At 33.7% G+C, this 72089-nt stretch overlaps 1 protein-coding gene across 3 annotated transcripts; it reads left to right on the top strand.

Moving 5' to 3' along the window:
• The first annotated feature begins 38199 nt into the window (after positions 1-38199).
• Positions 38200-50622, top strand: LOC112772978 (amine oxidase [copper-containing] gamma 2). 3 transcript variants are annotated; one of them, XM_072223925.1, is made up of 7 exons: positions 38321-38557; positions 40928-41087; positions 42091-43176; positions 44001-44318; positions 44567-44680; positions 46468-47015; positions 50238-50622. In XM_072223925.1, exons 3-7 carry the CDS (start codon positions 42154-42156, stop codon positions 50446-50448), a joined length of 2214 nt encoding a protein of 737 aa, XP_072080026.1. In that variant the 5' UTR covers positions 38321-38557; positions 40928-41087; positions 42091-42153; the 3' UTR covers positions 50449-50622. The 3 variants fall into 3 exon arrangements, with proteins under 3 accessions (XP_025673797.1, XP_072080026.1, XP_072080025.1); XM_072223924.1 differs by having other exon boundaries at positions 38361-38557; positions 40296-41087; XM_025818012.2 differs by lacking the exon at positions 40928-41087 and having other exon boundaries at positions 38200-38557.
• Positions 50623-72089: the final 21467 nt, after the last annotated feature.

Consider the following 72089-nt stretch of genomic DNA (forward strand, 5'->3'; position numbering starts at 1 on the left):
TTTTTTTTTGAAAACATTTTTATTTTTTTTCGAAAACAGATGAGAAAATTTTAGAAATATTTTTGAAAATAAAACAAAAAGAAAATTACCTAATCTGAGCAACAAGATGAACCGTCGGTTGTCCAAACTCGAACAATCCCCGGCAACGGCGCCAAAAACTTGGTGCACGAAATTGTGATGTCCAGGCTCAAACTATTTCTGGCACGTGAGCAACTTGGTATGCGTAATCGTGATTACACATTCATAATTTGTCACAACTTCGATACAACTGACCAGCAAGTGCACTGGGTCGTCCAAGTAATACCTTACGTGAGTAAGGGTCGAATCCCATAGAGATTGTTGGTATGAAGCAAGCTATGGTCACCTTGTAAATCTCAGTCAGGCAGATATAAAATAATCATGGAGTTTTCGAATAATAAATAATAGAATAGGGATAGAGATACTTATGTAAATCATTGGTAGGAATTTCAGATAAGCGAATGGAGATGCTTTTCGTTCCTCTGAACCTCTGCTTTCCTGCTATCTTCATCCAATCAGTCTCACTCCTTTCCATGGCTGGCTTTATGTGATACATCACCACTGTCAATGGCTACTTTCGGTCATCTCTCGGGAAAATGATCCAATGCCCTGTCACAGCACGGCTATTCATCTGTCGGTTCTCGATCATGCTGGAATAGGATTTACTATCCTTTTGCGTCTGTCACTAACGCCCTGCAATCGCGAGTTAGGAGCTCGTCACAGTCATTCAATCATTGAATCCTACTCGGAATACCACAGACAAGGTTTAGACCTTCCGGATTCTCTTGAATGCCGCCATCATTCTAGCTTACGCCACGAAGATTCTGGTTAGGAGATCTAAGAGATATTCATTCTAGCTTAATTCATGTAGAACAGAAGTGTTTGTCAGGCACGCGTTCATAGGGGGAGAAGGATGATGAGCGTCACACATAATCATCACCTTCATCACGTTCTTGGGTGCAAATGGATATCTTAGAAGCGAAATAAGATGAGTTGAATAGAAAACAGAAGTACTTTGCATTAATCTTTGAGGAACAGCAGAGCTCCACACCTTAATCTATGGAGTGTAGAAACTCTACCGTTGAAAATACATAAGTGAAGGTCCAGGCATGGCCGAGATGGCCAGCCCCATTAAGCGTGATCAATAGTCTTCTAAGATATACAATGGATTAAAACTGAGACCAAAGATGTCTAATACAATAGTAAGAGGTCCTATTTATAATAAACTAGTCACTAGGGTTTACATGAGTAGGTAGTTGATGCATAAATCCACTTCCTGGGCCTACTTGGTGTGTGTTTGGGCTGAGCCTGAGTGTTGCACGTGTAGAGGTCCTTCTTGGAGTTGAACGCCAGTTTTTGTGCCAGTTTGGGCGTTCAACTCTGGTTTTGGCTCCTTTTCTGGCGCTGGATGCCAGATTTGGGTAGAAAGCTGGCGTTGAACGCCAGTTTACGTCGTCTATTCTTGGCCAAAGTATGGACTATTATATATTTCTGGAAAGCCCTGGATGTCTACTTTCCAACGCAATTGAAAGCGCGCCATTTCAAATTCTGTAGCTCCAGAAAATCTACTTTGAGTGCAGGGAGGTCAGAATCCAACAGCATCAGCAGTCCTTCTTCAACCTCTGAATCTGATTTCTGCTCAAGTCCCTCAATTTCAGCCAGAAAATACCTGAAATCACAAAAAAATACACAAACTCATAGTAAAGTCCAGAAATGTGAATTTAACATAAAATCTATTAAAAACATCCCTAAAAGTAACTAGATTCTACTAAAAATATACTAAAAACAATGCCAAAAAGCGTATAAATTATCCGCTCATCAGTTACCTTCTATGAGAGAAAATCAAATAAGACTAGTTAATCTCAATCCAAAAATCCTAATCAACTCACTAATCGAATTAGCAAGAGATTAGAGTCAATGGAAGTAATATTACTAACAACTCTAGATCACCAATCTAAATTGGGTATTAATGACTCAAGATTGACCAATTTCTCTTTCCAAGCCAAGAATGCTCAAAAAGATACTCTAACATCCAACCAAGCATTTTGTCAAACACTTGGAAGGCATAAAAGGAAAGCATCATAAATTGCAAGAAAATAGTAAGATCTACTACTACCCAATTGCAAGGAAACAATAACAACAACTCAATTAAACAATATTGAACATGAAATACCTCAAATTGTATTAAAAGAAATTTAAATTTACAAGAGTTCAACAACATAAAAGTAACCAAAATGAGAGACTAACAAGGGGAAATAGAGAAATCAAGACAATAGAATAAGAAATTGTAGAGAAGACAAGATGAAAACAAGGAATTGAAACTAAATCTAAGAGAATTTAACCTAAACCTAACCTAATTCTAGAGAGAAGAGGGAGCTTCTCTCTCTAGAAAACTAACTAAAGGTTCCTCATAACTAATCTAAGTGCTCCCCCTTGTCCAATCTTCAATTCTGCATGAAATAGTCCTTGGAATCAGTTGGATTTGGGCCTGGGAAGCTCAGAAATTGCCCCCAGCGTTTTCACTTTAATGAGGTCACGTGCAAGCTACGACGCGTACGCATGGGTCACGCGTACGCGTCACTTGGCATTTTACTTTCCACGCGTACGCCTCATGCCACGCGTACGCGTCGCCATGCGACTTCATATCCACGCGTGCGCGTCGATGAATGCACTCCAAATCCTTGATTTTCCATGAATTCTTCACTTTACATGATTTTCTCTTCACTCCTTTGATCCATTCCTAGCCTTTTCAACCTGAATTTACTAACAAACACATCAAGGCATCTAGTGGAATCAAAGGTGAATTAAAAATAGCAAATTAAAGGCCTAAAAAACATTTTTTTACATTTAAGCACAAATTAAGGGAGAATTACAAAACCATGCTAATTCATTGAATAAATGTGAGAAAAGATGATAAAATTCCCTAAAATAATCACAAGATAAACCACAAAATTGGGGTTTATCAGATCTCCATTTTTCACTTCTTTTACCTTTCCTCCAGGTTGGGGGCGCAGTTCTTCTCGGGCTCGAACACCTCCAAGCTCGATAGTGTTGACTTCCTTTCCCCCCGGACCGCCTTTTAAATTAAGGCTTTCATTGTAACACTTGCGTGCTAATTTCTGATCTCCCTTTCTGGTAGCAATTCCTTCTGCAGTGGGGAACTTCATGCAAAAATGAGGGGTAGAGACAACTACTTCAAGTCAGTTCAAGACCTATTAGGGCATTATATGCTGAAGTGACATCGATGATGATGCAGTCGATGCTTAATGTTTTTTGCTTGGGCCTCTTTCGAAAGTAGTGTATAGAGAGATGTACCCAAGAGGTTGGATCAGCATATCCCCTCAGTCCAAAGAGGTTATCTGGGTACGCTTTTAGATCTTTTTCTTCCAACCTGAGCATATCAAAAGTGGGTTTAAACAATATATCTGCCGAGTTGCCTTGATCTACTAGTATTTTATAGAGGTTTGTATTGGCGATGATCATTGTTATCACCACTAGGTCATCATGGCCAGGCGTTATGCCTTGAGCATCCTCTTTAGTAAACAAGATGGTTGGCAGGTTGGGAATGTTGTTTACTTCCCCGACTTGGTATACCTCTTTGAGATGCATTTTCCATGATGATTTTGAAGTTCCTCCTCCCACAAATCCCCTGTTAATCATGTGTATGTGTCATTCTGGAGTTTGAGGTGGAAGTTCCTATCGTCCTCCTTCCTCATCTCTTTTTCTTTTCCTTTCACCATCCAACATTTCTGCCAAGTACCTATCTAGTCGACCTTCTCTGGCCAACTTTTCAACGACATTCTTTAGGTCATAACAGTCATTGGTAGAATGCTCGTAAAGCTTATGGTACTCACAATATTCCGTCCGACATCCAGCCTTTTGTGTTTAATTGGTAGGGAAAGTGGAAGTTTCTCGTTTCTTGATGTAACATATCTCTCAGTAACCGTCTACGAGAGAGACTCAAAGTGGAGTATAATTGGGATACCTTCGTGGTTTTTTCGCGTTGTACTCCTCTTTTTTCTTAACTTTTTTCTCCTTTTCCTGAGGTTGGTAAGGCAGGCTGGGTCTCGGGAGAGGCTCTCTAAGTCAGAAATTCTCCTCCATGTTGATGTATTTTTCTGCCCATTCTTGTACTTCGTACAAGGAAGTTGGGTGTCACTTGGATATGGACTGAGAGAACGACCCTTCTTTAAGGCTATTGACTAATCCCATCATCACAACTTCAGTAGGTATATTCTGTATTTCGAAGCATGCTTTGTTGAATCTTTCCATGTAATCTCAAAGTGACTTCCCGATTTCTTGTTTAACTCCTAGCAAGCTCGGGGCATGTTTTACCTTATCCTTCTAAATTGAAAATCTAGTAAGAAACTTCCTTTCTAGGTCATGAAAACTGGTTACCAACCTGGGGGTAAGTTGTCAAACCACTTTATAGCAGCTTTGCTCAGAGTCGTCGGGAAGGCTTTGCAACGAGTGGCGTCTGAGGCATCAGCCAAGTACATCTGGCTCTTGAAATTGCTAAGATGGTGCCTCAGGTCAGTCGTCCCGTTGTAGAGATCCATGTCGGGCATTTTAAAATTTCTCGGAATCCTAACCCGCATGATCTCTTTAACGAACGGGTCTTTACTTCTCAAACAGCTTTTTTCCTGATCTGCTGGATTGCTCTGTTTCCTGAGGTCGGCCTCCAATTATAAGAGCTTTTCCTCCATCTCTTTTCATCGCTGTACTTCCCTTCATAGTTTCCATTCGGCTTTTCATTGTCATTTAGCTTCCATCTCGAGTTGCTCTAGTCGCCCACGATGCCCGTGGACTAGACCGAGAATCTTCGTTGGATGGGGAGACTTTTCATCTTTAGGTGGATAGATTTCTGACTGGCTCTGCCTCGGTTGGGGGTTTTCCGATGTTCCTTCTCCGTGGGAAACGTGGGTTTTCTCCCGAGGTGGGGGTATTACAAGTACAAGGTCATCACGGTGGGGCTCTGATTCTAACTCTGACTGTCTTCGTATTGGTCGTCTACCATTAACAGGGGGTTGAATTCCAGGTCCCTGACAACGGCGCCAATATTCTGAGGATTACCTTAAACATTGATTTGGGCTTGGAAGTGAGGTCCAAACTCCTTCTGAGACACCGTCTAACTTGTTCGAGTGCCGAAGTGCCATTGTCCGAGTTCCTTGTGAGGAGGTGGGGGGGTAGTACCTGCAAGAGACTCCGATGCTTAAGTCAGCAAGGGTTTTAGGCAGGTTTTTAGTAGATTAGAACGTGAATATACTTGAGGGGTATCAGTATATTTATAGTAAAGTCGTCGATCACCTTTTTGGGCAGTTCCACCTTTATTAATGGATAATCGTTCCCTTATCTTGAGAGTTTGTTAGGATCTATCTTTTAGTGAAAATAGAGATAGTAAGAGAAATTCGAGGAGGCAATTACTTGTTTGATCAAGTAGGACTGGACTCCTTTTGTCGTGTCCGACTGATAAACCCCAATTTTGTAGTTTATCTTGCGTTGAATTTAGGAGATTTTATCAACTTATCTCACATTTATTCAAATATAATAGCATGGTTTTGTGAATTTCTCCTAATTTGTGCTTAAAAGTGAAAGCATACTTTTTAGGCCCTAAAATTGCTAAATTTAATTTACTTTAATTCCATTCGATGCCTTGATATGTTTGTTAAGTGATTGCAGGTTTAGAAGGCAAAGATTGGGTTGAAGAAATAAAGAAAAAGCATGCAAAAATGGAGAATTCATGAAGAAATGGGATTTTGGTAATCTGCCAGCAACGCGTGTACGTGGCCCACGTGTACGCATGGGAAGGATTCGTCAAGGCGACGCGTACACATGACCAACGCGTACGCGTGATAAGTAAAGTTGCCAGTGATGCATACGCATGACCCATGCGTACGCGTGACAAGCGGCACGTGACTTCATTAAAGGCAATACGCTGGGGGCGATTTCTGAGCTGAAGGAGGCTCAAATCCAACTCATTTCTGATGCATTTGAATCCAAGAATTGTAAGGGAATGGGGGGGAGCAGTCATAGTATAGTTTTCATCATGTTTTAGGTTAGAATTCTAGAGAGAGAAGCTCTCCCTTCTCTCTAGAATTTAGGGTAGCTTAGGTCAAATTTTCTTAGATCCAACTTTTAATTCTTGTTTTTAGTTTGATTCCCTTTATATTTTATTGCTCTATTGTCTCAATCTTCTTAGTTTTCCTTGTTAATTTCCTTATTTTGTCATTTTTACTTTCATGAACCCTTGTTGGATTTTTATTTTCTTTTAATGCAACTTTATGTTTCTATGTCTTTTTATGTTTATCTTAGTTGCTATTGTTAATTTCTTGCTTATGTTAGTTATAGTTTTCATTAATCCTTGCAATTTATGATGTTTACTTTTATTGCACTCTAGGTGTTTGTTAAAATATTTTTACTAGTTATAGAGTAGTTTTATACACTCTTGGCCTAGGCTAAGGGAATTGAGTGACCTTGAGTTATTGGATCTCATTGAATTGGTTATTTGAGAACCCTTAGTGGTCACTTTGATACCCATTAACACTAACCTACTACTAAGTCAATTAGTAGCTAGGTTGGGACTTATGGGTTGATGTTGATCAAGCCTATTTGACTTACTTCAAGCATAGAAGTAGACTTAATGGGTTGGTCCCTGATAATTGTCAATATATGGTTTGTAGACAAGGATGGTGATCTCAATTTCCATGCCTTAGCCAAGAGTTCTTTTTGCCATTTAATTTCCATTTTTGTTACTTTAATTGCCTTTCATTTAATTTCTTGCATTGTCATTTACTTTCTTGTTATTTACTTTTGTTGCCAATTACTAAATCAAACCCCCTTGTTCCTTCATAGCCAATAATTGAGCACTTCATTACAATTCCTTGTGAGACAACCCGAGGTTTAAATACTTCGGTTTATTGGGGTTTGTATTGGTGACAAATAAAAATAAAACTTTGATTGAGAGTTATTAGTTGGGTTGGAACTATACTTGCAACGAAGTTCTTTTCTTGAGAAATTCTAGACCAACGATAATTCTCACATCAAATTTTGGCGCCGTTGCTGAGGAATTGCGATAGTGTTATATTATTGGCTATTGTAAATATGTGAATATTGTGAATATGTTTGTCTTTTGCTTGTTTGTTAGTTTTTGTTAGGTTTAGGACTTTGTTGCTTATTTTCGTTAGCTTTTGTTTTTAGTTGCTACTATGAATTCTCACCCATTTGGCTATGAGTGTAGTTACAACTATGTTGTAGGATATGGAAACTACAATGAGAATATGCATCAAGGATGGAACAATCAAAGGTGGGAGGAGTCTCAAGGATTTGATCAACTTTCTTGGCAACAACCTCCCCAAATGTATTATGAGCAAGAACCATACCATGATGCATACCAATCCAATAGCTATGGTGGACCTCCTTGTGGTTATCAACTACAATCACCATGTGCCTATGAGCCCACTCCTTAATATAGCCCTCAACTACCATACTCACAAGCATCATACCACTAAACACCTCCATATGAGCCATACACACCACACATAGAACCACAATAATTCCAACCTCAATACCTCAAAGAACCACCTCCAATGTATGAGAACTTTCAACCACAAGATGAATTTCCTTTTCCACCACCACCCTCCAGGGAAGAACACCCATATCCATCCATCCAAGAGCAATATGATCCTACTTATGTTAGTCAAGTGGAACAAGAGCCAATGGATCGTCTCAAGGAAGCAATAGATCGGCTTCAAGTAATCATCCGTCCAAAGGAGCAAGAAGAAGCCCAAAAGAGACACGAAAATATCATGGCTAACCTTGCCAAAATTAAAGCCACCTTGGACTCATGGGACTCATGCAACAAGCAAAGCATTTCCACGGATGAATGTAAAAAATCAACCGAAGAGGGGAGGATGAAGGAGATTTTAGAATCTCAACATGAGAACAAGAAAGTGGAGTGTGTTGTGCAACAAGTGGAGGAGGAAGAGATTGTTGAAGAAGAAGAAGTGGTTGAAGACCTAGGCAAAGTTGAACAAGAGGTGGACTTCAAGCTTGAGAACACTTCCACACCAAGTGATGTTATTGATGATTTTGTGGAAGTTGTTGAACCTTCTTCCATTGAACTTAAAGATGATGTTGAGGAGGATAATGTCCAATCTCCTAGGCATATTGTGGATGATGAAAGATTGGAAGAAGTTGAACAAGCAAGCTCCACCATTGAAGATGATTTCACACCAACCAATGTGTCTTTTGAAATTGTTGAACCTTCCTCATTGTGTTATGAAATTGATGTTGAGGAGGCTAGAGCACAACTTCTGACACATGTCTTGAGTAATGAGGGATGTATAGAAGGAGTTGGTGAACAAGGAATTGAAATTGAAGAAGCTTTCCAAGAGGTGGAGGTAGTCAAAGAAGAGCACAAGGGAGTGGCACTTGCAAGATTATTGGGACCACCCCTTCCTAAGTCACCATCATCCATTACATCATTCAAGTGAGTAAACCTCTTATCCCTAAGCTTCATTGTCCCATTTGAATATGGTTTTCTTGAAACGGATGGGCAACTTAGAGTTCTTTATGGATTGAAGAGTAAGGGAGAATTGTGTAGTGGTTGGTAAAATGATGTTAGGCTCAATAAGGTTGAACCCTCAAGGCATAGGTCCCATGGTTAGAGGAATGCTAAATTGTATGGATCTAGGAGGAGAATTTGGTGCTCAAATGAGAATTCAGCTTGCTTACCACCCAAATGGAATCATGATGATCAATTAGAAGATGGGTGTGAAAACAAAGTGTGGGATCCCAGATAACAAAAAGAAGATCAATTTTGGGAGCTCATGGTTTGTGAAGAACTCCATCAAAGCTTGATACAAATGACTTGGAATAATAGAGCTTATTGGAGATTCAAGCATTGATGGAAGTTCAAAGATGAATTCAAGCACAAGCCTCCTTGATTAGAGCTCTCCATAAGTCCAACTTGAGGACAATAAATAAAAGTGCTAGGTGGGAGACACCCCACCATGGTAAACTCTTTCCATTCTCTTGTAGATATAATCAATGGATGAATTGAGTTGCCATTGTAGGTAGTTTTTCTTATTTTCTATACTCTTGTATATCTTGCTTTGATTGCTAAGTTGCTTACTAGATTCATGTTTTGAGTAGAATAGTTGTTTTTTAATTGCATTTTGCTTGAAGTGCAAGTTTTGTTTGCATTGTCTTTGAAAAAAAATTTCAAAAACTAAAAGATTTTTAGTTAAATTTAAATTTTGGTTAGTTTAGAGTGTTTATAGGTTAGGAGAATATTTAATTATGTTTTTAGACTTCTTTAAAAAAAAAAAAGGGATGTTCCACGCGTAAGCATGGACGACGCGCACGTGTCATATGCTGAAGTTGGAACTCTGATAAACCCCAATTTTGTAGTTTATCTTATGCTTAATTTAGGGGATTTTATCAACTTTTCTCACATTTATTCAATAAAATAGCATGGTTTTGTAATTCTCCCTAAATTTGTGCTTAAGTGTGAAAACATGCTTTTTAGGCCTTAAATTTGCCAATTTTAATTCACTTTAATTCCATTCGATGCCTTGATATATTTGTTAAGTGATTTCAGGTTTAGAAGGCAAAGATTAGATTGAAGGAATGAAGAAAAAGCATGCAAAGTGGGAGAACTCATGAAGAAATGAAGGAATCGCTAAGCTGTCAATCCTGACCTCTTCGTACTAAAATGATCATAACTTGAGCTACAGAGGTCCAAGTGAGGCGGTTCCAGTTGTGTTGGAAAGCTAACATCCGGGGCTTCAAAATCATATAAAATTTGCTATAATTTCCTGGCATTTAGGGACGTGTATGCGTGCAGCACGTGACTCACTAAAGGCAACTCGTGGCCAGCGATTTCTGAAGCATTTTAGGCCCAATCCAACTCATTTCTGATGCTATTTCATGCAAAATTCAAGCTTGGGCAAGGGGGGAGCACTTAGTTAGTCATGATGAGCCTTTAGTTAGTTTTATAGAGAGAGAAGCTCCCTCTTCTCTCTAGAATTAGGTTAGGATTAGGTTAATTTCTCTTAGATCTAGATTTGATTACTTGATTTCATATTGTTTCCTCTATAATTTCTTGTTTCTACACTCTAATTCTCCTAGTTTTCTTGTTAATTTTACTTTTATGTCTCTTTTATGTTCATGAATGCTCATGTTGGATTTGGATCTCTTTAATGCAATTTATGTTTGAGGTTCTTTTATTGTTGATCTTGATTGTTATTATTGATTCTTGCTTATGTTAGTTGTGGGTTTCATTAATTCTTGCATATCGTGATGTTTACTTTTAGTGCATTCTAGGTGTTTGATAAAATTTTTCCTCTAATTTTTGAGTAGTTTTCTTGACTCTTGGCCTAGGCTAAGGGAATTGAGTGACCTTGAGTCATTGGGTCTCATTGAATTGGTAATTTGAGAACCCTATGTGGTCAATTTGATGTCCATTGACACTAACCTACTATTAAGTTAATTAATAGCTAGGTTGGGACTTATGGTTGATGTTGATCAAGCCTATTTGACGTACTTCAAGCTTAGGAGTAGACATTAAACGTACTTAAAGCTTTAGAAGTAGACTTAATGGGTTGGTCCCTCATAATTGTCAATATTTGGTTTGTAGACAAGGATGGTGATCTCAATTACCTATGTCTAGCCAAGAGTTCTTTCCTTTATTTTATTAGTTCTTGTTGTTTGCTTTCTTGCTTTTATATTTTCTTGCCCATTTATTTTCTTGTCCCAATTACAAATCAAACCCCCTTGCATCTTCATAGCCAATAATTGATCACTTCATTGCAATTCCTTGTGGGACGACCCGGGGTTTAAATACTTCGGTTAATTTTTATTGGGGTTTGTACTTGTGACAAAACCAAATTAAATTTGATGTGAGAATTGTTTGTTGGTTTGGAACTATGCTTACAACGAAGTTCTCATTTCTATAAGAGAAATTCTAGACCGACAATAATTTTTGCTATCAAACTCCTGGTACAAAAACCAGAGAGTTGCGCCGGTACTGTGCGAAATTTCATGCGCGGAGCACAATTGCTCTCCACGCGTGTGCATCGCTGAGGTGTACGCGTCACTGGTCCTTCCTGCTTTTCGCGCGTACGCATCCCCATGCGCGCGCGTCACCTTCGCGCCCTGTTTCTCCCCTGTTTCTTCTCCTTTCTTCTTCTTTCTTCTTCTTCTTTCTTCTCTCCTTCTTCTTTCTTTCTACCTTTCTTCTTCCCTCTTCTTCCTTTCTTACTTTCTTCTTCTCCCTCTCTTCAAAATTCCACTTCTCATTTTTCTTATTTTTCATTTCCTTTTGTATGTTGCATTTGCTTTTTTTCATTCATTGCATTTTAATTTTGTTTTTATAGCTTGTTCTTATTTTCTTTTCTAAGTTTCTTATTTTAATATTGGTGTTGAATTTTTCTACTCAACTATTGAAAATTTCTTAAATTATTTTGGTGCCTCTTGACTTGTTTGATATTGTTGGGTGATAAAACTTTTAAATCAATGCTTAATCTTTTATGACTCTTGTGTTCTTTGTGCATTGATATGAACTCATATTGTCTTTTATGACCCACGCTTTCCTAGTTGAACTTGATGCTTCTGAGTGTTCTCTTCATAGCATTTACTTATGCTTTGACTTTACTCTTGAATCAAGTGATAGTTGATATGCCTTTTACTTATATTGCTCTCTCACTTACATGTTGTAGCTACCATGTAGCTGAGAACCTTACTCTTATTTGGCATTAGCCCCTGCCTATGTTCTATTTGCTTTGATATCTTTGTTGTGGGCTTAATTTTCTTTCTCTTTCTCTCCTTTTAGGCTGGACACCAAGAAGGAAAAAAAACTTCTAAATGGGGCAACAAGTAAGTCCCTCCGCACAACCTTTTGAAGGAGCTCATCAGTTGTAGCAACCCATCCGCCTTGCTCTTCTTTGCATGCACCGAGGACGGTGCAATCTTTAAGTGTGGGGAGGTCGAGGACCGACCTCCATGGGTAACAATTTCTTTTTCCAACACCAATTCTTAATCTTCTTTGTTAGTTAGTTGTTGCATTGCATGCTAGGTTGCATGATAGTTAGAGTTTGTATATATTCTACCCATTTTTAGGTTAGGACTACTTGGTTAGAGTGATGATTTCTTTTCCAAGAAAACTGTTTTAGGGCACCCCTACCAATTTGAAAAAAAACTTTTGTGTTGAACTTGCTTGAAGGAATTAATTTTGGAACATGATTTGTGGGCCAAGAACATACAACCATGTGAGTTTTGAGCCTAATTGTGTGGTTACATCATATAACCACTATTTTCCTTCTTGTGTGCATTATTCTCTTTCTATGATTGCAATCTTTGATTTGTTTGATTCTTTATGTCCATTATTACGTGTATGAATGCATTTATATGATTGAGGCTCTAATTTCAAATAGCTCACTTACCAAAATAGCCTTACCCATTTTATCTACCATTGTCAACCAACTTTGAGCTTATGCTAAACCCTTTTGTTCTTTAATGTAGCACATCACTACCCCTAAGTGAAAAAACAATAAATGTCCTTAATTTGGATCTTTGATTAGTTTAGGATAGTGAGTATGTATATCATTTAAGTGTGAGAAATTTGGAAACATTGGTTGGGATAAAAGTGTGTTTTTGTATTTTTATTGAAGATCTTAGGAATTGGACACATACTCATGCATTAAATATCTAAAACCATATGCATTGATACGTTTGTATATATTTTAGTGAAACAAAATGATAAAGAAAAAAAGAAAAATAAAAAGAAAAAATATATAAAAGAAAAAGAAAAAGAGAAAAAGAAAGCAACAAAAAGGGGACAAAAATGCCCCAAGGTGAAGCCAATAATAACCAATGCATATGGGTTGTGATAAAAAAAAAAAAGAGAATGCATGAGTGTGTGAAAAAGTGAAGAATGGGTAGTTAGATTTGTATTTGAATTGTATAGGTTGTAGGTTAGGTGAGAGCTTAAGTTAATCAAAGATTTAAATTTCAAAGCTCACTTGACCAAATACAATCCTACCTTGACCCTGGCCCCATTACAACCTTATGAAAAGTCCTCATGATAAATGTATGAATGCATTGAATAATTGTTGATTATTAGATGAAAAACAAATCTTAGAAATCATGATTAGAAGAGAATTGAGTGAATCAACCCTATACACTTGAGCGACTAAAGCGGATACACTTCCGGTGAGGGTTCGATGCTCAATTCCTTGTTCCCGGCTTTCATGAGCTTTCTTCTTGCAAGTCTATTTGAACTTCATTTTTATATTTGAATTGGTGGGATTCATGAATCATCATATTAACTTAGCCCTACTTGTTCATATAAGTTCTTGGAGATTGATTTACTTTTAACCAAGTAGGTAGAATCATTTTGAATTTAGTTGCATATATATAGATAGGTGCATATAGTTTATCTGCATTGAATAAATGTTCAAACCCCATTTCTTGCCTTTCTTGGTTTAGCATGAGGATATGCTTATTTTAAGTGTGGAGAAGTTTGATAAACCCCAATTTTGTGGTTTATCTTGTATTGAATTTAGGGGATTTTATCAACTTATCTCACATTTATTCAATGAAATAGCATGGTTTTGTGAATTTCTCCTAATTTGTGCTTAAAAGTGAAAACATGCTTTTTAGGCCCTAAAATTGCTAAATTTAATTTACTTTAATTCCATTCGATGCCTTGATATGTTTGTTAAGTGATTGCAGGTTTAGAAGGCAAAGATTGGGTTAAAGAAATGAAGAAAAAGCATGTAAAAATGGGGAATTCATGAAGAAATGGGATTTTGGTAATCTTCCAGCGACGCGTGTACGTGGCCCACGTGTACGCGTGATAAGTAAAATTGCCAGTGACGCGTACGCGTGACCCATGCACGCGTGACAATCGGCACGTGACTTCATTAAAGGCAATACGCTGGGGGCGATTTCTGAGCTGAAGGAGGCCCAAATCCAACTCATTTCTGATGCTTTTGAACCCAAGAATTGTAAGGGAATGAGGGGGGAATAGTCATAGTATAGTTCTCATCATGTTTTAGGTTAGAATTCTAGAGAGAGAAGCTCTCCCTTCTCTCTAGAATTTAGGGTAGTTTAGGTCAAATTTTCTTAGATCCAACTTTTAATTCTTGTTTTTAGTTTAATTCTCTTTATATTTTATTACTCTATTGTCTCAATCTTCTTAGCTTTCCTTGTTAATTTCCTTATTTTGTCATTTTTACTTTCATGAACCCTTGTTGGATTTTTATTTTCTTTTAATACAATTTTTTGTTTCCATGTCTTTTTGTGTTTATCTTAGTTGCTATTGTTAATTTCTTGCTTATGTTAGTTATAGTTTTCATTAATCCTTGCAATTCATGATGTTTACTTTTATTGCACTGTAGGTGTTTGTTAAAATATTTTCACTAGTTGTAGACTAGTTTTATACACTTTTGTCCTAGGCTAAGGGAATTGAGTGACCTTGAGTCATTGGGTCTCATTGAATTGGTGATTTGAGAACCCTTAGTGGTCAATTTGATACTCATTAACACTAACCTACTACTAAGTCCATTAGTAGCTAGGTTAGGACTTATGGGTTGGTGTTGATCAAGCCTATTTGACTTACTTCAAGCATAGAAGTAGACTTGATGGGTTGGTCCCTCATAATTGTCAAAGGAAAATACTATTTGTACACTAAAATCAGCCACTAAAATCAGCCACCAATGTATTTATATATAAATACATGTGTGGTTTAATTTATTTTCAATGTGTATTTGTATGTCAACATGTATTTTATACTGGTGGCTGACTTTGATGGCTGATTTTGGTGTACACGTAGCATAACCCATTGTCAATATATGGTTTGTAGACAAGGATGGTGATCTCAATTTCCATGCCTTAGCCAAGAGGTTTTTTTTGCCATTTAATTTCCATTTTTGTTACTTTAATTGCCTTTCATTTAATTCCTTGCATTGTCATTTACTTTCTTGTTATTTAATTTTCTTGCCAATTACCAAATTAAACCTCCTTGTTCCTTCATAGCTAATAATTGAGCACTTCATTGCAATTTCTTGTGAGATGACCCGAAGTGCTCAATTATTGGCTATGAAGAAATAAGGGGGTTGGATTTGGTAATTGGCAAGAAAAGTAAATAACAAGAAAGTAAATAACAATGCAAGAACATGAATCAAGGATGGAACAATCAAAGGTGGGAGGAGCCTCAAGCTTATGGACAACCTTCATGGCAACAACCCTCGCCAATGCACTATGAGCAAGAGCCATTCCAAGATGCATACCAATCCGACGGCTATGGTGGACCTCCTTGTGACTACCAACAACCACCACCATATGCCTATGAACCTCCTCCTCAACATAGTTTTGAACCACCATACTCACAAGCCCCACACCACCAAACATTTTTATATGACCCTAATCCATATCCACCTTTCTAACCACCATATGAACCATACATAGAACCACAACAATTCCAACCTAATTACTTCCAAGAACTACCACCTCAATATACACCATCTCCATATTCTTATCAAGATGAACCACCTTCCTATTATGAGCCCTTTCTCCCAACCAATGAACCCTCCTATCCACCCCAAGCTCCATTAGATGATTCTCTCACTTTATTACTTCAAGGGCAAGGAGAGATGCAAAGGACGACACTGGAACTCATGGCTACCTTGACCGAGGTAGTAAATAATTTAGTAACCCTATGCTTCGACACTCAAAGTACTCCCATGGCCGCATGTGGAGAATCTAATGAGGAGCGTAGCATAAAGGAGAGATTATAAGCTCCGGTGGAAAATGAGGAATGTGATTTTGTACTAGAACAATTGGAGGAAGCCGTAATTGTCGAAGAGAAAGAAGTGGTTGAATACTTAGGAGATGTTGAGAGTCCATGGGAACCTCAAGTCATAGAGCCTCCTTCCAAGAAGTTTGAATTTGATGTTGAGCAGGGTGTACAACCTCCAAGGCATATCACGGTTGAAGACTTTGAGGAGGTTGATCAAGAAATGGGTTCAATAATTGATGAATTTCTTTCTATAATTGAATCCTCCCCCATTGGACTTGAAAAAGAGGTTAAGGAATAAGGTGCACAACTTCCAAGGCATGTTCCCTATGAAGAATTGAACGGAATAGATCAAGAGGCAAGTTCCCTTGGTGATGATGATCATAAATCAAGTCCTCCTAGTAATGAATCTGCATCCACAAATGAACTCCTTGAGTATCAAGAATCTTTTCTGATTGAGTTTGAGAATGATGTGGAGGTAGAAGTCCTTCAAAAAGGATGGACGAGAGTTGGATATGCTTTGTCAAGATCGTTGGAGACTTCTCTACCTAGGTTGCCATCTACTCCTTCATTTGAGTGGATAAAACTTATCTCTCTTAGCTTTATTGTCCCACTTGAGTATGATATGATTGAAATGGATGGCAAACGTAGGAGGCTTTGTGGAATTAAGTGTAAGAGAAGGATATTTAGTGGTTGGAGTTGCAAATCAAGACTCATCAAGGTTGAGATTTCAAGAGCTAGATGCAAGGGTTGGACTGGTGACCAATTGGTTAGATCAAAGAGAAGAATTTAGTACTTCATTGAGAATTCAGATTGATTGCCACCCGGTTGGAACAATGATGATCAACTTGAAGACGGATGTAGAAACAAGATTTAGGATCCCGGCATATAAGAGAATCAACTTTGGGAGCTCAAAGCTTGTGAAGAACTTCATCAAGGCTTGGTAAATTTATTTGGAAATGTTGGAGCTTATTGGAAGTCCAAGCATTGGTGAAAATTTCAAGATGAGTTCATGTACAAGCCACCATGACAAGGAGCTCACCAAATGTCAATTTTAAGGACTTTAACTAAAAGTGCTAGGTGGGAGTCACCCCATCATGGTAAATTCTTTGTAATTTCCCTTTTATTTATATTGGTAATAGGTTGAATTTTCAATTTTAGTTAGGTTTATTTAGTTTAAGTTGTGTTTAAACTTGTTAATTTATTATATAAAATAAAAAAAAAGCAACCCGCGCGTGTGCGTGGGCGACGCGTACGCGTCGTATGCTAATGCTACAATTCCTGGTACAAAAACTAGAGAGTTGTGCTGGAACCATGCGGGTGGGGTGCTAGGCGCACAACCTAACCCACGCGTGCGCCTCGCTGACGCGTACGCGTCATTTGCATTTGTGACGCGCACGCGTCGTATGATAATGCTGCCATCCCTGGTACATAAACCAGAGAGTTGTGATGGAATGCTGCCAGCTTCGTGCGTCTAGCACGAACACTTATCACGCGTACGCGTGACCGAGGCTTACACATCATCTCCTCTTTTCTACTTCCCACCACCTTCTTCTTTTGCATTCCATGCGTACGCGTGAGCGACGCGTCCATGTCGCATCCCCGCGCTGTTCCACTCCCCATTTCTCTCTTCTCTCTTCTTTCTTCACTTCTTTCCTACTTCTTTTTCTTCTTCATCTTTCTTCCTTTCTTCTTCCCTCCTCCCATTTCTTTTCTCCCTTTCTTACTTTTTTATTCTCCCTCTCTTCAACATTCCACTGCTCATTTTTATCCTCTTTCTTTTCTTTTGCTTATTAATTCGCATATTTTTATTCATTGCATTTTAAGTTTGCTAATTTTTTTCATTGGTGTTGAATTTTCTTATTCAACTGTTGAATACTACATGCATTGTTTTGGTGCCTTGTGACTTGTTTCATATTGATTGGGTAATAAAATTTTTAGATCAATGCTTAATCTCTATTACTACTTGCGTTCTTTGTGCATTGATATGAACTCACATTGTCTTTCATGACCCTCTTTTTTCCTACACATTGCTGAAATTCTTGCACCGTTGATATGCCCTTTGCTTACATTGTTTTCTCACTGACATGTTGTAGCTACCATGTAGTTGAGAACCCATTCTTATTTGGCATTAGCCCCACCTATATTCTATTTGCTTTATTTTTGGGCTTAATCTTCCGTCTTTTTCTCCCCTTTTAAGATGGCCACAAAGAAGGGAAATAGAACACTTCTAAATAAGGCGACAAACAAGTTTCTCTGCACAATCCTTTGCAGGAGCTCATCAGTTGTAGCAGCCTTATTCCACTTAGCTCGTATTTGCATGCACCGAGGATGGTGCAATCTTTAAGCGTGGGGAGGTCAAGACCGACTTCCGTGGGTAACTAACTACTTCCTTTTTTAACACCAATCCTTAATTTTCTTTGTTAGTTAGTTCTTGTATTGCATGATAGATTGCATGTGTAGTTAGTTTCTTGCATTTATGTACTACTTGGTTGAAGTGATGAATTCTTTTCGAAGAAACTGTTTTAGGATATTTCACTAATTTGAATTAAAATTTTTTGAACTTGTTTGAAGAAATTTATTTTGGAACATGGTTTTAGAGCTCGAACACACAAGCCTAGTGAGATTTTTGAACCTATTTGATTAGTTGCATCTTATCAACCAATATTTTGATTCGGTGTGTGTTGTTCTTTCTAAAATTGTTATCTTTGTCTTGCTTGATTCTATATTTCCATTGTTTGATGTATGCATGCACTTATGTGATTGAGGCCTTTGTTTCACTATAGCTCACATACCCATATGGCCTTAACCTTTCTTCATTATCCTTTGCAAACCAATGTTGAGCCTATTTTACCCCATTTGTTCTTTATTTTAGCACATCATTAACTCTAAGCGAAAAACAATGAATGTCCTTAATTTGAATCCTTGGTTAGCTTAGACTAGTGAGAGTATGCACAATTTAAGTGTGGAAAAATTGGGTTGGGAACATCTGGTTTAGGAATTAGATATTGTATATTTTTGTGAAAATGTGAAAAAGATAGTTGAGCACATATTCTTACATTCAATACCTTAATCATATGCATTGAGAAAAATAAGAAAAAAAAGACAATAATAAAAAGGAGACAAAATGCCCCAAAATAAATGGTGGTAGGAATGCATATGTATTGTACTCAAATCTGGGATGCATGAATATGTAGAAAACATAGTTAATGGGTAGTTAGGTTTTGCATTGTAATTACATAGAGTGTCTTAGGTTAGGTGGGGAGTTTAGGTTAATCAAGGATTCATATTTCAGTTCACTTAACCAAATACATTTCTACCTTGACCCTAACCTCATTACAACCCTTAAAAAGACCTCTTGATATGTGTATTCGTGCATTAAATTTTTGTTGATTGGTAGAAGAAGAGCAAGCCTTAGAAAGCAGGATTAGTAGAGAACCGAGAGAATCGAACCTTAAACACTTGAGCGACTAGAGAGCAAACACTTTCGGTGAGGGTTCGATGCTCAATTCTTTGTTCCCGGCTTTCACGAGCTTTCTTCTTGCAAGTCTACTTGTACTTCATTTTGAGATTTGAATTAGTGGAATCCAGTTTATGTTTGTTCTTGGAGAATTTGTTTACTTTTAACCAAGTAGTTGCATTCATATAGATAAGTTGCATTGCATAAGTCTTATCATCCTCCCTTCACTCTTTTGGTTCCCTTGAGCTTAGCATGAGGACATGCTAATGTTTAAGTGTGGGGAGATTGATAAACCACTATTTTATGATTTATTTTATACTGAATTGAGTGGATTTTATCAACTTTACTCATACTTATCCATATAATTTGCATGTTTTTAAGTTTCCTTCCGAATTTTATGATATGATTGAAAACATGCTTCTTTGGCCTTAAAATTGCAAATTTGTAATCTTCCCTTATTACCATTCTATGCCGTGATATGTGTGTTAAGTATTTTCAGGTTTTATAAGGCAGGAATGGCTTAGAGGATGGAAAGAAAGCATGCCAAAGTGGAAGGAACACAAGAATTTGAAGATTTGAAAAGGTGGCCTCGATGCGCACGCATGGATGACGCGTATGCGTGACCGGTGCAGCAGACAAATGACGCATACCCGTGGATGACGCGTACGCATGGCAAGTTCAATATCCAGCGACGCGTACGCGTGACGAACGTCACGTGCCTCGGTTACGAGAAAACGCTGGGGGCGATTTCTAAGCTGCTTTTGATCCATTTTCAGGCCCAAAAATACATATTAAAGGCTGGGGAGTGAAGCAGAATCATGGATTCATCATTCATTCATTCAAACACTTTAGGTTTTATATGTAGAATTCTAGAGAAATAGTCTCTCTCCTCTCTCTAGGTTTAGGGTCTCTTCAATTTCTCCTTAGGTTTAGGTTTCAGTCTTATTTTAATTTACTTTTCTCTTACTTTTATTTGTTCTAGCACTTTAGTTATCTACTTATCTTATTGATTCCTTTATTTTGCTAATTTATTTTATGAGTTCATTTGTTACTCTCAATTTTCATTAATGAAATTTATGTTTCATGTTTCTTATTGTTCAATTGCTTTGTTATTGTTATTTCTTTGCTTTGGTTAGTCTTAGAATTTCCTATGTCTTGTCAATTTTCTATGTTTTTATTTTATGCCTTCCAAGTGTTTGATAAAATGCTTAGCTGGATTTTAATTTAGAGTTTTATGTTCTTGACTTGGATTGATTAATTAGAGACTCTTGAGTTATCAAAATTCTTTTGTTGATTGGTGATTGAAAGTTGCTAGTTGGCTTGAGCCTCACTAAATCTAGTCTTTGATTAGGACTTGTGAACTTAAGTCGATTTTGCTCGCTTGACTTTCCTTCATTTGTTAGAGGATAACTAAGTGAAAGCAATTTATATTTACCATCACAATTGACGATGATAATGAGGATAGGACTTCTAATTCTCTTTCCTTGCTAAGAGCTTTCTTAGTTATTAGTTTATTTTCTTGCTATTTTACTTTCTTGTTTCTTATTACAAAATTCAAAAATATACTTTTCCATAGCCAATAATAAACTACACTTCCCTGCAATTCTTTTGAGAGACGACCCGAAGTTTAAATACTTTGGTTAATTTTATTGGGTTTGTTTAAGTGACAAACAAATTAAATGTTGACCGAGGATAATTTGTTGGTTTAGAACTATACTTGCAACACAATATTTTTGAGAAAATCTTTACCGACAATTTTTTCTCCATCAACGAGCAACACAAGATAAGGTTTTGTAAGGATTTAAAGAGTTTGGTTCAAAACATACTTTCGGGAGATAAGATTTTCTTAGGAGGAGATTTAAATGGCCATGTTGAAAGATAAGTGACTATGTATGGAAGTATTCACGGAGGCCATGATTTTAGGTTGGTCAATACCGAGAGTAAAACTATTTTAGAGTTTTTTTCAACCTTTGACCTTCTCATCACAAATACATGTTTTAAAAAGAGTGACAAAACATCTTATAACCTATAGGAGTGGCATGACAAACTCTCAAATTGACTTCATCTTGTTGAGGAGAGTCGACTGAAAATTTTGCATTAATTGTAAAATTATTACGGGAGAGAGTTTAACAACACAACATATGATACTCGTTATGGATTTTCGCGTTGAGCAAAACTTAAGAAAAAGATATCATACAAAGAATCCAAGGACGAGGTGGTGGCGGATGAAAGGTGAGGAACAAAGAAGCTTCCTAAGACGAATAAAAAAAGAGGCAAAGTAGGAAGGGGATGAAAGCGCAAAGGAGATGTGGAGGGAGATGGCAGCAGTTATTAGAAGAACAGCAAAAATGGCGGAGTGCTTTGGTTTTATATGTGACAAAAAAGTGTCTTTAAAACTTAAAGGTAAATTCTATTGCACTACTATCAGACCAGCTATGCTTTATGGTACAGAGTGTTGGGCAGCCAAAGGAGAGCACGAACATAAGTAGTTAAGTGTGGTAGAGATGAAGATGTTGAAATGGATGAGTGATTATACGTTATTGGATAAAATCAGGAACGAAGATATAAGAAAAAGTTAGAGTAGCACCTATTATGGAAAAGATGGTAGAATCGCGTCTCAGGTAGTTTGGACATGTGAGAAGAAGACTGACAGAGCACTCAGTCAAGAGGATGGATGAGATGGAAGATGGATAAGAGGTGAAAGATAGAGGAAGACCTAGGAAGACCATTTATGAGATAATCAAACGAGATCTATATGTAAACAGTTTTTCTGTAGATATGATACACAATAGATCTCAATAGCATTGTTTGATCTATATAGCCAATCCCACCTAGTGAGACAAAGATTTGTTGTTATTGTTATTGTATGATAATTTATTGATATTAATTATATAATTAAATAATTATAGAATTAAATGGAGATAAAGATCGATGTTAAATTATGATTTTTTTTTGTACATGGTAGGCCATTAGACTTGTATTAATCAATTATACAGTCCAATTATATCTTACATACATTAAATAATATAAAATCAATAATAATGGTAATTTCAATGTCTGGTAATTTTAGACAATTAAATTCTCTTACATTTTTTTTTTGTCATTTTTTCTCTCTTTTGTTTTTTTTTTTTCTTTTCTTCTTCATTTTTTTATTTAATTTTTTCTTATTTCATATTGTCATCATTATTATCGTTATTTTCTTTTTGTTCTTATAATAAATTTATTTTTATTTTTTATTTGTTTATTTATTTTTATATTTTTAAAAATTTTATAAAAAATAAAGAAAAACATACACAAAAAATGAAAAAGAAAAAAAGATTGACACCGAAATTTTTTATATAAAACACAAAAATAAAATAAAAATAACATTAAAATTTATTATATAAAACACATAAATTTTACCAGGACAAATATAAAATTTGAAGTGATTTATATGCCACATTACAAAATAGTTTGTTATTTAAAACTTAGAAGAATATAATTCAACTTTAAAATAAATTTGTTTTAGATAAAATTCTTCATTTTTGAAGTAAAATATAAAAAAATACAAAAAAAATTCGTATCAATAACAAAACATAAAAAAAATGAACATGTTATGGGAGAAAAAAAATATAAAATATGAAAACAAAATAGAGGAAGAAAATATATTAAAAGAAATTTCGGTGTTATAATTAAAAAATTTTGATGATATTTTTGTTTTTGATAGCTTTTTATTTAGTTAAAAAAAATTTTGTGCTACTATTAAAAAATTTCGTGTTAAATTTAAAAAATTTTAATATTTTTTTTTGATAAATTCTACACAATTAAATTTTTTTTCTTCTTTATATATCATTGTCATAATCTTTTTTTGCTTTTTTTTCAATCTTTTCTTTTCTGTTTCACATTCTCATAATTTTTCGTTTCATCATATTAAAAAAATAAAAACAAAAAAAATAAAAAAAATATTGTAAAAAATCAGCAACAACAAAAATAATAAAAAAATAAAAAAACCAAAAAAAAAAAAGAAAATACGAAAAAAAAAATACGTGATAAATTCTATACAATTTAATTTTTTTCTTCTTTATATATCATTCTCATAATCTTTGTTTTCTTTTTTTTATTTTTTTAACATTATCATAATTTTTTTCATCGTATTAAAAAGAATAAAAACAAAAAATAAATAAATAAACAAAGAAAACAAAAAAAAATATTGCAATAAAAAATATCATAAAAAATTAACAATAACAAAAACAATAAAAAAAAAAAGAAAAATACGTGATTTAGATGCACTTTATTTGAGTAAATTTTATTAGATTAGATTTGAGTTAACTTAATTAACTTTAATTTAATTGATAAAAATATTTAGATGCGTACCAAAACTCATAAGGAAACTAACGTTTTCATTTAATTTAATTTGTCTATTAACTATCGGAAATAAAATTCATATATAGAACATAATCTCCACCATTCATTAAATTGCATTTTATATATAAAAGAAAATCAGATTAGATTTCTAATAATAAATTTTAAAATTTAATTAAAAGAAAACAATTAAGGGATGGATATTACTTATTATAAATGCCAAATATCCATCCACTTAATTATTACTTTATTAGTAGATATCCCCAACACATAAAATCGTCTTTTACCCACATTCTCTATCACACAGAAAAAATTGAAGATGTGGAGCGGTGGTTCATAAATCATAAGTGATGGGCGTGTAGAAATTGGGTAAGGACACGTAAAATTGACACTGAAAGGTGATAACGGCGATGTGGTATTGTATGCGTATTTTAATTTTATTTATGGATGCCTCATGCATATAACATACATTCATACAAGCTCAATGTTCAACCATTTGTTAAAAATTCCTTTATTCTAAATTCAACCATTTGCTTTGTTAACATCTTTGTTGGTTTGACATGCTAGCTATATTGTGCTGTTTTAGAAAATATATACTTTTTGGCTATTGGTGACGATACAGTAGTAGTGACATACTGACATCAGGATTCGGAGATCTACTCCGATTAGATACTGTGATATTTTATATTTGGCTCGTTTGCTTAAACTAATTTACTTTATTTTTCCAAATTTATTCTTATAATTTTTTAAAAATTAAAGACAAATCTAAACTTCTAAATAAATTAAGCTAGTCTCCATATATACTCATAAGTCATAACATAAAAAAAACACACACACTCACACAATGAAAGAGTATCTTAACTTAAAACGCACGGTAATAATATTATTTTAGTCTTTAATATTAGTTAAATTTTAATCTTGTATCTAATGTTTAAAACGTCTCATTTTTATCTTAAATATTTTATATAATTTTTTTTATTAATTCTTTAGTCAAAATTAATTTTTTTTCTTTTTATTTTAACTCTCAAATTATTAAAATTACTATTATGATGACCACTATACAATATAACTTTTACTGTTACGAGGAAAAAAAATCATAATTCAGGAAGGGAATAGATTTTTGAAAAAAAAAATAATTTTGATAAAAAAAAGTTGAGATAAGACAAAATAAAATACTTAAAAAAATAAAATATTTTAAACATTATAGACAAAACTAAGACTTAGCTAAAATATTATAAACTAAACTAATACTTTACCCTAACTTAAATTAATAAATATTTGTAGTATCTTATACAAATAAATAATATATAAAATATAATTTTAAACTATTAACCTTTTAAAATTTTTAAATAAAATATTTAAAATATAAAGTTGTTATATTTTTTAATATTAGTTATTTAAATGGTTCAAATATTTATCATATATTAATATTAACATGTAAAATCATTAAATAATTAGTCATTTAAAAATAATTATGACACACTTGGACTAGTCACTAGTCAATGTATTCATAGTTTCATACTCTTGGCGAGATGACCTGCATGTTGGATGTGCAGATTTTTTTAATGAACGGTTGTGATTAGCTACTTGGAACGGGTAAAGGTCGTTGTGCACAATAGTAGGTGCCACAATAATGGGCTTGAAAAGTTGATTGGGCTAGAGTCTAGACTGTAAGTTCATTTTATTATTATATTTTGTTTTTTAAATTCTGTGAAATTCTTGAAATAGATGGAATAAAATAAATTCAGTGTTCATTATAAAAAAAATTATAATTTATGAGAGCTGGAATTGGAGATCCTTTTGTTTTTTTTTTTCACGATATTTTCTAACTCGACAAACTAATAATTAATTTGTGTGGATCGGAGTTCGATTTAAGAATTTATTGCTGATTAATAGATTGCTACAAGCACAAAATATAATTTAAATCTTAACACTTGTGTAAACAAATGAATGAATTAACCACTAAACTAACCTAACTTGATTATTATGCTCTTTCATAGCACACTACACCCAAATAGTATCATGATGGAAAACATATTGGGTATTATCATGTTAGTTAATTTGCGAATTTAACTAAAATTTAGAAGAATAATTTGACATATAAGTAAAATTGGAGGATCCAACTTAAGTATTTATTTAAATTTTTTATTTTAGTAATGAAAAAAATTAAACATTTATGTTCAGTGAAACTCAAAGTATCAATGAAAAAAGTATAATATATGGTGAATTCTACTCAACTCCCTCTAAATAACATATAAGTTATCCTTTATGATATGCCACATTTTAATTAGTCATTATCTTAACCATAGTTGGGTTATTTTATAATTTATTATTTGAGATGGGTAATAGTATAATTTCTTAAAGAGTAAATTACCAATTCCGCCCTCGAATTACCAGAACGCTGACAAAAATAACCTCCACTTTTATTAACGACAAAAATACACTTAAAATATTGAAAAACGCTACAAAAATACCTGACCGTAAATAAAAATGTATTCCGTTAACAGAATTGGCTGAGCTGTCAAATGGATTCCGTTACACCTCTTCCTCTGCTTTTTCTTCATTCATTCTCCCTCACTCCCTACCTCCCCACCTCCCCAATGCAACTACAACAAAAATAAACATCATCTGTTATCACTCTTTTTCTCCCTCAAACCTCCCAGAAGCTGCTGCAAGCTGCAACAACAACAACAACAACAACATATCTCAGTTACTCTGAAATTGCAACAACGACAACAACATCATCTTCCTAGCTGAAGCTCCTGCAACAACAACATCTTCCTCATTATTTCTCTCCTGAAATACGATGTCGCCTTTTTTTCCACGGTTTCTCTCCCTCAAGTACGACAATGGTCTTGCTCTGTCATCTTGCTCATCCACTTTTTCTTCTTCGATTCTTCTCTCTTGACACCTCTCTCTTTCTCTCTCCTTGTTGTTCTGCTTCTCTCTCTCCTCAACGACAGCACCTGCGGTGATACTGTCCTCTCCTCCCGTCCTCCCTCACTCCCTAAAGCAATTACAATAACAATAAGCAACATCTCAGTGACTCCCTCCCTCTTTCAAATCTCCCAGAATAGACTTTACGCCTCACCCTCTTCATCTCAGCCACAGTAATAATCAGCCATAATTAGTAATAATCATCCATAATCAGCAATTCTACAATTTTTTATTATATTTTTTTTAATAATCTAATAAAAATAGAATCCAAAGAGAAAGAATGACAAAGAGAGAAGCTGAAGAGAGAGCTCCTCACTGCCCTAGAGAGAGAGGGACTATCCACTGCTTACTGCAAGAGAGGAGAGTAAGGCGCTGCAAGACAGGTTTCTGACAACAATGGAGGGGCGGCGAGCAAGCAGTGACGGTGATGGCGAATCTGAGAGGAAAGATCGAAAGATCTGCTGAGAGAGTGAAGAGGGCAAGGAACTGTGAGATCCTCTTCTGACGACAACGGAAGGGTAGCGAGTATGCAACAGTGGCAACAACGAGGTTCTGCCGTTGAAGACAAAGAGACAACAGCATGAGTTGATGAGCAATTGTTCTATGTGTTGGAGAAGTGAAAGTGAGAAGAAGGGAGAAGAAAAAAACGAGCAGGGAGTGGGGTGTGAGTGCGTGAGACAGAGAAGATCGGAAAGCAGTAGCCATAGATTCAGAGTGAGAGTGAAGAGGGTGAGGTGTAAGGTCTTTCTGGGAGGTTTGGGGAGGGAGGGAGTGAGGAAGAATAAAGGAGAAGCAGAGGAAAGGGTGTAACGGAATCCGTTTGACAGCTCAGCTAACTCTATTAACGGAATAGATTTTTATTTACAGTCGGATATTTTTGTAGCATTTTTCAATATTTTAGGTGTATTTTTGTCGTTAACAAAAGTGGAGGTTATTTTTATCAGCGTTTTGATAATTTGAGGACAGAATTGGTAATTTACTCTTTCTTAAAATATTAAAACTCCACTCTCGTTAATTGAAGTACATTTCTACTTTTTCATCTTTTCTTCATCAAAATAACCCAACTATAGTTAAGATAATGACCCATTAAAATGTGACACATCATGAAAGGTAACTTACATGTTATTTTAGAGGGAATTGGATAGAATTCACCTAAATATATTTAGTTTTTGCTTTATTTTTTTTCTTGCATTGGGTTCAAACATTTTATCCGAATATGCGAATCTTTTTTAACTAAACATATATCGGATGAAAAATCTTTCTTTTGTAAATTCCTACCTACACATCTAATAATGTTAGAAAAAATTGCAATAAGCACCCTTATAACAATAAAAACATAGTAGAGTTAATTCCCAATTTTAAATTATGTGATCATACAAATTGTTCACATGCATGTATGCTCCGCATGGTAGCATAAAGTCATCAAGGAAAGAATTGTTATTGATTTTCTCTGTCTTTGAATTTTTTCTGTTAGCATCGACTTGACAGAGTTGCTCCAAGAGAGTAGCGCTATTCTTTGTTTTCTTGCCAACTTGAGATCGTCTCGCTTTGCTTGCTATTTTTCTTAGCTTTATGCGGATTATCTCCTCATCTGTAGATAACAGAAATTTCTTCACAATCAGATTATCAAGATATCACTAATAACTCCACCACCGACACAACCTTGCAAACCAATAGAGACCAGGTTCTAGTTTCTAATAAGGACCAAGAAATTATAGAATATGAAGACAGTGATATACATGTGGGGGTAGCAAAATACAATCTAAGTCATATTGGAAAGTTCATTACAAGAAAATTCATTGCTTCTACCGCCATACAGACAGCTACGAATAATGTTTGGAGGAAACCAATTGGCTTTAGTATGATTGAATTAGCACCACAAATATATCAATTTTTCTTCCAAAAAATAAAACTGATTTAAAACGAGTTCTTTGGGATTCACCTTGGCTGTTTCATAATGAATGGTTACTACTTACTAGAAGGGTCAGGAATTTCAATGTTAACACACCGACCTTTAATAGTGTATAAAACTCAAACTACAACTCTAGAACCTGCTAGAACATTACAAAACCACCACACTAGGAACCAAAATTGTTAAACGCCTTGGTAAAGTGAAGGAGTGTAAAATGTTTATGGCAGGATCGGGTCGAGGTAGTTTTTTGAAAGCCACGATACATATGGAGATATTGCAACCAATCAAAAGTGGGGTATTCCTGGAAAATAAGACTAATGGTCGTACTTGGATTAAGTTCCAATATGAACGGCTTCCCACTTTCTACTACTATTGTGGTCTAATTGGTCATAATGAAAATAATTGTGCCCAGGCAAATCTTAAGGATCTAAATCAACCCGACAAAAAGGAGCTTGGGCCAAGGATACGAGTAGATACGATTGGAACTATAGTGGAGCATCAGGCAGTAGAAGAGGATTTTCAAGGAGATGGGCGTTTTGATCCAAAAACAGGTAGGGATGATGTTTTAGAAGGATTTGCAAAGCTATCTGTGAAAGATAACATGGATTCTGCTCTATCAGGATAATAGACACTGAAAGTGGGATGAATCCAGTCGATAATTCAGATCAGAACACCTCCAATGCGTTAGCAAAACACAAAGAAAATACTGAACATACTATAGATAAACAAAAGAAAAGAATATGAATTAGAACCCTATAGAGTGCCGACTGCCTTGGAGAAAAAAACTACACCGACATATGAGATGGGGAAGCATGCACTAAAAATTTTACAAGAGAAGGCAGGCGCACAACAAAATGAGGACAGGATCAGCAACCAAGTCTACCTATTCATTCCTCGAGAGTTACAAAGTGGAAGCAGATGGCTCAAGATTTACTCACCCATCCAAACCCCCATCACTAAAGTGTGTTACTTACATGAAAGAGAAAAATTGTAGACATTCAAAAAATAGAGTGGGAGGAAAATGACCACCTCATGAAGAAACACAACCGGACAAGCCCGGAACATTCAAATTCGGCAGCGGCTGCAGAGCAATCCTGCCAGAATCAATGAAACTCATTAGCTGGAACTGTTGTGGGTTTGGAAATTCATAGGCAGTGAGAGATCTCAACAAGTTCTTAACACAACATGTTCCCAACCTTGTATTCCTTATGGAAACAAGGAAAAAAATGGTTAAGTTAAATCGGATTCGTGGCATAGGAGGTTTGCACAATATTTTGAAAATTGACTGTGAATGAGATGGGAGACAACGATCAGAGGGATTAGCAATTATGGGGGACAATTTCCTAGTGTTGGAGGTATCATCGATGTCGCCAAATCATTTAGATCTTATAGTCAGACCAGCGGATTAGACTCGCCCTTGGAGGGTTACTGGTTTCTATGGTTGTCCAGATGTAGCTAATAAACATAAGTCTTGGGAGCTTCTTAATCGGCTAGGACAAGCACATTAGATGCCTTGGCTGCTTTGTGGCGATTTCAATTAGATTTTGGAACAAAAAGAAAAATTGGGTGGGCTACTTGTCACCTATGCTCAGGTTCGAGGTTTTCAAGATTCATTGCAACTTAATGAACTTTTTTATTTGGCCTTTGTGGGACATGCCTTTACATAGTCTAATAATCAAGCTGGCGAAGCTAATATACAAGAACGGTTAGACCGAGTAGTAGCGACTATCGATTGAAAAGAGGCTTTCTGGAGGTGATTGTACGTCATTTGAACCGATATTGCTCAGATCATTGTCCTATTCTAGTTGACATGGAAGGGGCACAAAAGCAAAAGAGAAAACGGCCATACTTGTTTTGATTTGAGGAGGTTTGGTTACAAAAGGAGGAATGTAAAGAAGTTTTTAAGCAAGCTTGGATTGGGAGACAAGGACACCTGGCATCGACTATAACAAACTGTGGTAATGTACTTCAGGAGTGGGGACAACAAAATTTCAGCCAATTCTCGACGGACATACAACAGAATCAGCAAATTTTGGCTCAACTTACAACTCTTCCACAAACAGAAGATATTTTAAAGCAAATACGAGAAATCCAGGCCAAGTTAGATAAACTACTACTTCATGAAGAAATACGGTGGTCCCAATGATCTAGAGCCACATGGTTAAAAGCCGATGCTAGAAATACAAAGTTCTTTCACCAGAAGGCATCTTAATGAGCAAGAAGGAATCGAATTGACAGAATAACAGATGATACCGAGATTGTATATGAAGAAGAAGAAAAAATTAAAGCAGTAATGGTTAATTTTTTTGAAACCCTCCTTAGGACAGAAAGAGTCTCAGAACTACAGAAGGCAGTGGAAGTAGTTCGGGATAAAATTTCTCAAGCAGATTATCAGATTCTCTAGGTACCATTCACAGGAGAAGAGGTGAAAACAACATTGTTTCAAATGCATCCCACCAAGACTCCAAGACCAGATGGTTTCCCAACACTTTTCTATCAACAAATGTGGGACATAGTAGGTGATGAAACCACACGTTGGGTTTTACATTCTTTAAAAAGAAGGGAACCTGTCAGATCTAAACAAAACTTATATTTGTTTGATCCCAAAATCACAACAACCGAAGTATCCCAAAGAGTTTAGGCCTATGTCATTGTGTAATGTGGTTTCTAAAGTAGCAACAAAGGTAATCGCTAACAGTATGAAGTTGATTTTGCCAGGAATTGTAGGCAAAAATCAAAGTGATTTCGTTCTAGGAAGATTAATAACAGATAACGATTTAGTAGCATTTGAAACATTCCACTTTATGAAGAAAAAAAGAACAGGGACTAACGGTTATGTCGGACTCAAATTAGATATGGTCAAAGCATATGATAGAATTGTTTCCTTTTTGAAGTGTTACATGTTATGGGTTTTCCTCAAATTTAGATAGGATTAATTCGAAGATGTCTCACCTCAGTATCCTTCTCAGTCTTGATTAATGGTATACCATCTAGACGTTTTACACCTACAAGGGAAATTCGACAGGGTGATTCGCTCTCACCCTATTTGTTTATACTATGTGCAGAGATTTTCTCAGGATTATTATTAAGAGCACAGAGAACAAAAGAAATCTAGGGCATCCAAGTTTTTAGACATGCACCAGAAATATCACATCTTTTGTTTGCAGATGACAGTATTCTCTTTCTTAGAACTTCGGATCAGGTTATTCATGAGGCTAAGGAGATTCTCTAACTCTACCAATTAGCATCTGGACAAAGGATCAATTTGGACAAGTCAAAAATTACGCTTAGCCGAAATGTGCCACCTCTCAGACAAATGCTTATACAAGATTGGTTAGGAATTAAGGCAGTAAAACATCATGCGAAGTATCTAGGTCTACCCACTTTTGTGGGCAGATCCAAGAGGCAGATTTTTGATTTCGTCCAAGAACGTGTCTAGAAAAAACTAAAGAGCTGGAGGGAGAAGAGTCTTTCAAAGGCCTGAAAAGAAGTTCTAATTAAGGTTGTGGCCCAAGCAATTCCACCATACATAATGGGATGTTTTCAACTACCTAAGAGCCTCTGCCAATAAATTGAGAGCTTAATAAGTAGCTTCTATTGGGGCGGTAACAGGGGAGAAAGAAAAATTCATTGGGTCGGCTAGACAAAACTCTGTAAAGCTAAAGAGAAAGGCGGCTTGGGATTTCGGAGTTTTGAGGCTTTTAATCAAGATTTATTGGCTAAGCAGGGTTGGCGGCTTATCCAAACACCAGAATCACTAGCTGCTAGAGTATTCAAGGCAAAATATTATAATCGGACAACCTTTCTGAGATAAGCTATTAGATACCATCCAAGTTATACATGGCGCAACATATGGTCTTTAAGATGGGTACAACCTTTAGGAGGTTTTTGGAGGATAGGATCCGGTATAACCACTCGTATTTGGGGTGATCCGTGGCTTCCTAACCAGAACGGTTTTAAAATTTGGAGTCCGTGTTCTTATTTTGATCAGGAAGCAACAGTCGACAATCTTATTGATAATGATACCTTGGTTTGGAAAGAGAGCCTAATCAGACACATATTCTATGACTTTGAAGCAACACAAATCCTAAGTCTACCCATTGACATCAATCAGCAACAAGATAGTTTTGTATGGAAAAACACAAACACCGGCCTATATGTAGTAAAGAATGTTTACCATCTTATACGATCACAGCCGCAACGTGCTGCAAAATCTAGTGAATACCATTTCAGGCCTCAGTTCCAATAAAAAATGTTATGGAAGATACAAGTTTTAAGACGCACACTTACTTTTATTTGGCAATTACTCTTACAAGGTTTACCTACTAAGAAAAATCTACAAAAAAAGGTATTAGTCTTTCCACCTTATGTCCCAAATGTTATCTTGAAGAGAAAACTGAAACTCACATTTTCAGAGACTATGAATGGTCTCATCGATTTTGGTATCTCTCTCCTTTTTCTCTCCGGACAGCACACTCTACAGATCAAATAATAGAAGAATGGATTAGTTCACTGCTTCATCGTTTTGATAACAATGAAAGGAGAATTTTTTGGAGTGCTTTCATGCTTTGTGGTGGAATAGAAATCAAACAGTTTTTTAAAACCATACATTCGATCCGATGTATTTGGTGCGCAATGCGGTGCGTAGGGCCACGGATTACGCCGCTGCCCAACAACGCCAACAATCCTCTTCCACAGCAGCTGCATTTGGCAGGAACAACCGTACTACTTGGGAACTACCTCCACTGTGTATATATAAAATCAATTTCGATGCCTCTTTTTTCACAGACGAAAATGCAAGAACGGGGTTGGTGGGAGGCGATACCGGGGCGGTGACGGTGATTCGAAATGATGACGGTAACATCATAGTCGCAGCAACATGGTTCCTCCAAAAAGTGGCATCGGCGAAGGAGACAGAGGCTTCTGCGTGTTTCCTTGCACTTAAATTAGCATTAGATCATAGTTTTTCTAACATTGTGATAGAGGGAGATAATCTTCAAGTAGTGCAGACCCTAATGCACACTCACCTTTCAAACAATTATTTTGGACTCACTATTTCTAATTGAAAAACTATTTTGAGAGATTTCAGATCTCATTATGTTTCACATGTAAAAAGGGAAGGTAACTTAGTGGCCCATAGGTTAGCATCATTGGCTTTCTCTATCTCCAATCAGGTTTGGATACAAATGGTCCCTCACGATATTCTTAATTTGGCCTACTTAGATCTCTTGAGTTCTTTAAGTCACTATTAATAATATATATAATTTCTTTCAGAAAAAAAAAGTCATCAAGCATTTATTTGAACTATTTTTTTTTTATATTTTAAATCATAATCCACACATTTTTCTCTCTTTAATTTATAAATTTATTCACATAAAAAATATGTTAGTAGATATTATATTATATTTATTTATTATTTTTTATTTTTTTACCAAAATTAAAATATTTTATTCAATAGGAATAAAATAGACATTTGTCCATATTTTGGGTAGTAAAAAAAAATCTCCTAAAAGTTCATACACGAGCTAAACCAGAAATAAAATTAAGGATGAAGAAAATGAGAACAATAGGGAAAGAAACATCAAAGCAAATAAGATTGTATGTCTTGAAGAAGTTTGTAGCAAGACTCCAGAGCCTGTGTTGTTTTCTCAAAACATTCTTCAAAGGTGAATAGGTTCCTTAACTTATAGATTTGTCAGCACAGGACCACCAGCATCTGCAAATCACAGTTATTTCTCCTGCTTCTCTGTAGCTTTCTGACGCTATCTTTTCATACCTGTCAAAAGGAGAGAGTCCCATCTCCAAAAATAAGTCTAGGTAGTAAACTTTTTGCCCATATTTTTATTGATTTTGAATAAAAGAACAAACAATGACTAATGGTTAAGTAGCTATTTTCCAGCATTGTTTGGCTATTAATGCTAGATTTTGAGTTCGTAGGTCTTTGAAACCATCCCTCATTCTCTCTTTGGTCTAGACATAATATTTCAACTAATCCAAACCACCTTTCTTTTTGTGTTTTTCTGGCGCCACCAAAATTGAGAAAATATTGTAGATTTCACTAATAAGAGTGTCTGGAAGTCTGAAATAAGATAGAGAGTAGATAGGAATAACCTTTCCTACTGCCTTAATGAGCACATGTTTTTCTGAAATAGACAATAAATGGTATTTTTAGTCCTGAACTTTTTGTGTCACCTTCTCTTTAATGGTCCCAAAGGTTTCTTTCTTTGATCGATTAACAGTCGAAGGAAGTCCCAGGTATTTATCCTGGGCTCCTATATGTCTGATGTTGAGTCTATCAGTACAAATAGATTCACTTTCTGACCATTAAATCTCTCATACAACGTGAGGAGCTCTAAAATATTATCATAGCTGTGCTTAGAAGCCTTATTGGATAGAATAAAGTCATCCACAAAGAGTAAATAGTTGATGGAAGGACTTCTTCTATTTACTTGAATATTTGAGATGAGACGTTTTGCTCTACCTTCTTCAGCAAAAAAGATAAAACTTCTACACAAAATAAGAAAAGATATGGCAATAGAAGATCTCGTTGTCGGATTCTTCTATTTGACTTGGAAAAAAAACAAAGGATTAACTTTCAACAACAACAAAGTAAAAAATTGTGCTCATCATCTCCTGTATCCAATCTATCCATCTAGGATCAAAACATAGCTTTTCAAGTATGAACTATAAAAAATGTCATTTCACTCTATTATGAACTTTACTCATATCATATTTTAGGGTTATGTATTCAAACTCATCTTATTGGTTTTCAAATAATACATGCATTCATGAGCTATAAGGATATTATCACTAATTAACCTTCCTTTTAAAAAAGTGCTTTAATTAGGACTAATTAATTTATTCATAATCTTTTGTACTCAATGAACAAGCACTTTAGAAATGAAGTTATAAACCACAGAAGATAAACTAATAGACCTGACCTGTGACATTTTCTTAGCATTCGGCATTTTTGGAATTAAATAAATCTGCGTGTGGTTGAAACCTCTTAGCATTATATCCCCAACAAAGAAGTTTTTCACTGCTTTAAACATATCTCCAACCATTATATTCCAATAATAATGAAAGAACTTCACTGTAAAACCATCATTTTCTGGGATACTTTCAGAGTGCACTCTAAAACAGCTCGTTTGTCCTCTTCTTTTGAGATTGGCCAAAGCAGACTTCTATTCATGGATGGGGTTACTATAGCATTAAAATTTTTGAATTTCAAGTCTAGGTCAGCTGAATTAGTAGAAGAGAAAACACTTCTAAAATAGTCTTCTGCAATCGAGATAATATCTGCTTGAAAAGTGGCATAACTCTCATCATTCCTTTTCAATTTTTAGATTTTATTGCAGCAAATTCAAGATTGGAAAGATTGATGGAAGAATTTAGTGTTTTTATCCCCTTCTTTTATCCACTTTACTCGAGTTTTTTCTCTCCAATAGCTTTTTTTCTATCATATACATCCTCTAGCATATTTTTCAGTGCCTCAACCTCAATCTCTCCGTTAGTCTCTGTCTCCCTAAGCTCTTCTAGCTTTTTAAGATTTCTTATACTTCGTCTTTGAAATTGAATTTTGATACTTGTTACTGTACAAGTCTATGTTTACAAAGTTTCAATTTCTGAGCTAAAATAAATGTAGTTGAATCTTTAAAATTAGAGTTTCAAGCCTCAATCATTTTCTCGACCACTCCCGCTATGCACCATCTCTGTTGGAACTTGAACCTGCATTTAGATAATTCTACATGAGGGTAGGTATCCAATAGAATAAGTGTGTGATCTAATTCATTTTTCAACCATCTAAAATCCATATTTGAATGAGACATTTCCAACTTGTTATTGCTTGGTAGAACACGATCCAAACACTCCAAAATCTGCTCATCATCTCTTTGTTTATTAGACCAAGTGAAATTTCTACCCACCATATCAAAATTCATTAAGTTGTTTCCATCAATAAAATTAAAAGTTATTATTACGGTTAAAAATTGTGGCCTAAAATGTCAGATAAAAAATACTATAATTGTGATAAAAAAAATTTGTGACTATAAATTTATGGTCACGCCAAAATAAATTACAGTTAAAAAATTGTGACCTAAAATAAAAAACAATAACTATAAATTTATAGCCATTCTTTTCACTACATATGGTCATCATAGATCAAATTTTTTGTAGTGAACTTTTTTTAAAAAAAATATATATATATGAAAACAGGCATCGTATGAGTTTAAACCTTCTTTATTCAGTGCGTGCCATTTCATCAATCGTCCTGACTATTTTTATATTTTGTTATTTGCCATATTAAAACAAACAAAGAATGAATATGGCTTCTATCATATCCTATAGAAACCCAGTTGCAAATGATCACCATATGCGGAAAAGAAAATGATTGAGTACCTAATGCTCTCTTTGGCCATAACGGTATGATCTTATCATACAATTATCATCTTTAAAAAATCAGATTACAAGTTATAATTTGAATATTGAAAGCTATCAGCCATGTAGGTTCTCAAATTTTTTCTATTTTATTTATGTTGTTACAATAATGTTGTCTTAGGATTATATAAGAAAATAATAAATAAAAATCAGCGTACTAAGCCACTAATTGATAATTATACTAGCAGGAGCAATTCTTTTACAAAATATCTTAGTATTATTATGTTTAGAGAAAAGGACGGATGAGCACACAGAGCACAAACAATTTGAGTAGTGAGTGGGCTGAAGCTAAAAGAAACCTTAGGAGAATTAAATAAACTTTAACACGTAAGTATAATTTTGTCATTCACGTAACTGGTGTTGATATGAATCATATGATGATGAACGAACAAACAAAGGGAACTATGTATATGGTTTATGAATAATTATTTGAAAAAAGGGTCAGCTTTTAAATTCACTGTAAATTTTCTTTAATTTGTTTATAAATAATTATTTTTAAAAAATTAGTATTGTAACTATTTTTCTTTTCTCTATGCACTATACTATATATAAAAGAGAGATATCAATACAATGTATTAGTACAAGAAATTGAATAAAATAAATAAGAAATTACCAAAGGATAATTTTATAATAAATTATCTGTTGCTTTTTGTAATTTTAATAAATTTTAAATTAAAAATACTACATATACTAAAAATGAGTTATATTAATATATAATTGATTTTTATAACTGATTTAATTTGAGTGTACATCTAATATTTTTTAAATGGATTATGCTAGGTAATCAATGACTTTTTTGAATAATATGAACAACCACCAATCAAATAAAAATATACTACACTTTCAAATTATTCACCTAAATCTTAATATTAGAATAAATAACCATCTATACACCTAGTTAAATGAACATCTAATATATCTATTGTTCACATTGTTTAATATTTTCATTACCTATTTATACTTTTCCTTTTTAAATTGCATGAACATTTAAAAGTAGATAGTGATTTATGGAAAGATTCCTCTACTAAAGTATCATTATGCATAAGTTGGGCCGTAAAGTCCAAAGAAAATAAATTACAATAGAGAATAACTAGGGAACCAAAAATATATCAGTTAAAAATCAGTCAAAATGTGTTTAAATTCCATGAAAAATCGGGTTTTGGTTTATGCTATGTGATTTAAGGAGCGGTTTTCAAACATATTATTCAAAAAGTGATTTTAATTAAACGGTTTTGTTTACTTTTTAACTGGTCACATTTTGGTTCCATATACTTTTCCATTACAATATTATTGAATGGAAGTTTGTTTGGTTTACGGGTGTGGTGGGATGACGTAGCGCAAAATGACAATGCCTCCACTCTCCACTACTTTCCAATGCTTGTCACCATATATTTCCAATCCTCACCGTATTCTGAAAGCATAAACCTATTTTTACATTGTGAATTGAAGAAAACCTCACTCACTCTGAAGTTCGTGATTCATGCCCCCCATCAACAAAACCTTTTGTTTTATATCTTTTCCACATCTTCCACTTTAGTAGAAGATAGATAGAGTAGCATAGGCCTCGATCTCCTCTGTTTAGTGTTGACAGCCATTTATGTATGTGACTGAAGATAAAAGTAATAAATAGTGGAAGAGGAGAAAACGAAGTCAGGTAACTAACTAAACTACTTCCTATATCTATAGCTTCCGTTACTTAATTTGTTGCGCTCAGTTATTAGGTGTTTCCAGTTTCCACTTCCTATCTTAGGCCCTGCTTCTTCATTATTTTCATGTGTTGCAGACTTGCAGGGGAAATTTTACCCATTTTAGTTTTTTCCTTTCATTTTTTATTTCTAAAATAGGAAGTGCTGCCTGAGTCACGGGATATCTTATTTAATTAGAATCGTAGATCTCGATTTTTTGAAATGGCATGAATCTCCTACACAATATGATTCTTTAGTGAGATGTTGATAGATAATTATATATATTATTCAATCATATGTATGTACACCAAATTTTTTAAAGTAAATATCCTACTAGGCTTGTGTTTATAATGGACTATATTATGTGTGCTCTAAAATTAATAATTAATATAAAATATATATTAAAATATAAATATATATTAAAAATAAATTAAATTATATATATTTATATATAAATATATTGATAGTTAATTTTAATGTATAAATAATATTTTTTATTTATAATAATAAAAATTGAAGAATAAAAAATTTGTTTTGACTTAATATTTATTACGGAGAAAAGAAAATTTAAAATTGTGTCGCTAAAATAATTTCTAAAATTTTAGTTTCGTTAATTACATGTTTAAAATTGATAAAAATATGCCATATTAGTCTTATAAATTTAATGAGTAACTTGAAAAAATGCTGAGAAACTACCGTAATGCAATTGAAATCTTATAACTATTTTAATATAAGCTACCAATTTCGATGTACATGCAAGGCCAAACATTTTGCTTGTCCTTATCCCTACGATGCATAACAGAGATAGAGAGGAAATAGTGTTAGAATATAATAGAAAAGGACGAATCTTTCTCTCTGATTGTATTTTAAGATTTTTGTTTTTCTTTTTAATCTTGCTTTTGTAGATTCTTTGAGTATTCTTAAAATTTAGGTCCTTTTTAATTTTTCGTCCTAGAAAAATTACTTCGAAAATGTTATCGTTGAAGCGAGAGTTTACGAAGATATAAAATATTAAGAGAATGTTTTTATAAAGACTTATAAAACATCATTTTGTAAAAATGTTTACGTGCTGTATTATTAAAATTAATTTTTTTATAATAATAATAATAAATTTAATTTTTTTTAAGAATCTAATTCTATTTTTAAATTTTTAAAAATTTAAATATCTGTAAAATAAAAAATTAGAGATATATTTATCTTTTTAAAAAATATTTTTAATATTTTTATTAAAATGGTCTCCAAATATTAAATAGTGAGTTATTCACGACAAAAGTTATGGCTCTTTCTGATGTTAGCTTTAGCATCATCACAGATTGAAGATCTTGTTTTATTTTTTGTCAAATGGACCCCAATAAGGATATCTAAAGTCCTTATTACCAGGTATATCAATGAGCATGCGAATCCTAATGAAATGGAGTCAAATATTACAGTCACCTCGCAAGTTTGTTAAAGAGGCATTCTAGAAATGTAATACTATTATTTTTGTATATATTATTTTAACTTTTATATTTTTAAATAACAAAAATTTCACCCTTTTTTTAAAAGATGTTAAAATGATATTTTTTTATATTTATAAAATATATATTCTCCTCTCTTATTTGTTCTTCAGGTTTTTGAATGTCACACTTTATAAGTAATTTTTCGAAGTCCATTGTATATTCTTTTACAGATAATGACTTTTGTCTTAAATTATAAAATTTGATGAAGGTGTCTTGCCTGTAATGTTGAGGAACGAATTTGCGCTTGAGTTCATGACGCATTAATATTTTATCCCATGTCTTGATCTTTCTTTTTCCTTTTCTTTTTCACTGACGCTTGAGATTCTCCCACCATACTGACGCGTGCTTCTTCAACTTGATTGCTACAAGTTTCATGTGCTTGTCGTTTGGAATGTCTTTTAACTCGATCACTCTTTCCACTGTGCAAAGCCAGTCAATGAAATCATTAGATTTGAGTCTCCCTTCAAACTCAGGAATATCAATTTTGATTCCTAAGTCTTTAGTTTTGTGAGTCGTGTTGTGTCGTGCTCTTCGTGTGAACAAATCTTCAGACGAAGAAGAATAATGAAATGAATTTGCATTATCTTCTTCACTAGAAGAACTGTCATCACTTTGCTTGCCATGATTATTTTGAGCAACTTCATATTTTGCAAGTTGCTCTTGCAACTCCTTAACTTGACGGTGTAACTTCTCCATTTCAATCTCTTGAGTAGTTCTACGCTTTGAAACCATCTTTTACTACTATGCAATGAGGTTGATGCTTGGTGTTGATGTTATGATGATGTTGATGATGGGAATGCACTAATGATGATGATGGGAATGAACGATAATCACCAACAGAAAAGACACCAAAAAAAGAGAAAAGAACGATATTACTCGGAACTTCGCAGCAGACAATTCATACTAACGATGACTCGTACCAATAGCGAGAGAGTCGCACTAAAGACCGTACCCACGAACCAAATAAAATTTTACTGGAACAAGTCGAGCACCGACTTTGGTGAGGTTAATAACTCTACTATAGTGAAAATAGCCATAAATTTACTTTAGTTGGCCAAGACAAAGATACACCTTACTCTCAAAAAGTTTTAAAAAAATAAGTAGAGAACTTATTTCATATTCAAATCAACTTTAATTTTATCAATAAAAGGAGTATATACATATATTTATACAAATAAAAGAGAAAAACCCTTAATGATTCAGACGATATAAAACTAATTCCTAACACAATATAATAATATATGTTAAACTAGATTACTTTAATTAATGACCCAAACATAAAATACATATTCCAAGTGATTCAGGACCAAGAACTTTATCTTATATAAGATTTTGTAGATAGAAAGATAAGTACTTCTTTGGTAGGATTAATTAATATTGACATATTTCTTGTCCCCATGTCTAAAAGTCAATAGTCACTTGGGCAGATTTTTAAAAATTTTTTAAAGTGAAATCAGGTATTTTTAAATTTTTTTAAGTGAAATCAAATATAAATCCGTATTATAAGACGAAAAGTACATCTAGTGATATTATTTAAAAGAAAAATTTTAAAATTCAACTGGATCCAAGAGAAACTTCACGTGAAGCTCTGAGTCATTAGACCAATGCGAAATTCAAATCAGTTTAGATATAGTATTTTGTGAAATAAATATCACTTCGTCTTCTAATTGAATTTGTTAAATAAACAAAGAGTGATTCACTTTTGACAATTGTAGTATTTTTAACAAAAAAATATTTTTTTCGGTTCTTAATTTTTATTTTTATGAGTCTAATTAATTTTTGTGCCAAAAAAATAGAATATTAATTTTTTAATAATTAATTGAATTTTTTAAAAATTTAAAATTTGATCTAAATAAAATAACTGAATGAGAGTGTTTAAATTTAAGTAATCTATGAAGTAATTTTTATTTTTTTTATTAGATTAAATAACCAATTCATGGTCAAGATTCTTAGTTGCGTCCCCCTCGTGGGATTCTTAACTATTTATCACTCACTCACTGCAGGTTGAAACAGATAAGCAGAAACTAAACCTATCGCATATTCACTGATTCACATACACCATATCCATGGAATCCAGAAAATCGTTGCAGTTCCTTGTTCTCTCAATCTGTGTAACACTCGTTTTAGTAGTCACCTGGGTTCATCTTCCATCATCCCCCAACAAGGTGTTCCTAGACTGCACCCTCTCCTCTGCATGGTGCTCTTCCAAGAATCGCATCCAATCTTCCACAAAACCCAACAATTTAATAAAAAAACCACAACAATCATCATCAACCACACAACACCAACAACACGACTCTGATGTTCCTCACCATCCCCTAGACCCACTAACCGTCCAAGAATTCAACAAGGTCCACGCCATTCTCGCCGCACACCCTCTCTTTGAGTCGGTATCCAAATACACTCTCAACACCGTTTCCCTCGAAGAGCCAGACAAAGAGCTCGTGATCAAATGGAAGCGAGGAGATCCACTTCCGGCGAGGAAGGCCTCGGTCACTGCAATGGTGAAAGGAAAATCTCATGTTCTAACCGTAGATCTCAACACTGATGAAGTATCCTTTCACGAAAAAAGCTCTGTAGTTTCAGGGTACCCAACAATGGCCATGGAGGAGATGGTGGGGGTACTCGATGTTCCGTTGAAGAGCATCGAGTTCAACCGCACCATCTCCCAACGTGGTGTAAACATGGGGGATCTTGCATGTCTCCCTATCTCTTCGGGTTGGTATGACTTGCCCGTAGAGGAGAACAGAAGGCTGATTAAAGTGCAGTGTTATTCGAAGAAGGACACTGTGAACTTCTACATGAAACCGATTGAGGGGCTTACTGTGCTGGTTGACATGGATAAGAAAGAAGTTGTGAGCATTTCGGACAACGGCAGAGACATCCCTATTGCTAACGGAATCAACACTGATTACCGTTATTCCGTTCAGAAGCTTAACGGTGACTTCCGTCTCTTCAATCCGATCTCACTGGAGCAGCCCAAAGGACCAAGCTTCACAGTGGAAGACGGCCACTTAGTTAAATGGGCAAACTGGGAATTTCATCTTAAGGCAGATGCCAGATCTGGAATCATAATCTCGCAGGTCAAGGTGAGCATGGACTAGTCTTTACTCTCTATAGATATATATGGTGCCTGCCTGGTTACTATGGCAATCATATAAGTTTATATAAAATTAAAGTTATACTCTTTTATATTTTGCTAACAAAAAATATTAGATATTCACTAAAATTAATTATTATATATTTGTATATGAATATATATTATTTAATTTATTTTTATTATATATTTTATATTTTAATAATTAATTTTAATATATATTTAATATAATTGTTTATTGATATTATTTAATTTTATTTTAAATTAAAAAATATTATTTTAATTTTAACAATAATTTTTTAAGTGTTACTAAAGTTCCATAGATTCTATAACCATAGTATACCTTAGCTATTTAAGTTTAACAACACTTTTTATTGTTGTTTGTGGTTAACGTCTTTTTTTTTAGTATTTAATAATATTTTTTAATTTAAAGATAAAAATAAAAAATATTATTAAAATAGCAAAAATTTAACTTTAATTTAATAATATTTTTTAAGTGTTAAAATTATGAAAAATGATATTTGTTCTTTAAATTTTTAGTCTTTAATTAACTTTTTGATTTAAATAATATTATTTAATTAATTTAATTATTTATTTTTATAAAAAATTATTTATTTTAAATTTTTTTTTTAAATTAAATGATAAATAATTTTTAAAGATACTTAGTTGTAATGTTATTTAGCCATTATAATCACGGTAAATATAGGCACCAAAGACTCACGGTGTATAGTAGACATGAATGAATATAGCTGAGTATTTCATTTCTGTGTGCATTGGTGAAGATATTTTAGTTATATGTTTGTTGATGAATGAAAGGTGAGGGATCCAGAAACATCAGAGTTAAGGAGCGTGATGTACAAAGGGTTCACATCAGAGTTATTCGTGCCATACATGGACCCCACAGAGGCGTGGTACTTCAAGACATACATGGACGCAGGAGAGTACGGGTTTGGGCTGCAGGCAATGCCTCTGGACCCACTCAACGACTGCCCAAGAAATGCATACTACATGGATGGCGTCTTTGCTGCCGCTGATGGAACTCCCTACCTTCAACCCAACATGATCTGCGTCTTTGAGTCCTACGCTGGCGATATTGCCTGGCGCCATTCTGAGTGCCCCATTACTGACTTAAAGGTACTCGGCTATTAATATAGAATATACTTCCAAATTCAAAATAAATATTAAATATGAATTAAATTATTTATATATTTATATTTAAATATATGATAATTAATTTGATAATTGATTTTTACTTATGTTTGTAATATTTTTATAAAGCAATATTTCCTGATCAATGTTGTTTTGTTTGCATTACTAATTTGATGTTTACACATTTTTACGCTGTTAATTTTTCCCTGAAAAAATACAAATAAAAATGTTAGGTTACAGAGGTGAGGCCGAAAGTGAACCTGGTGGTTCGAATGGCAGCAGCCGTGGCAAACTATGACTATATTATTGACTGGGAATTTCAAACGGACGGACTAATAAGAGCAAAGGTTAGTGATCGAAATTCAATTTCAGTTTACTATTCTAATCTGTTTTAGAGGACAAGCAAGTTGATAAGCCACTCGGATTCCCCAAGAATCCGTAGACAGATAATTGAATTAGAAATGGACAAGTAGTGGTATATGGTCCCCTCCTCCACTTGCACTTAATCCATATTTTAATTGAGACTTTTCTTAACAAATTAAATGTTTGTTATAAGCATTGTTCCGACAACTGAATTGGTTGAAAATTAAATAATTGGACAAAAATTAATAAATAAGTCGAATCTATTCAATTTTTAATAGTTAATCAATTTAAAATAATAAAAAATATTTTTAAATATATATTTTATACATAAAATATTATTTTATTAAATCTGATTCAATTCAAATGAATTTTAATTGAATTATTAAATCTTTGAATATCTAATTCTTTTATTTAATTAATTACTTGTTTTTAGTTTTCCTTATTTGGTCACACTTGTACTAAAGTAAAAAGAAAACTTATAATGCATAAAAAATATTTTATTTTTTTAATTATTTTTAGTGTTCTGTTAAAATGCTATTCAATATTTTAAAATTTTACTAAATTTTATTCTGAAAATTTAAATGTTATTTTTTCAAATATCCTTCTTATCTTAAAAAAAATACTTTACCGTTTTTATTTAAATTTTAACAAATATTTTTGTGAAACTCGTAAAACTCTTCTATATCGTTGTAAAAAATCTGCTTTGTGATTGTGACTTTGTTACTCTTTGTCCCGTGTGTTAAGTGGTTGAGTTGGTAACTTGATATTAAAAACTAGTTTATTCATAATTTTGATTGAAAACATTGTTCATATACTAAACACTCACGATACTTGTATAAAAATATAATTTTTATTAATTAATTGTGTATTTAAATTATTTTTTATTGGACAGCACAAAAAAATATTTTTTATTTAACAAAATAAAAAATACATATTTAATTAAGAAAATACTAATAATATCAATTATCAAATAAGTATTATTATAAAAGGTATAGACATAGTGAAATTAGAGTCCTGCTAGGAGGCAATGGTTTATTTGTACAATATATACAATCGGTTATATGAGTTACAAAATGAACATCACCCATAATATTCAGAATAACCATTTGGTTACTAGGGATAATAAAGATCGAACTCTTGACCTTTCGAATCTAGAATTCTAATACCTACCACTCATCCGGTTATGCTAATAGAAAAAGGTAACACTAATGATTATATTTCTAATACTCCCTAAATCTCCATTGTGCGTATTGTACAAATATTTCATTGACTTCTCATAATTTCTGTTGAAATTATGATTGATTTATATTTTACACAGGACAAATTAAAAAAGAATATATTAGAGTGATAACAATAACGATAGTAACAATAATTGAAGTATATTTTTTTAGGTGAATATAAAAAAATTATGCCAATGGAAGTATTTTATTCAAAAACTAATTTATTGAAATGAATTTTAATTTATAAATATAATTATGATAAAGGCCATTGACGGTATGACGGATGACTTACATCATTACATGCGTCTAAGTAACTATCATTTTCGTCATTAGTTTTAATTTATGTCAATATCTAACTGAGAAAGATGCAAACCAAAATGATAAGGATGTTTCAAGTATTTTTTCCAAACTAATTTATTTTATTGGAAGATCTAACTATGATCAAGATTCATGACAAGAGCACTGACTAACTCACCTACATGTATGTTGAGTCTAACTGTCATTTTCATCAATAATTTTTGTTATTTACATGGGGTTATTTAATTTCACAGGTTGGACTAAGTGGTATTTTGATGGTGAAAGGAACAACCTACGATCATATGAACCAAGTTCCGAGCCAAGAATACCTCTATGGCACCCTTTTGAGCGAAAACATAATTGGCGTAATCCATGACCATTATATCACTTACTACCTTGATTTGGACGTAGATGGAAGCGACAATTCCTTCATGAAAGTAAATATCAAGAAGCAAAAGACATTGCCAGGAGAATCACCTAGAAAAAGCTACCTAAAGGCAGTGAAAAATGTTGCAAAGACAGAGAAGGATGCACAAATAAAGCTTAAGCTGTATGACCCATCAGAATTTCACATGATAAACCCATCAAAGAAGACAAGGGTTGGAAACCCTGTTGGGTACAAATTGGTTCCAAGTGGCACAGCGGCTAGTCTTTTGGACCCTGAAGACCCACCACAGAAGAGGGCTGCATTTACAAATAACCAAATATGGATCACTCCTTACAACAAGAGTGAGCAATGGGCCGGTGGCTTATTTGTTTACCAGAGCCAAGGTGATGATACTCTTCAAGTGTGGTCCAACAGGTCAGTCATTCAATACCTTTTGTTCCGTAAAACGTGTGTTTTTTTTCTCTTTAATATTTGTCATTAAAAAAAAAATATACTTTTTATGTTTAATTTTATTTAATTTTATTTCTAATATTTTTAATTTGTGTAAAAATTATCCCTGAACATTAACTTTTCTAAAACATAAGGACAAAATAAAAAATATCTAAAAATAATTTTAACACAAATAAAAAATATCCAAGAATAATTTTGACCTAAACTGAAAATATTAGGGGACAAAATTCAATAAAATTAAATATTAAGAATGTTTAAAAAAAATAACTTACATTAGATACAAAAAATACGCTTTATCCTATTTTAAATCAGCAATATTATATGATCAGTAAATATTATTATTTTATACTAATATTTGATATATTATTATTTTAGACTAGTATTTAATCAACAATAATTTTTACCCACATTTACAAGAATTTGCACAAATGAAACACATAGTTTGTACTTATATTCATTAGAGTTTACACATAAGAGTTAACACGGTTTACACCCACATTTATCATCAATTTATAAACATAAATCAATAAAATTTATTTGTTGAAGACATTTTAGTATTTGTATTAGTCAAATATTGATCAAAATTGCTAAAAGCTATTAGTCCCAAGATTTTTCAGATTGTAAATATTAATATCTACTTAGTGTATCACTACATTGTGCTGTAATTGAAATTGGGTCACATCATAGCAAGGTATAGGGAAAAAATACAATATAGGAACATTAAATTTTTATCCATATAGAGAGAAGAGAGACACAATTTACGTAAACTACTATAATAGTTTGTGGCTTGGTAGAGGATGCTATCATTGTAGTTAAAATAAGAAAACAATTGCTCGTACTCAACACAAACTAAAGTTGGACAAAGTACTAACTCGCTTAATGTATTTTATTTGACTTATAGTTAAATTGGGTTAATATTCAAATTCGTCCCTAAAAGATTACGCGATTTTCATTTTTGTTTCTGAATGATTTTTTTAATCAAATTAGTCCCTGAAAGATAAACTGTTAGTCAAATTAGTCATTCTGTCAATTGGATGATGACGTGTCACGTTAAGTGCCATGTGGCACGTCACGTGACAGGTCAGTGACACGTGGCATGCCACGTATCACTTGACATATAAAAAAGTTTTTTATTAGTCAAAATAGTCCTTAAAAGTTTAGACGTAAGTCATTTTCATCCCTCAAATTTTAAAAATTAGTCAAACTAGTCCTTATATAATTTTTTTTATTTTTTCTTCATAAAATTATCTCTCTCCTTTAATTCTTCTCAAAATCTCTCTTATTCTTTTCTATTCTAAAACATTTTTCTTACATTACTACATTTTGCTGGAATATATATATATATATATATATATATATATATATATATATATATATATATATATATATATATATACTCAAAATTGAAATGTATTTATTTATTAACCTAAACAAAGTTATATGCTCAAAGTCAAAATTTATGTATGTTAACTTAAACAAATTTATACCACTATTTTTTTTCTACTACATCTTTTTTTTTTATTACGATATTACTTATATATAGGATGTAATGGTAGTGATACTTAGAATCAAAATTCAAGAAGATCCACAAATTTTGCTTCAATTCCAAACTTTACAAAATATTGAAAATTTGTTTGTTAATTATTATTATTATTATTATTATAAACGAATTGCTTCTTAAGCGTAATACGTGCAAACATCATAATAAATTTTTTTGTGTTTCATATGTTTGAGATAAATTATATAATTTTTCTTTTAATTTCACAAATCAATGAGATAAAATGAAATAGAAAATATTATACCTATGTATAACACAGGCTACTCCGTACTAGTACATTATATAAATAGATATGCTTTATATTAAAATAAAATTCTTTTTGTTTTAAATGAAATATTTAAAAAATTATATTAGAATATTAAGATTCAAAAAGTGATTCCATAAACCAGTTTTTTAATTATTGTGTTTTACTATATAAATTAAATAATAATAAAAATTATAATTTTAAAAAATTTAAAAGATTTAAAATTTAAAATATTTACTATATTATTTAGTAAAATTTAAAATATTATATTTTTAAATATATAATCAACAATAATTTGATAAACTCATTTAAATAAAAAAAATTCACATAAAAAATTACAATTTGAAAATGTAAAATTTTAAAATATAAATGACAAAATAATTTTATAAAAATTTAATTATTTTTATTATTTTATGTAAAGAGAATTTTGTTTATTAAGGTTTAAAAAATAATATTAAAATTAGTAGTATAAAAAAAATATTATAAATTTAATATTATAAAAAAATTATATAAGGACTAGTTTGACTAATTTTTAAAATTTGAGGGATGAAAATGATTTACGTCTGAACTTTCAAGGACTATTTTGATCAATAAAAAACTTTTTTATATGTTAAGTGACATGCCACTGACCTGTCACGTGGCGTGCCACGTGTTACTGACTTGCCACGTGGTGTGTCACGTCATCATGCCACGTGGCACTTAACGTGACACGTCATCATCCAATTGACGGAAGGACTAATTTGACTAACAATTTATCTTTCAAGGACTAATTTGATTAAAAAAATCATTCGAAAACGAAAATGAAAATCGCGTAATCTTTCAAGGACGAATTTGAACATTAACCCATATTTAAATTACTTTCAAAACATTCACGGACAACAGAGAATTCATAGTTTAGAAAAGCTGAGGGAACGAAGTTTAGGGGAAATTACAGCCGTGGTCCTATTAAGTTGGTAACCTAGCAAAACTCAATGCATATTTTAGGAAGTGAAATTATGCTATAATTTGTAAAGCTTCATATTCATTTGTCATGATCTGAATGTTACTAATTTCTAATAATTTAAGGTGATGACTCTGATACAGAGTAAAAATGTACAGAGATATAAAAAAAAGCTGTAACTCTTATTTAAAAAATTTTATCTAGTGAAATTCACAATATATATCATATACTTCTTTCATTCTTACTCTATGTAACTCTGTACAATCTTACCCCGCAGCAGAGTAATTACCTAATTTAAAGCCCAATTATGACTTTAAATCTGTCTCCTAGTCCCCACAAATTAAGGTTCAGTTTATGAAATCTGTAGAATACTTCATTTCTGTATCAATTATGATAATTAGTTTGATTAGGATGTTGTTGAAATTTTAAATTTGTTAAAAACAGGGATCGTCCAATTGAGAATAAGGATATTGTGCTGTGGTACACACTTGGGTTCCATCACATACCATGTCAAGAAGACTACCCCATCATGCCTACTGTGTCATCAAGTTTCGACCTCAAGCCTGTCAATTTCTTTGAGAGAAATCCGATTTTAAAGTTGCCCCCGAATTTCAAGGATGATTTACCTGTTTGCAAGGCTCATGATTCATCTTGAGATGACTCATTACTTCATTTTTAGCTCACATTAATGTTCAAGATTTTATTGTGCGCTGAATTGTGTGTAAATTTAGCTGTAAATATGGCAATTAATAAGTGAATAAACCTTCTCGTATCTTGTAAGAAATTAAATCTTAAACAGAAATTTAAGCTGCTTGTTTATCTTGGAAAATTGTTCAAGTGAAAATTATGTGGTGCAATGAAGTCTTAATTATGTATTGCTAGATTTTCGTTTCAAAGTAACACTAATTAAAAGACTTATTTGGTTTAATATAATCTACACTATAATAAAAAAATTAATTTCTAGTGACAATTTATTTTTTCTTGAGTTACAATAAAAATTGCCATTAAAATTTTTACCGGCAATTACACACTAATCGTTATATGTCATTAAAATATTTTTGGGACAATTATAACATTCATGCATAAAGACTCGCTTAATGATTGCAAAAAACAGTAAACTATTATTTTTACCCACAAAAGTTTAGAATATTGACAAATTTATTCCTGAAAAAAAATAAAATTGACTTTATATCCATAAAAGATGAATTTTTTTTGACAAAACTACTCAAACCTTTAAAAAATTATTCAAAATTTTCAAATTATCCTCTAATTTAATATAACCCTCAATTCTAATTTTACTCCATACCACCACCATCCCAATCCTTAACTCCATCACCCCCAAAATTTTCATCTACTCCACTCTCATCCCCAACTACCATTGTTGTCACCATCATCACCATCATAACCATTCTTTCTCTTTCTCTCTCTAAACCCACCACCATTATTACCAAGAATGGGGTGATATTTGAGTGAGAGAATCCGTTACTATTGCGTACTTGGCGCGTAAGTTCGTTGTTCGAGTTGAGGAGTCTGATATTGAGCAACCTTGGTGGTTTAGGGAGAAAAGATATCAGAAGGGTGGGGTATAGGTTGCTAACACCGTTGAGTAACAGAGTTTTTCTGTTTCGCCTGTTTCAGCTCCAGGCTGACGAGCATGTGCGACTCATATTTGACATCCATGGGAGTATCATGGCAGAACAAGTGATGGATCTTTCTGCGGAGGTTGGTGATATTGGTGGCGGTGGTTCTGTCCACTTGACTTTTGTGCAAGATGACCCACTTCTTGCACCACCACCGATTCATGTTGCCAGTCCAGTGGAAGACATGGACGTGGGTGATGAAGACTTTGATGAAGAGTACGTTGCGGATAGAAACAATAGTGATTCATCTGAATATGATGATGAGGAGGAGTTTGTACCGGAGACGCCGATCGAGGCAGCGATGCGCTATGTTTTGCCACCCCCACCCGATTCCGGCGCTATCAGATGTATCAAGTCACTATCATAAGTTGGATCTAGACGCCATGTATGAGAAATCTCCGTTTCCAACACCGGGGAAGAGGATTACAACCTAGATGGTGGGGTAGAGTTTCGGGTCGTCCACAAATTCAAAAGTAGAGATGCAGTAATATAGGGTGTAAAGAACTACAGCATTTGTAGAAGTGCTGAGTACCGATTAAAGTACTATGTGTATTGCCGCCAAGCTGCAACTGGATGTCCCTAGAGTCTCCGTGTAGCCCTCCGACAGAACCTCAGATACTGGTGATTTAAAGTTTAATTATGGCGTATTTACTCATTTATGATTGCTATATCTAGTGTAGTTTCCAACCATGAATGTTTTATTTCGTTAGGAAGGTCCAAAGGGTTAGTGGAGCGCATACGTGTTTAGTACCCACCATGTCCTAAGACCATCGACAGTTGGACAGCAGCCACATCTGCAAAATCATCCTGCCGTTGATATAGTCCAACCCATCTGTCAGCATCCCTATTCTGCAAGGTATAGTTCGGCAAAGTTATCACTTCAAACCCTCTTATAGAAAGGTCTGGATGGCGAAGCAAAAGACAATTGCACAAATATATGGGGACTGAGAAGAGTCATACAATAAGGTGCCAAAGCTGCTACAAGCATCCATAACTGGTCTAGCGATAGATGCCGTCAGAGGACCCTCGTCTCGTGCTGGTCCCTGCTTTACTGCGTCAACCCTATCAACCTGTCGCCAGTTATAAGAATAACACGAGTTCAATTTACGGAATGTCATAATAAGTTATAAATTCAAAACACAAGCAAGATATAAACAATAGTTACCTTGCTGCCATGGGATACATGAAAACTTGTTAGTCAGGTGGACACCACTTGGGAAATCTCTGGTATATCCAAGACATCAATAGCGGAGTGCAGCTGGAGATGTCTGTCGTGCCTTGGTGTGCTGCAGAGCACAGCGAATAGTATGTCCATGCAAGCACCGCCGATCCCCAAGACAACTCACGACACCTGACAAAGTCTGCAAGCAGTGGCAGCCACCGGAGATGGACCAGGTTATTTGACTTGTCCGTCATCAGGTAACCACCGATCAGTAACAAGATGTAACACCTGGCATACTGTCGGAGTGTCTTTGGATCATCTGTCTGAAGCATATGGCAGATACGGTCCCACAGTCATGTTAGCTTCAGTGAGAATGACTCTTTTTTCTATGCCTCCTACTGTGCAACCACCGGAGGCATTGCACCGAGCAGTCGCTCTACCAACTCCCATGTCTCCATGTGGTGCCACCCGTAGAAGTCACGGAAGCACCCCCCACTGGCTCTCCGTGCGCGCGTAGCTCAAGATGGTACGCCACGTTCTGCAGGGTGATAGTGGCCTCACCCCATGGCAGGTAGAATGTGATGGGTCTCCGGACGCCATCGCTCCACGAATGTCGTGCTAAGGGAGTTGTCGAAGACGAAGTCCCTGAGAGGCACTGTGTCGTCGAACCCAGCCTCTCTCAGATACGGGATGATGGTGTCGGGTGGTGGAAGTGTGTGACTCACTCGTCGGAGCAAAAGTAAGCGAGGCCTCTGACAAAAAATAAATTATCACAATTATTAAAAATGTGTATAGGTCCATCAACATATCAAACTGACTTAACTATTGTATACATTTGTTTAACAAAAATTTACACGTATGTACTAACTGAATTTATGTCGATAAAAGCTTTTACATTAATATGTACTTAATTAATAGACATTTCCTCAATATGTTACTTAAAATAAAAATATTCAATAATTTAATTAATAATCTAATTATCAAACTTTAACTTAATAATATAACTATCAAACTTGGATAGTTAATAACTAAATTAATAAATTAAGAAACGTGTAACTAATAAACTAACTTCAACGGTTGGAAAATATCTACCCCACCATTTATATCTAAATTAATAATTATGTAGTTAACAACTTAATTACAGAAAAATGATAATCAAATTCCTAAAATTTTACCCTATCAGTGACCTGTTGCTAACGATATAAATTAATTTCTAGTTCTTGGCAAGTATCCTAACTATAGCTATACATATATGGGATAACAGAAACGTCAAGATAATAAAACTAACCACAAAGTCGGCTGTCCCGGCATAGTGCCATGTCGTGTTCAGCCTATTGATGTCTAGATCACATGCATCTTTGTGCATCATCTTCATCTTACTCAATAATATGGTCAGAAAGGGATAGAAGAGAGGAGAAAGTGGTGGAAAAGTTTGAAATGGGACTCAGATCAAGGCTGTAGACGATATCTATATAAATGCGTAATCCAATCTTATCTTGTTTATAGTGTAAACGAGATAAGCTTGCAAGTGTCTTGTTTACACTATAAACAAGATATACACATATCACGCGCACTGTTTTACAATGTAAACGAAATAAGTAATCCTACGTATTTTTGTAATAATTTTTAAAATTATTTATTTCAATAAATAAAATTTTTATTTAATTTATTTAAATAAATTTATCAGCGTTTGAAATTTCTGTGGATAAAATTAATAATTTAATTTTGCAAAAAACCTATAAATTTTAGTGTCCATTATTTTAGATAAATTTATTTTATGGCCATCAAACGGGCAACCCAATCCATATAAGCACGATTTGTCTAAGCATGTGGGTTATACAAATTGTCCCTATATTCTTTTTGTTCACGTGTCTCAATTTTTAAACTTGGACCATTTATGACCAGTTCAATTAGTTATACCAGTTGGATCGTTTATTATTTTTATTTTTTAAAAAAATGGATAAAAATCTAGTTTTAGGATAAAAAAAATTTATCTTTTGGAAAAAAAAAATACCAACTTTGGGCAAAAAAAAACTTAAACAAAACAGAGATTTTTTTAGTGGGTGGGTTGAGTCTTTGAGTCGGATAATGAAAAATATTAAAAATATTGTCAAAATTTTTTAAAACATGCTAAAAAAATTTTTAACAGGTCTCATTTTAAAGCATAAAAGTCCGCCTGTTTTTTTTTTTTTTTTGGTCAAGTGGATTGGACAGCCCCCAATCCTAAGCATTAACCCCATGTTTCACACACCCACACAACATACTCACACACACTACATGGGTACTATGGGTTCTTGCAACATCCAGCCTCAGCTGGGATTTGAACCCGGGTGCAGCTTGATGAGAGGCGTAGAAATCCTCCATCTGTGCCAAGCCTCAGCTGCTAAAAGTCTGCCTGTTTAAAGCACTACTTTTTCCAGATCAATTGGGCTTTGCCCATTTATTCTGAAATTCAAATGGGTTTCATTTTAGAGACAGCTGCCTGTTTAAACAGGTAAATGGACAAGTCCAAAAAAAAAAAAAAAAAAACAAGTAAATAGACAACCAATTTTGGTTAGTCGAGTGGTCAGCTCACTCGTCTACTTAAGCAAGTTTTGGGGTTCGAATCTCGCTTTGTACATGTAGCAACCCATTGGCCAGCGGCAGACCCTTAAATAGAGCTCAGATCCACGACGAATTTCTCCTTAACCTATCGGATTGGGAGATACCATGAAAAGCAACAAAAAAAAAAACTGATCCAATAGATATAATCCATTTTAACGGTCTTAATTTATATAGCCACAAAAACTAATTCTAGAATTATCATATTATTAACTTTTATTTACTATTGCTTATTGCAGTTAGAACTTAGAACCTTAATTAAGATTGTTCTTAATTATGCTCATTAAATTGATATTACATGACAGATAAGATTTTTTTATTTTTTGAAATTATGTTTGCTAATACTTTTTGTGTATTAATTTTTGCCAACAATTTTTATTTTTGTACATGATATAACATATTAAAATTAATTTAGCAAATTAAAGTATTTTATTAAATTTGTAATATCAATGACAAATTTAGAATATTTATCAAAGGTACAATTAGAAAAAAAAAAGATATTTCACTTTCATAGTAGCCCATCAAAGGTAATAAAAAAAATAAAAAATTAAAATCTACTAGTTCAATAATTCTTTGATTTGTGTTGAAGTATGAATATAATCTTTGACATATTATTAGACTATCTATTTATAGAATGATTAATTACTTAGTGATAACAATTAGGTGCTAGTTAGTAATTTTTCTTCTCTTGTTAGTTTATAATTAGCTCAGGTGTATTCATATATATAGTGTAACTCCTTTTCTAGATTAATACAATTTTTTCTTTCCTCACTTCTCCAATACGATATCAGAAGATATTCTAATCTAAACCTTCTTCTTCCTGAAGCTTTTATAATGTTCTTCTTCTTCTTCCTCTCATCTTTTTCTCCTTTTTTTTTCTTTTCACTCAAGTTCACAAAATAAAGTTTGATTAGAACTTGCTTAGCTTACAATTCTTGTTCTTGCTAAAAGTAAGAAGCTCCAATCAACGAGCTCAAGATAAGAAGTTTTAGATCTTCTAGACTCAAAGATCCATTGATCCTTCATTTCATTGCCAAGAATTCTTCCTTCTCTAATTCGCTGGACTTCAATTTTTCGATGGCAGATCTATTTTCACGTTCTTCCGCAAATTAACCAGGTCGGATGTAAGTGGGTCTACAAAGTCAAGCTAAAGGCTGATGGCAGCCTGATAGATACAAGGCTCACCTCATTGCAAAAGGATATACACGACAAGTAGGGGGTTGATTTCAAAGATATCTTTAATAATGTAGCAAAGATATCTACTATGAGGGTACTTCTCAACTTAGTTGTAGCAAAAAATTAAAGTTTGTTTCAGTTGGACATCAATAATGCTTTTCTTAGTGAGGAATTATTTAAGGAAGTATATATGAAACTCCATCTTGACCACCTGAAACGAAAACAAGGATTAGTTTGCAAGCTAACAAAATCCCTTTATGGCCTTCAACAAGCATCGCGCCAATGGTTCTAAGATTTTTTTCCACACTCACCGCACATGGATTTACATAATGCAAGAATGATCAATCTCTTTTATCATTTGCTTGTGGTAACAATTCGACTTTTTTTTTTCTCATCTATGCTAATGACATCATTGTGACCAGACCAAACATCAACATGATACAAGAGGTGAAAAAGACATTGGAGACTTTCTTCCATGATTTTAAAAATCGGACCGGACCGGCTGGTCGAATTGGTTTGATTGGGAACCAGCGAAGCCAATGATTTGGTTCTATGCTCAAAATCGCTCGTGACAGAATCGGACACAAACTGCTAAATCGGCCGAAAATCGACTGGTTGAACCGGACCAAAAACTGGTCGGTTTTCCTGGAACGACGTTGTTTTGATTAAATTTTTTAAAAAAAAGAACGTGTTGCTCTCCCCCTAACCCCTCCTTCGTTCCTAAATCCTAACTTCGTTTCCTTCCTTCCTCAACTCAAAGAGAGAAAATGTGAACTAAAAACCCTAGCTTGCTTCCACCACCGCCAAATGGAGTGAATGACTGTTGTCGTTTGTGGTTGTCCAAGGCTTCTCTTTTTGTCCTATCCTCAGCTCTATGTTCGCTTTCTTCTTTCTCGCTCAGCGTCCATCCTCTATCATCTTCGTTCTGCTCGTCATCGACTTGTCGCCTTCATCTCGTCGCCGTCGTCTCTTGTCCTGCTCTCTCCGTCGCGCTCAGCCCCTTTCGAAGGTCAGTGGCAGTGCTCAGAATAATTCATTTTTCTATTTACTTTCTGTTCTAAAAGTGAAATCATTGAATGATTATAGGAGTTTTGTGTTTTTGTTGAAATTATTGATAAGCTCTGGCTTTGCTATGCTATTGTGTTGTATTTTTGACTTTTTGTTGAATGATTATTTTATTTTTGGCTCTACTGTGCTGTTGTTGTTTTTGACTATATTGATAATTTATTGATTTTCAGTTATGGATTATTATTTTGTTGAATGATTATTTGATTTTTGATTCTGCTGTACTGCTGCTATTTTTGACTGTGTTGATTATTTATTGATTTCAGTTATAGATAATAGTATTGATCAAGAAATAATTGCTGATAATAAATTATCTGTGGATAATAATTTGCCTGCTAATCCTCCTATTTTGAATGATGTTGCTAATATTAATCTCCTAGTTCTAATGATAGTCATTCATAAGCTTCTTCTAATTTACGGGAAAAAAGAGATCTAGCTTGAAAATATGTTGCTTCTCAATATTTAGATATTTTTTTATATTATTTAATTTTTATATTTGTACTTTGATAAGATCTTATGACTTTGGTTGATGATATTTTATGTAGTATTTTAAATTTGAAAAAATATTTTAAGATTAGATTAGACTATAATTATGTTTTAAGGTGCTTATTTATAATTTATTTATTATTTTACTCTAAAACAGTTTTTCGATTGAACTATAGTTGGACTAGTGAACCAGTGACTAAAATGGTTCAATGACCGGTTCGATTTTCGGAACCTTGCTTTCTTCAAGTTAAAAGTCTTAGGAGATCTCAAATTTTTTGTTGGATTGGAACTAGCAAGATCCGAAAAAGAGATATATCTTTCACAGCAGAAGTCTGCTCTATCCCTTCTTGAAGACACAAATTTCTTAGAGTGCAAGCGTGCCACTTCACAAATGGATGAAAATTTGAAGATAAAGGCTTCAGAGGGCGAGCCTCTACCTGACCTAACCCTATACCGAAGACTTATCGGCATACTTATGTACTTTACAATTTCACGGCCATACATCAGATTTGCAGTCACGAAGCTTGTGCAGTACATGTCTGACCCGTGTGTTCCCCACCTTCAAGCATTCCATCAAGTGTTAAGATACATCAAAGAAGCCCCTGGATAAGGTGTGCTATTTCCAATAGCAAACAAGTTCAACATCTCTATCTATGCATATGCAGACTAGGGCGAATGCTTAGACACACAACAGTCAACCACGGATTACTGTGCTTTTTTAGGAGATGCCTTGGTATCCTGAAAGAGCAACAAGCAAGTAGTGGTAAGAAGCACAACCGAAGTAGAGTACAGAGCTCTTGTGAGATTATTTGGTTGATAGGACTACTCAAGTTTCTGAATATTCATGTGGATTTAGCCATGTTATTTTGCAATAACATCTCAGCCGTTCACATGGCAACAAACTCTGCGCTGCATGAGAAAATGAAACATGTCAAAATGGACTATCACTTCGTTAGGGAGAAAGTTGAAGCTGGTTCTATCAAACTTGTGTACATTCCCAACATGCACTAATTAGTTGACATCCTAACAAAGCTCTGCCTCCTCTTGAATTTTGGTTCCTGACGCGTCTCTAATGACCATTTTAGAATTTCCAATAAATCAAAACTCAAGCTCATCGCAAGTATAGTTCTAAACCGGTAACTAGTACTATCAAAGTTTAGTTTGGTTGTCACAAGTTCAACCCAATTCAAATTAAAATAGTCGAGAGTATTACTCTCGCGTCGTCCTCCCTAGAATGTGGAATTGTGTGAATCAAAGTTGGTTGGGATAATCGGGGTTGATAAGCATAAACAAGAAATTAAACTAAAAAAGATAATTATGTGAGAAACTTAAGCTGCAAGAAACTAAAGTAAGGATGATGGAATTCTCAACTAAGCAATTATGGAGTTAACAAGGCACGACACGAATTAAAATATATTCTAAAAAAACTAATTAAATTAACTAAAAATACCTAAAACAGAAAATGATCAAAGAAGGTTTTTGGGTTTTAGTATAAGTGTAAAAGGCTCTTGGCTAAAATGTGAGAAAAAGGGATCACCATCCTTGTCTAGCAATCATGTAATAACAATGATGAGGAATCAATCCTATTAAGTCTATCTCTATACTTGAGGCAAGTCAAATAGACATAGTCAACATTAATCCATAAGTCCTAATCTAACTACTAATTGACTTAGTAAAAGACTAGTGTCAATGGGTATCAATTTAACTAACAGAGACCCTAGATTATCGATCCAATCAGACACAATGACTCAAGATCACCCAATTTATTTAACCTAGGCCAATAGTGTGAAAAATTACTCCATAATCAAAGAAAATATTTCATCAAACACTAGGTGCGCACTAAATAAAGACATGGGTAAGTTGCAAAATAAATGAAATTTAAAACTATCAACTACATATAATTACTATCAAAGGCTATAACAGACATGGAAGGAACATAAAACTCAAATCCAATTAAAGAAATTCAATATTCACAATAGTATCAAAGTATAGTCATAGGTAACAAAAATGAGTAACTAACAAGTAAACTAAGTAATTGAGAGTGCAATGACTACAAAACTAAAATTAAACAAGATCCAAATCACAATTCAGTAGCAAAGTATTGATAATCCTAAGAAAACCTAGAGATAAGGAGAAATTTTTTTCTCTAGAAAAAAACTAAAAACTTAGAACAAAAACTAAAAGATTTTCTAAGTATGAGTGTGTGTGTCCATCTCCTTCCATTCTCCAGTCAATTAGACTCAGCTTGGTCTTGGAAATGGCCTAAAGAGCTCCAGAAATTACCACTCATGTGCTCCTTTAACGAGGCACATTTTTGGTGTTCCGTGTACATGACAGGGCCCGCGTACGTGAGATTACCAAAATTCAAATCATGCGTACGCGGCAATTTCTTACGTACGCGCTACTAAAACTTCAAAACTTTAAATCTTCATGATTCCTTGCTTTTTCATGCATTCTTCTTTACTTTTCTAAGCCATTCTTATCCTATAAATTCTAAAACATTTAAACACATATATTAAGGTATCGAATGGAGTCAAAAGTAATATAAATTAATCAATTAAAGGCTTCAAAAAGCATGCTTTAGTCACTTAAGTACAATTAAAAAGAAATCATAAAAGCATGCAATTTTAATAAATAAATGTGAGAGAAATCGACAAATTCTACTCATTTAAAGCAAATAAATATTATGAAATGTTGATTTGTCAGTTCCTTATGGCGAAGATGGGCATATTGACATATATGATCCATCATGAAGGGAGATATTAGACCATCTATTTATAAAATCATCAATTAGTTAGTGATAATACTTAAGTGCTAGTTAGTTATTTTTTCTTCTCTTGTTAACTCATAGTTAGCTCACGTGTGTATGTGTGTGTATATATATATTGTAACTCCTTTTCTAGATTAATACAACTTTCCATTTTTTCACTTCTCCAATACAGATTCAGTTAAATTTGGTAATATGGTTTAGTAACACTTTTGCACTACTTCTTCTACCTTTAACCCACCATCCTTTTCAACAAATATGGTTTCTTCTAACTATAATGTAATATCTTGACACTTTGGTTCTATTGGACAATTGTTAAGGTTTTTCTTTTTAGTTGTTGAAATTTCTTGTAATATTGTAAAAAGCAAAAGAAATATATTAGCTAAATCTAAATGGGATGCATAAGTGAATGCAGTGGCAATTGGTCATAATCCATGGCCTTTATAGCTTGGTACTAGAGTAGGATATTAAAACATTATATTCATGTGACTAATTTTAAGTGACAAAAAATATAAGTTTACGACTGAGATACCTTACTGCACAAATACTAATGAGATATTTTTACTAGAGGAACCTCATTTAGAAAAATATTTTCTTTGGTTGGATCATAAAATCTTTCAATCAAGTTAGCTTGGATAGGGAGTCATTCCTTGAAAGTTGGAAGGAAAGTAGAACAGTTGTGAGTTCACAAAGCATAGTACTAAAGTTATACACATCAACTTTAATTTATGAATGCAAAGTTTTTCTCTAATAATCTCTGGTACCTTATGAGTGAAGGTACTCAATACCCCTAAATGTGTTAAGAGCTAACCTTGATATTATTTAGAGGTTTGTTAATTGAAAAATATTTTAGTTTATGATTTATATATTAGTTAGTCTCACATTGTTATCCAATTTATCTAGTTTTTTCTTTTAGTTTTTTTCTTTTTCACTGCTATAAATATGTGTTGATACCTAAATTTATCTATTTATCTTTAGTGTTTAATCAAGTTATATAACTTTATTTCTATTTATTCAATATATACAAAATATAACAAAAAACAATTAAATCAATTTTGTTAAATATAATAAAAAAATATATAGAAAAAAAGGCAACAATGATAATGGTGCCTCACATATAACTAAGATATGTTATAACGAGAGTATCATTGCAACCAGTATATTGTTGCTTAGTCTATTTTAATTTCTTTTTTTAAATAAAAAAACTTTTTTCTTTCAACATAAATAAAGTTTTAAATGGTTATTTTTTTTTGTCTATCATAAATTTAGCTTTTAAAATATCACCAAAAAATATAAAAAATAAAAAATAAAAATATTTTAATAATAAAAATAAAAAATAAATGATAATAAAATCTTATATCAATTTGATTGAAAAAAAAAGAAGAAACAGTTCAGTAAATCAAAATGTGATGATGATGATGATAAGGAGTAAAGCAACAATGGTAGCACAAAACATATTCTAGTAGCTAGTGAAAAAGTTTTAGAATGATTTATCAAATACCTGTTAGATATTTTATAAAATCAGTCATTTACATACATTCAGTTATTATTAATAAATTCTTTGATTTAATTTGAAACTTTCAATTCTTGAATTACAGAGCAAGATGAAATTAAGGTGTGTTTTTGTTGTTATGTGATCAGAATTAGGGACCCAAATTTTATAAAATTTATGATGAACAGTCGTATTTTTTCTATCAAAAAACATATCTATTACCAATATAATTAATGAATAATTACCACATCACCCAAACTAATTTCTATATTAACAATTGGACCACAATTAGAATAAAAATTCTAACAATACTACCACTAAAGGAATGAGTGAAGAAAATAATTTTAGAAAAGTATAATCATGTCAAACATCTCTTATCCTATAAATTTGAAGACCCATAATCAGGAGAGGGGGATTCTAAAAGAAATTTTTAAGAGGAACTTGAAAAAAAAAAAATAGTGTGTGATCCGATAAAAAAAAGTAGTATCTTCAGATAACAAAGATCCAGTAAGATAAAAAAACAAAAGAAGAATTATTTTAAAGTTGAAGTAGAGTAAACATATTTAACATCAATCACATATAAGTATCCCCTTGGCTCATTAGGTGCGTACTATTCATTTCTATTTCTATCTTAAGACGATATAATATTATTAAATGTGATTCAAGATTTCAAGCATAAATTTTTACCCAAGCGCTATCTAAACTTTTATAATATAATATAAAAAATAGAATGTAGTGTATATGTATGTCTACATTGGGTTTAATAGAAAAAGAAAAGCAAAAAGAATAAGAAAAACGTTCACATTGCTTGAATGGAGTAACAAACTTATTTCTCTTCAAACACAAGCGTATCTGACTCTTGAAAAATGGCAATAACAAATTTAAAATATCAATGCACCAAGTGAGCATGGGAACTTGTATTTTGAACTAATATGACCATATAAAATCTTAGTGAGGGTAGTTCACTGTTTTTTTTTTTTTGTTATTATTATTTCATAGAAGATATAAAATATGAATATAAATTCAAATAAAATTATTTTTTTTTTAATATTGTAGCCAAAATTAATTGGTACATGTTTTTAAGAAACTTGTGTCGCCGATTTTGTTTTGTTCTTTTTTATAAACATATTTGGTTAGCATCTAATTAGATATATCAGGTATTATGTACGCTGCCAATTAATATTTTATATTATCAATTGTTAATAAAAACTATTAATCGAGAGACAAAAAGATAAAAGTGATTAATTTGTAATTCTTAAATAACTAATTTAATTGATAAAATCACTTAAAAATAAATTTAGAGAACAACCTATTTTTTTAGACTAATTTTACTATTAATCTTATAAAAGTACACAATCTTAGCAATCACAACCATAATTAATTAGCAAATAAATGTATGCTCATGATGTGGTTTCTTATAGATAAGGATGGATCCAAGTATGTATATGTGGGAACAATTGCCCCATTAAATTTTAGGTAAAAAATAATAAATATATATTCAATTATAATAGTGTGTTTGTCCCTACATTTAAAGAAATTTTATTTATGTGTGAGAAAAAATTGTTATTAAATGTCAACACAACGATAATAGTTAGGACAATTCATAAAAACAAATCAAATGGGAATCAATATTATACCAATATCTTGAAATGAAATAGCTTACATGCATGTCCATTTTTTATGTATGTCTCTATGTAACTCGAAGCTTTTAAACTCGATTTATGCAAATTCCATATAAATCGAATTAATTTGATTCGATATAGCCAAACTAATAATAAATTGAACTGAGTAGATTTAATTTAGCAGTGGAGGAGTTTTATTTTGGTAATTCAAAATAGCTTGTTTTGATTTAGTACAAGTGGATAGCACATGGTAAATCGAGTCTAATGAATTCAATTTACCACTACAATGAGTCAATACTATAAATTGAATTCTATTAAACCTATATAAATACGTGTAGAACATTAAACCTTCATGAAAGTGACACTCACAATTGATAGTGAAGATAGTTTTTTAGTTCTTGTACACTAAAAAGGAATGATTAAAAAAAGAACGTGAGAAAAAATAAAATTTAGTGATAAAGATCTGCTGAGTGTATTCACTATACCTTGTTGATGATTGGATTTTTGATGGTTTAGAATTTCACAAATGAATTCTCGTTGCAAGTATAGTTCCTAAACCAAACAATAATCCTTTCATACAAAAGATTGTTTGTCACAAGTAACAAACCCCTAAAATTAATAACCGAAGTATTCAAACCTCGGGTCGTTCTCCCTAGGAATTGTAATGAAGTGTTTTGTTATTGGTTGTGAGTTATTTTGGGGTTTTGGATAAGAAGCATGAAAAGTAAATGGCAATGAAAATAAACTAACAACTATAAAAGGCTCTTGGTAAGGTATGAAAATTAGAAGTCCTATCCTAGTTACCCTTCTCAATTGTGATGAGAATTGTTCATTGCTACCACTTAGTTAACCCTTACTAATTAAAGGAAAGTCAAGTGGATGAATTGACTTGAGCCACAAGTCCTAGCCAACTCCCAAGGAAAGACTAGCTTTAGTGCACTCCAAACTAATTAGCAATCTCTCCAATTATCAATCAACAAAGGAATTAGATAACTCAAGTGTCACTAATTACTCTACCTAGGCCAAGAGGAACAAAATCTACACTAAAACTAAAAGAGACATTTCAACAAACACATAGAGTGCAATAGAAGTAAATATTATTAATTGCAAGAATTAAAGGAATCTACAACTACAAAGGCAAGAGATCAACAATAGAAAAGCAAAGAAGAACAATTGTTATGAATTACCTCTTATTGAATTGAAAGAAAGTAGAAGGAACAATACTAGATCTACAACAAAATATAAGAACAACATAAAGGAAATTACAATAAAATAATAGAAGAAGATGAATGTAGCAACAAAGAATTGAGAGATAGAAGGAGATGAAAGCATGAATTAAAACCTAGATCTAAGAACTAAACCTAATCCTAATTCTAGAGAGAAGTGAGAGCTTTTCTCTCTAGAAACTAACTCTCACTACAAAACTAAGCTAAACTAAACTAATGGTCAAAAGTAAGTAAAGTATGTTGATTCCCTTTCAATCCTTAGCTTAAATAGCATTAGAAATGAGTTGGATTGGGCCCACAAGGCTTCAGAATTCGCTGGCCACGTTTTGCTTTAAGTGAACCAGGTGGCAGCAACGGCGCGTGTGCGTACTGTGCGCGTACGCGTCATCATGAGCGGTTCAACCATAGCAAATCTTATATCGTTTCGAAGCCCCGGATGTTAGCTTTCCAACCCAACTGGAACCGCATCATTTGGACCTCTGTAGCTCAAGTTATGGCCGATTAAGTGCGAAGAGGTCGGCTTGACAGCTTTCCGGTTCTTCCATTTCTTCATGAGTTCTCCAACTTTTCATGCTTTCTTTCTTCATTCCCTTGATCCAATCTTTGCCTCCTAGACCTTAAATCACTTAACAAACATATCAAGGCATCTAATAGAATCAAGGTGAATTAAATTTAGCTATTTTGATTCCTAAAAAGCATGTTTTCACATTCAAGCACAATTAAAGGAGAATATACAAAACCATGCTATTTCTTGAATAAATATGGGTAAAAGGTGATAAAATCCCCAAAAATCAATACAAAACAAACCGTCAAATTGGGGTTTGTCAACCTCCCCACACTTAAACCAAGCATGTCCTCATGCTTAAACCAAGAATGAAGTAAGGGTATGGCATTTATTCAATGGAAACTAACTAAATGCAATCTACCTATATGCAACTATCTAAATGAATGCAAGTGCTTGGTCAAAATAAATCAATTCTCAAGAAACATATATGCACAAGGGCTAAGGACTAGCAAGTCTAATCCACAATTGAATTGAGTTATTAAATATTTTTACAAACTTGCATGAAGAATGATGATCATAGGTGAAAACATGTAATTGAGCATCAAACCCTCACCGGATGTGTTTGCACTCTATTCGCTCAAGTGTTTAGGGTTGATTCACTCAATTCTCCTCTATTTCATGCTTTCCAAGATTTGTTTTTCTTCTAACAATCAACATTTATTTCATGCATGCATACAAGTATCATGAGGTCTTTTCATTGGTTGTAATGGGGCTAGGGTCAAGGTAAGATGCATATTTGGTCAAGTGAGCTTGAAATTTGAATCTTTGATAAGCTTAAACTTCCCACCTAGCCTATGTCATCCTATACAATTAAGTTCTAACCTAACTACCCATTTTCTCACTTTTTCACATACTCATGCATTTTCTTTTTCATTTCGCAACACTTATGCATTGAGTTTATTGGACCTTACTTTGGGGCATTTTATCCCCTTTTTATTATTTTTTCTTCTTCTTTTTTTTTCTTTTTTCTATTTTTTTTCTTTTCCATATTATTTTTCTTTTTCTTTTCTTTTGTTTTTCTTATTTTTTTTCTTTTTATATACAAGAACCTCAATGCATAAGGTTTTACATTTGATCAATACATGAGTATGTATCCAATTCCCAATATTTCCAATAACATTACAAAACTACCTTTTTATTCACCCAATGTCCCAAGGTTCCCACACTTGAATGATACTCACACACACTAGCCTAAGCTAATCAAAGATCCAAATTAAGGGACAATTATTGTTTTTCGCTTTAAGGCTTGTAATGTGCTAGAATAAGAATAAGTGGGTTAAGCGTAGGCTCAAATTTGGCTAACAAAGGAAGATAAAAGGTAAGGCTATTTGGGTAAGTGAGCTAATAAAATGATGGCCTCAATCATATAAATGCATGAATACACAAAATAATGGACATAAAGAATCAAACAAATCAAAGATTACAATCATAGAAAGGGACTAATGCACACAAGAAGGAAAAATAAGTGGTTATAAGATGTAACCACACCATTAGGCTCAAATCTCACTTGCTTGTGTTCTTAGCTCAAAAACATGATCCACAATATATATAATTCAAGCAAGTTCTATGAAAGGTTTTCACTCAAATCAATTGAGATGCCCTATAGATAGAAATCTTGAAAATTTTCATTATTTTGACTAAGCTTATTGTGTATATATATGAAAAAAATAAGAAAATGAAAGTAAAAATCCTAAGAACCTAAAATGAAATGCAAAAGTGTTGGGATTAGAAATTTGTCACCCAAAATCGCCGATCGGTCGGACGACCTCCCCACACTTAAAAGTTTGCACCGTCCTCGGTGCACTCAAAGATGAGCAAGGGGGTACGGCGACTCTCCGGATTGCTATGTGTTCTTTCTTCCGCTTCCATGGTTGCTTGTGGTGCATTCATTATGAAAAACAAAAATATAACACCATAAGATGAGAAGATATAAAAGCAAGGAAGCATACATTGTTGGAATGAGGTAAATCACTAGAATGAGGTGAGTGAATTAGTGTGACATTAAGAAATATTAGGTGTGTGAATTCTAAATTGCGCGGTTTAGAATACACATTAGCATAAAAGCTATGTCACAAAAGAAGCATGCACTTCACTTATCCTAGTGTGCTTGAGATGCTTTAAGTAAGCTTGTAAGGTAAGACAAGCATTAGAGAAGCATGAAAGCATTCAAGTCAAACATATGGATGGATATAATCATGAAATACAATGCATTAAGGTAAATGCTCAACATCATCCATCAAGAGGTTGCCTAATCGAGGGAAAAGGATCCAAATCACATGATGGCTAGCTACAACATGCAATTCAAAAGAGTTATAAGCTCGAAGACAATTCTCATCACTTGGTATTTTTCAAAAGGTAAGCAAGAAGAACTCAAAACCAAGTAACAAAATATAACCTCAATCATAGAATCCAACAAAGATATCTAAAAACATTCATGCTAAAATAGCATTTAGGCAATAAGGGATATAGCAATGTATAGTAAACAAAGTCAATACACCAACACTTATGATGAAAAGAGAGAAAATAAAATGAAAACTAAACTAAAACTAACGAATTAACTAACCGACTAACTAATTAACTAACTAAAATAAATGGTTATCAATGGTGTTTGGAAGTGTTGGATGAGGGGTAGGAGAAAGGAGAAGGAAAGAAATAGAAAGAGGAGAAGAAAAGAAATGTGGTGAAGGAAGGAAATCCGCGCGTACGCGCGCATGCCGCGCGCGCGCGGATGGCTTATTTCGAGAGTGACACGTACGCGTCATGTGCGCGAGCGCGCAAATAGGTTTGTGCCAAAGGCACAGTGCTGGCGCGGCGCAGGCACAACTCTTTGGAAAATGTATAGAGGTATGAAATTTTGCAATCCACGCGTACGCGTACATGGCGCACGCGCGTGGATGGTCGAAAACACTTGATGCACGCGTACGCGCACGATGCGCATACGCGTGGATGGTGCTCTGTTTTTCAAATTTTTTTTTTTTTATGTTTTTGCACCAATCCAAGCATTCTAAACCTCCAAGTATCTACCAAAACACCCTAAAACCTTATTTAACATACTAAACTACCAATTAAACTCAACTATCTAAACAAACATGAAATTAAACTAATTCTATCAATATGTACAAAAGAGAAAATGAAAGGATTTTACCATGGAGGGTTGTCTCCCACCTAGCACTTTTGTTTATTGTCCTTAAGTTGGACTTATGGGGAGCTTTTCTCAAGGTGGCTTGTGCTTGTACTCATCTTGGAACTTCCACCAATGCTTGGACTTCCAATAAGCTCCATCATTCAAGATTAATATCTCCAAGCTTTGATGGAGTTCTTCACAAACCATGGGCTCCCAATGTTGATCCTCATGTGTTCCCGGATCCCATATTTTGTCTTCACACCCATCTCCAAGTTGATTATCATTAATCCATGTGGGTGGTGAGCAAGGTGAATTCTCTATATAGTGGCCAACAATCCTCCTAGACCCATCTATTTGAGCACTACTCCAACCTTTATATCTCATGCTTGATGCATCAACCATAATGAGCCTTGATTTGCAACGCCAACCACAAAACCTTTTTCGTTTACGCTTCATCCCACAAAGCTCCCTAAGTTGGCCATCCGTTTCAAGCAAACCATATTCAAGTGGGATAATAAAGCTAATAGAAATGAATTTCACCCACTCAAATGAAGGAGTAGATGGCAACCTAGGCAAAGACAACTCCAAGAGTTTTGATAAAGCGTATTCAATTCCCATCCTCCTTTTTCTAAGGATTTCCACCTCTTCACAAGACTTCTCAATTATAATCCTTTGTTCAACAATTTTATATAAACCTTTTCTCCTACTCAAGTCATAAATGGGAGGGTAAGAAAAATTTACCTCCACATTGCTTTCCATCTTGTTGGGAGAAGGTTCTTTATGCTCAAAGGATTCTTCACCACTAAGGTTTGATGCTTGATCTTCATCACCAAGGGAACTCACTTCTTGCTCTATCCCATCCAAATCTTCATATGGAATATGTCTTGGAAGGTGTGCACTTTCCTTCCTAGCATCAATTTCAATCATCTTGGAGGGGTTTTCTTCAATTCTAGATTCCCATGGAGGCTCCGCATCTCCTAAGTCTTCAACCAATTCTTCCCTTTCTTCAATAATCATAGCTTCCTCCAATTGTTCCAATACAAAGCAACTTCCCTCATTCTCCACCAATCTCTCTTTTATGTTATGCTCTTCATTTGATTCCCCGCATGTAGCCATGGGAGTTTCTTGAGAGTTCAAGCATTGGGATGCTAACCGGTTTACCACCTCATCCAAGGCGGCCGTGAATTGTTGCACATCCCTTTTCATTTCCTCTTGTCCTTGAACAAGAATATCAAGGATGTCATCCATTGGAGGTTGGGGTGGATGGAAGGGTTCATCAATTTGGGGGAAGGGTTCATAGTAGGAAGGTGGTTCTTCTTGGTAGAGTTGTGGTGGTTCAATAATTTCCACTCTTTCCACTTGTTGCACAACACGCTCCATGGTTGCTTGAAGTTGATCCAATATTTCCTTGAGATGATCCCTTGACTCTTGTTCCTCTTGGATAATATGATTAGGATCATATGGCTCTTGGATTGATGGACATGAATATTCGTCCATGGGAGGTTGTGGTGGAAAGTGGTATTCATCTTGTGGTTGAAAATTTTCATATATTGGAGGTGGTTCATCTTGGTAATAATGTGGAGGAGGTGGCTCTTGAAAATATTGATGTTGGAGTGGTGGTGGCTCTATATGTGGTTGTTGGTAGGATAGATATGGGTTAGGGTCATATGAAGGTGGTTGGTAAGAAGGGGCTTGTGAGTATGGTTGAGAGTTATGTTGAGGATATGGTTCATAGGCATATGGTGGTGGTTCTTGAAAGTCACAAGGTGATTCACCATAGCCATTGGATTGATATGCATCATAGAATGGCTCTTCTTCATAGTGCATTGGTGGAGGTTGTTGCCATGAGGATTGATCATAAGCTTATGGCTCTTCCCACCTTTGATTGTCCCATCCTTGATACACATCTCCATTATAGTCCTCATCACCTACAACATAGTTGTAATCACACTCATAGCCAAAATGAGAATTCATAATGGAAAGAGAAAAAAAAATCAAAAGATAATGGAAAATAAGAGAAATAAAATTCTACAACTAGCAAATAAAGCAAAAAGCAAGATATTCACACAATTCACATATGTACAATAACCAATAACATAACACCATTGCAATTCCCCGGCAACGGCGCCATTTTGATGATTGGATTTTTGATGGTTTAGAATTTCACAAATGAATTCTCGTTGCAAGTATAGTTCCTAAACCAAACAATAATCCTTTCATACAAAAGATTGTTTGTCACAAGTAACAAACCCCTAAAATTAATAACCGAAGTATTCAAACCTCGGGTCGTTCTCCCTAGGAATTGTAATGAAGTGTTTTGTTATTGGTTGTGAGTTATTTTGGGGATTTGGATAAGAAGCATGAAAAGTAAATGGCAATGAAAATAAACTAACAACTATAAAAGGCTCTTGGTAAGGTATGAAAATTAGAAGTCCTATCCTAGTTACCCTTCTCAATTGTGATGAGAATTGTTCATTACTACCACTTAGTTAACCCTTACTAATTAAAGGAAAGTCAAGTGGATGAATTGACTTGAGCCACAAGTCCTAGCCAACTCCCAAGGAAAGACTAGCTTTAGTGCACTCCAAACTAATTAGCAATCTCTCCAATTATCAATCAACAAAGGAATTAGATAACTCAAGTGTCACTAATTACTCTACCTAGGCCAAGAGGAACAAAATCTACACTAAAACTAAAAAAGACATTTCAACAAACACATAGAGTGCAATAGAAGTAAACATTATTAATTGCAAGAATTAAAGGAATCTACAACTACAAAGGCAAGAGATCAACAATAGAAAAGCAAAGAAGAACAATTGTTATGAATTACCTCTTATTGAATTGAAAGAAAGTAGAAGGAACAATACTAGATCTACAACAAAATATAAGAACAACATAAAGGAAATTACAATAAAAGAATAGAAGAAGATGAATGTAGCAACAAAGAATTGAGAGATAGAAGGAGATGAAAGCATGAATTAAAACCTAGATCTAAGAACTAAACCTAATCCTAATTCTAGAGAGAAGTGAGAGCTTCTCTCTCTAGAAACTAACTCTCACTACTAAACTAAGCTAAACTAAACTAATGGTCAAAAGTAAGTAAAGTATGTTGATTCCCTTTCAATCCTTGGCTTAAATAGCATTAGAAATGAGTTGGATTGGGCCCACAAGGCTTCAGAATTCGCTGGCCACGTTTTGCTTTAAGTGAACCAGGTGGCAGCAACGGCGCGTGCGCGTACTGTGCGCGTACGCGTCATCATGAGCGGTTCAACCATAGCAAATCTTATATCGTTTCGAAGCCCCGGATGTTAGCTTTCCAACCCAACTGGAACCGCATCATTTGGACCTCTGTAGCTCAAGTTATGGCCGA

Source organism: Arachis hypogaea, chromosome 18, assembly GCF_003086295.3.
Source record: "Arachis hypogaea cultivar Tifrunner chromosome 18, arahy.Tifrunner.gnm2.J5K5, whole genome shotgun sequence".
NCBI lineage: Eukaryota > Viridiplantae > Streptophyta > Magnoliopsida > Fabales > Fabaceae > Arachis > Arachis hypogaea.

Bases quoted from the DNA above. Each gene is read 5' to 3' on its own strand.
- LOC112772978 (XM_025818012.2), top strand. From the start codon at position 42,154: ATGGAATCCAGAAAATCGTTGCAGTTCCTTGTTCTCTCAATCTGTGTA. The intron at 44,681-46,467 runs GTTAGTGATCGA...TTAATTTCACAG, and splicing joins ACGGACTAATAAGAGCAAAG to GTTGGACTAAGTGGTATTTT. The intron at 47,016-50,237 runs GTCAGTCATTCA...TGTTAAAAACAG, and splicing joins CTTCAAGTGTGGTCCAACAG to GGATCGTCCAATTGAGAATA.